At 43.4% G+C, this 71,667-nt stretch overlaps 4 protein-coding genes across 6 annotated transcripts in view; 2 read left to right on the forward strand and 2 right to left on the reverse strand.

The window, feature by feature from the left end:
- Window positions 1-4,346: 4,346 nt before the first annotated feature.
- xxylt1 (xyloside xylosyltransferase 1) lies at window positions 4,347-25,763 on the reverse strand. The gene is made up of 5 exons (XM_079739586.1): window positions 25,360-25,763; window positions 24,575-25,156; window positions 22,984-23,131; window positions 16,705-16,837; window positions 4,347-5,709 (listed from the first exon to the last, which is right to left on the reverse strand). Exons 2-5 carry the CDS (start codon window positions 25,079-25,081, stop codon window positions 5,313-5,315), a joined length of 1,185 nt encoding a protein of 394 aa, XP_079595712.1. The 5' UTR covers window positions 25,082-25,156; window positions 25,360-25,763; the 3' UTR covers window positions 4,347-5,312.
- An 86-nt stretch (window positions 25,764-25,849) lies between these two features.
- On the forward strand, window positions 25,850-33,641 carry LOC307078027 (uncharacterized protein). Of its 3 annotated transcripts, none has more exons than XM_079739584.1 (13): window positions 25,850-26,209; window positions 27,169-27,302; window positions 29,464-29,573; window positions 30,260-30,349; window positions 30,438-30,484; window positions 30,585-30,718; window positions 31,105-31,186; window positions 31,280-31,393; window positions 31,731-31,820; window positions 31,914-31,985; window positions 32,077-32,254; window positions 32,417-32,482; window positions 32,971-33,641. In XM_079739584.1, the coding sequence occupies exons 1-13, from the start codon at window positions 26,088-26,090 to the stop codon at window positions 33,244-33,246; spliced, it is 1,515 nt and encodes a 504-aa protein (XP_079595710.1). In that variant the 5' UTR covers window positions 25,850-26,087; the 3' UTR covers window positions 33,247-33,641. The 3 variants fall into 3 exon arrangements, with proteins under 3 accessions (XP_079595710.1, XP_079595709.1, XP_079595711.1); XM_079739583.1 differs by having other exon boundaries at window positions 25,852-26,209; window positions 30,582-30,718; XM_079739585.1 differs by lacking the exons at window positions 25,850-26,209; window positions 27,169-27,302 and adding an exon at window positions 27,309-29,192 and having other exon boundaries at window positions 30,582-30,718.
- A 660-nt stretch (window positions 33,642-34,301) lies between these two features.
- LOC307078157 (ankyrin repeat domain-containing protein 13C-like) lies at window positions 34,302-60,297 on the reverse strand. The gene is made up of 13 exons (XM_079739797.1): window positions 59,661-60,297; window positions 58,267-58,308; window positions 53,493-53,597; window positions 49,110-49,195; window positions 47,653-47,698; window positions 46,031-46,097; window positions 43,823-43,967; window positions 42,384-42,515; window positions 41,338-41,499; window positions 37,482-37,561; window positions 37,116-37,214; window positions 36,790-36,890; window positions 34,302-36,499 (listed from the first exon to the last, which is right to left on the reverse strand). Exons 1-13 carry the CDS (start codon window positions 60,037-60,039, stop codon window positions 36,369-36,371), a joined length of 1,575 nt encoding a protein of 524 aa, XP_079595923.1. The 5' UTR covers window positions 60,040-60,297; the 3' UTR covers window positions 34,302-36,368.
- A 7,767-nt stretch (window positions 60,298-68,064) lies between these two features.
- LOC307077764 (cystathionine gamma-lyase-like) overlaps window positions 68,065-71,667 on the forward strand; it is an 8,009-nt gene continuing 4,406 nt past the window's right edge. Inside the window, exons 1-9 of the mRNA XM_079739233.1 lie at window positions 68,065-68,331; window positions 68,667-68,748; window positions 68,851-68,946; window positions 69,143-69,252; window positions 69,741-69,875; window positions 69,985-70,042; window positions 70,153-70,230; window positions 70,788-70,940; window positions 71,249-71,370. Of these exons, the coding sequence (XP_079595359.1) occupies window positions 68,146-68,331; window positions 68,667-68,748; window positions 68,851-68,946; window positions 69,143-69,252; window positions 69,741-69,875; window positions 69,985-70,042; window positions 70,153-70,230; window positions 70,788-70,940; window positions 71,249-71,370 (1,020 nt within the window). The 5' untranslated portion in view covers window positions 68,065-68,145. The remainder of the gene's footprint in view (window positions 68,332-68,666; window positions 68,749-68,850; window positions 68,947-69,142; window positions 69,253-69,740; window positions 69,876-69,984; window positions 70,043-70,152; window positions 70,231-70,787; window positions 70,941-71,248; window positions 71,371-71,667) is intronic.

Consider the following 71,667-nt stretch of genomic DNA (forward strand, 5'->3'; position numbering starts at 1 on the left):
CTTTAAATGTATATTGAATCAGAGCATGCGAGGCTGAGAGGCAGGAGCAGAGTGGGTGTGGGTGGTATGATCCTGAGACGCGACCCCAAGACAGAGCAGTTTGTTGGGTTTGGAGAACTGGAGGTCAATGGGGTTATAGACAGATTGGCAAATGCCTCTCTCCCCAAGTAAGAAACATAAACCCCAGACCAGCACCAAGAGCGGAAAAGCCTGGAAGAGCAATACAGGTGTGTTGAATTAAACATGAATCTTAATGTATTTAAATTGCAAACCGAGGGTGAATAAAGCAACAGGTTAAGCCCTTGACGTTTCTTTTGGACAACCTTGGCAGTCTCAGAAAAAACGTAAAAATTACAAAATCAAACGATGGAATATTATCTGCCATTCAGTGACAAATTATTGAACAACGTGCGGACAATTTTGGCGATTACTAGAAGTTATAAAGTTTCTCTTTCCCTTTTCCAGCCAGCAGCGGCGGCACACCAGACAGTCGCCGAACAAAACGACAAATCGTTGTAAATCCATTTCAACCGTCAGCAGAAAAAGTAGGTTATCCGGAGTGCGGCAACACGTGAAAGCTTGGCACATGGTTGCCAGGAAAACCTCCATCTTCTTGCTCGGAGATTGACTATTGTTTGCAAACGATTCAGCGAGATGTAGTGAAAACACTTGGTAGGTTGCCTTTGTGACAAAGTCGTAGTTTCTTTCTTGTGACGCATAGAGAAGCGTAGAAGATGTGTCAATTGGACCGTTTTTGAGTCCTTTGTATTCAGAAACATCGAATAAAAGGGGAAGGTCAGACAAAAGGTAAGCTGGAGGGGAAGGAATTCGAGTAAGATGGAAATGGGAGACACAGGTTAGAGTAGGAGTGTGTCCCGGTCAATTTAAAGAAGACCAGATACAATAGCCATTTTAAATATCGAAGACAATATGGCCAATCAATTAGCCTGTCATTGTTTGTAAAGACGTATCCACACACAAAAAACTGTATGGTGTTCATCGGATACAATTATTTTTTAGGTAAATACACTACAGAGGTAGTGACTGGCCTATATAATATTCTGTTTTGTCATTCTTTATGAATAAACAGATTCAAAGCAAAGTCAGACTTGAAAGACAAATTGAAATGAGCAAAGGTAATTTGCTGTCTCCATTTAAATGCCATTTCACATCAGTTTGCTGTTGCAGTGTCTACCAGTTTAATATTTCATACAGTTTATTCAAACAAGAATAAACTTTATATATTTAAAAAGCCGGTCATCAACTCTAACCCACTTTCCCTCTCTATAATCCCATTCCACAGACCCCTTTCATGAACAAAGAGCAGCTATACGGATAATGAAACTGGAAATGAACAGTGAGAATCGGCAAATAAGACATTTACATTTAAATACCATTAAACACAATCAAATAATCAGAGAGCAATGATAAAATAAACACAAACAACAGTATAAAGGAATAAGCAAACACACTTGTTGAATGGAAAATGGGAGTTATCAGTCGCTGACATAAAGGGTGTTACGTTGGGAATAATGAAGACCCACGGAAGAAAAGCTTTCAGTCACAGTGTGTGCACACAGATCCACACACGGCCGTCTTCTTACACAGGAAGTGAACTATTACGTTGACACTTCCCTCAGAGTAAGACGATAAACATAGGCGATCAACGCTCTTCAACAGGAGTGGGTCTGCCAATTTTCGCTAAGTATATAATTTTATCCATGCCCCAAAACAGTAACTTGAAGGAATGCTTGGATAAACAAAGTTTACCGCATGACCAGTACCTTGACATGAATACATGGCAGCAATCACAAGCGCCATAGGCAACGTTCCAATCCATTCCACGGCTTTCAGTTACCTTCTTTTAAAATTAACTCTCTGGGTTTGAAGAGGCCAGGATGTACCATCCGGCAGATTGCCACTTTAACAAAAAATGCAGTATGGGTGCGCTACGGCTGGAATATTTTCCCACCACTTCCCCAGGCTTTTATCTTAGAGCCCATTTCAGAAAATTACCATTCACAAAACACATTTCTCAATCAATGGCTATCCAAAGTAGGTTACATAGAGGATGCAATTTAGCTGGAAAATAATGGAGGGAGGGGGATTTTAAACAACAAAGCCATCATCCAAAAGGATGAACTCATATAGACCACGAATCACACGTGGCACTTCCCAGATTGAAGCAGTTTCAATAAAGGGTCTCTCCAGTGCGTTCCATGGCTTATTGCATGCTATACTCTAATCACAGTGCGCTTTGACACACATTCATACATTTCCAATAGAGGCAGGAGAAGCATAGGATCCTAGCAGCAATCCTGCTTTTGCTAGATTACAACAATGCCCCATTTTAATACGCTTATAGGATCTGGACAGCAAAGTCCGATCTTCATATTTAAATGCAAATACATGATAAAACATAATACACTTCTCCTGCCCATGCTGTGTTTATGGGTAGGAGCTAATGCCATTGGCAATGTAAATGTTATGCTCCAGAGTTGCAGGGTTAAAAGCCCAGCAGACCGCTAATGGGGTAGCGGACATGACAGTGATCATAACAATACAGATATGGTAAAGAAAAGTTCTTCTGCATATTGTTTCCTCTTTACAAATAAGTATGCATTGCATTTAGCGCATTGAAATGTATGAAAATGAACTTTCTGCACGCGATGGCAGGATCTGTGCGAAGTAGGTAATAATGTAGATGCAACGTAATGCAGAATGGAACCGATTGGTACATAGTCGTGGCATACCAACCATATACTTCATATTTAATATTTATATTCTTTAGTGTTCTTTCACACTCTCCCTTTGCCTATAAAGACCAAGATACATGCTATAATATCCCTAATTTTCTCAGGTTCTATAGTGGGCAAGTGTTTTATTTTTATTACAAATCTGTTTAGCTATTTTTTTTCATCTAATTTGTGCTGCCATCTGTTTGACATTGACTCTAGATTGTCTCGAGAGCACCAAGGCTAGCTAAATGACTTTCATGTTACCACACTTGATCCTTTTATCGCGGGGCTTAAGCCTTCTTCACGTGGGGCCGGACATCATCCTCAGCTGTGGTACAATAACCATATACCACGGCCTCTATGGGGCTATTGCTAAATTATCTGGGTTATACAAATAGAAGATGCCCTTGGGAATGGTGACAATGGCAAGGCAGTACAAAGTGTTTGTCCTTGAATAGCTCTGAATGTGAATCCAATCGGCCTACTGACTAAAGGGGTTAGTGTTACACAGGGAGCGAGTAAAAGTGGTTAAAAGGAGGCCTGGGGAAAGTGGGTCGATTCAATGTTTTCATGCCAGATGTGGCCTCAGTCGAATGCATGCTACTGGTAAACTTTTGCACCAAGATCTGTAGATTCTCCTGACCTACATTCGCGCTCTCCCATCCCATCATTGGAACCTTAACGCTACTATTTGAAGAGAAGGCGAAACGCTGGTGTTAGGGTTAACTCCACATAACATCAAATGTGACCCAACAAAGGTTGGGTTATATATTTTGGATTGGTTTTCTTTAAACATCGAGGAATAGGACAAAGAGGTATATATATATATATATATATATATATATATATATATATATATATATATATATATATATATATATATATATATATATATATATATATATATATATATATAAAAATGAGTCATAATTTATTGAAGAATAGCTTCCTCTTGCCTAGCCTTACAGGATGCAGAGACAGCGAGCACAACAAAACAAATACATTGAACAACAAGTCAATAACTGAACATTTGCCAACCGATGTGGGCAGATTTTAGAGTTTCTGCACTGCACTATGTATTGAATCATACCACTGTATGGAATCATACTATACTCATGGAAAACGTGTTTTTGGAATGAAGACAGGAACATTGTAACGTATATCAATTGTTTGAACAATGTAATTGACAGGAGATGCATACTTAAGCGCTTTCCTTAAAAAATAGCACCACAGGTTTATGGAATAAAACCAACTGAAGGCAAAAACAACGTCACATTTTCACTTATTCAAGGATTACATATTTTCAAAAACAAAACCGGTAAAAAAAGAAAAAGGAAAGAAAAGAAAAAGATAAATAATGAAAGAACTGTTACACATACAGAAACAACAACATGAAGAGAATAAAATAAAACAGAAGTAGCGATTCACCCTAAAAGAAGCATTGCTCAGTATGTCTGTTGCTGAGGGGCTGTTACTTGTTTCCCAAGCCGGATCTTGTGTTTAAACTATATATATATATATATATATATATATATATATATATATATATATATATATATATATATATATATATATATATATATATATATATAGTATATCTCCATATATTTATTTACACATGTTTTCACAACCCTTCGTCATCAATGTCTAGAGAAAACAAATCGATGCTTTAAGTCACATCCATTATATTATTAATTGTTCCTTCATTATTTCAGTCATATACTTTTCATTGGTTTAAAATGACTGGAAGAATGAGAATTATATCAGACTCCTTATCCACCGTTTGTGTCTTCAATGCAGCATATGGAGAAGCGCTCACACCGCCATCCACCAGATGAACGGAGGCCCGAGGAACAAGAAGCTGGTCAAAGGGCAGCGTTTACTCTTCTGCGACTCGACCCGTCTCTCCGTCTGACGGTCGACCAGCCCTTGAGTGCCGGCAGTTCCACCAAACTCCTCCAGACGGATTTAGTGGGCACTGGGAGTGGGCTCAGACATGGGTCAGTGGACCCGGTCACACGCCTAACGGCTTACTGTGCGTCCCGAGGAGTTTGTGTGCATGTGTTTGTTTGTTCGTGCGAGCAGGTTTGTTTCGCCTCTTTTAAACTCCAAAATGGTCATGGACAATTGGACCCATGACGCCTGAAGCATTCTCTTCTGCCTGTCATTGCTTTACACCGTGAACCCGGTCCATTTCCCTGTGCTATTTAAAGCTTTACGAGAACAGTCTAAATGGAACCGCGGCGTGGAGCTACCGTAACTAACGGCAGGCAACCGTTCGATCCGACCGGAGCAGTTCAGTACACAACAAACAAGTCGTTTGTTTGGGTGAATCTGAAGTCCTTATCTAGGACAGCAGCAGTCCTACACTTCCCCCCCCGCCCCACACTTCCACGCCCTCCTTGCTCTCATTGCTCTCCTCGCACAACTGCAAGAAAAACCAATCGTCATTAATTACATTCTCAAAGCGGGTTCAGACCCGATCCCACCGGCATGTAAAGTGGAAGCACCGCCATCGCCAAACACAACCGATGGGGGAACAGGCTCTCCCCTGTCAGGGGGCGGGGTCGGACCTCAGTCGTCCGGGATGGCCGTGTTACAGTTCCCGTGGTAGATGTACACGGGGCCGTCGCAGCGGTAGTACAGCTGGAACACGTCCCCGTAGCCGTGCTCCCGCCACCAGGTGCACAGCTGCCGGTTCCAGCCGCACGCCAGGGCGTAGAAGAGCTCTGGGTGCTCCATGCCGATCATGGAGAAGAAGTCCTGGTCCCCAAGGTGGCCCCTGAAGCGGTACTGGTCCGCCAGCTTGGCCACGTTCCCGGGCTCAAGCAGCTGGTTGTAGAGGGCCGAGGCCCGCATGGCCTTCAGGTCCAGGAGCATCACGCCGCTGTTGAAGCCCGGCAGGCCGTCCGGAGGGGGTTCTCCCACCTTGGTCTTGGGGTTCTCCTTGCGGTACTGCCAGAAGGTGTGTCTGTGGGGGGAGAAGGGAGGCGTGGTGGTTAGGGCTCGCTGGAAGCACTGAGGTTAAGAAGGAGAGCACATGAAGGGCTGGCTCCCCTCCAGGGCTCTTTGGATATAGCATGGCGCTTATGCTCTGGGTCGGCCCCATTCCCCCTGTGGCTCAGAGCGGGAGAGCATAGGGTTGACATTCAAATCCATTGGCGTCGCAGGTTAAGTCAACACAAAGAATGTTCAAGTATGAAAGAATGGGAAAGGGAACGTAGAAGGGGTTCTAACATGAGCATTATAAAACTCACCAAAGTATGGTGTTAGGAATCAATACAAATGGGAGATAAAACTGAAATAACACATTAGTTAATCATCAGTCTGCTGTTAAAAGTTCCATGGTCAGTTGATAGGCTGTCAAGGACTTTTTAATTGCTGGGTTCGTTCACTGTCAGTCTTAGAGAAGAGGTGGTGACTCGATTTCAAACTCAAACTTGCATTGAGCTGGATGATCTTTTTTTAGATTACTTGACGCAATATGAAGAGTTTATTTCTTCATTAATTTGTTGGCCCTGGTAAACAGACTTAATTTATAAAGCTCTTTTCAGACCTGTGGCCACTCAAAGCGCTTTATAGTTGTTGCCACACATTCACCCACTCATACCCACAATCAAGACGGCAGCGTCTACCACACAAGGCAGCAGTCAGCTCATGGGAGCAGTTGGGGTTAGGTGCCTTGCTCAGGGACATTTCCAACACTTGGCAAAATATAATTATGCTTGAGAACCGATTTTTCTTTATGAAGTAAAAAGTTACAAGTTGCAGGTTTAAATCTATAACAGGGCATGAGGCCTGACCCCAATTCATCACTGCACAGATTAAGGAGAAGTGCCAAGATTTCTCCTCTGAAGATTCTGTGTTTCCACAGTAGCTATGGAATGTCTACGTGAGGAATGTGATGTATAGAGTTTGGGATTGCGGCTGGGTGTTTTCTCAGCTGGGGTTAGCCCAAGGGACCAGAGCCAGTTTGGGTTTGGTTAATATCCCAATGGGCCTCCGATAGTTCTGGTGACCGCAACTTATAGCCTCCCTCTTCCCTCATCAACTTAATACCCTTTACATCATACAGTGATTTAAGTCTACTGACAATGGATGAAGCAAACATGAATTCCTTGTTTATTTTGTGAAAAATGCCCCATAGTGCATTCAAAGCTGTCTCAACTCATAATTCACTAGAAATGCACTGAATGGCTTTGGTCAAAAAGACAGGAACAGCCGGAATAACATGTCTAGCATTAATAATTATCCACCAGTAAGAATTTCTAAGTTAAATCAAGTCCAGATAAATAAACAGTAAATGTCCACAACAGAGATCACTATATTACGGATCTTTGAGTTTGTTTCATTTAGCTTTAAACATTTAAAATGACTTAATTTAAACTAACCATTTTCTAAAAATATTCACATATATCCATGCTTATAAACTGAGAATTAAAGTGTCACTCTCAAACAATTGAGCTATTGAAGGCTAGAAAAAAAGATTTTTGAGACTTTCGAAAAGGAATAGCGCGCAACCATTTGCCCTTGAGAGATTCTTGTATCAATTTGTTGAGCCAGCTGGCTTATCGCTTAATCAAATGAAAGCGTGTACGCAGTGACTGGCCTCTTGATGCAAAAATAGTATTTGAGACCACCGCTTTGAAGAAAACCCCCGGAGAGGTTTCTACGGCAGATACACTGGCGGAACGGCCCATCAGTGTGAGACGACCAGCCGCCTGGTCTAAACAGAGAGGTTTTTACAGCAGATATACTGGCGGAATCATCAGTGTGAGAGGACCAGCAGGCTGGAGTAGTGAACAGAGAGGTTTTTACAGCAGATATACTGGCAGAATCATCAGTGTGAGAGGACCAGCAGGCTGGAGTAGTGAACAGAGAGGTTTTTACAGCAGATATACTGGCGGAATCATCAGTGTGAGAGGACCAGCAGGCTGGAGTAGGGAACAGAGAGGTTTTTACAGCAAATATACTGGCAGAATCATCAGTGTGAGAGGACCAGCAGGCTGGAGTAGGGAACAGAGAGGTTTTTACAGCAGATATACTGGCGGAATCATCAGTGTGAGAGGACCAGCAGGCTGGAGTAGGGAACAGAGAGGTTTTTACAGCAAATATACTGGCAGAATCATCAGTGTGAGAGGACCAGCAGGCTGGAGTAGGGAACAGAGAGGTTTTTACAGCAGATATACTGGCAGAATCATCAGTGTGAGAGGACCAGTAGGCTGGAGTAGTGAACAGAGAGGTTTTTACAGCAGATATACTGGCGGAATCATCAGTGTGAGAGGACCAGCAGGCTGGAGTAGGGAACAGAGAGGTTTTTACAGCAGATATACTGGCAGAATCATCAGTGTGAGAGGACCAGCAGGCTGGAGTAGGGAACAGAGAGGTTTTTACAGCAGATATACTGGCAGAATCATCAGTGTGAGAGGACCAGTAGGCTGGAGTAGTGAACAGAGAGGTTTTTACAGCAGATATACTGGCGGAATCATCAGTGTGAGAGGACCAGCAGGCTGGAGTAGGGAACAGAGAGGTTTTTACAGCAGATATACTGGCAGAATCATCAGTGTGAGAGGACCAGCAGGCTGGAGTAGGGAACAGAGAGGTTTTTACAGCAGATATACTGGCAGAATCATCAGTGTGAGAGGACCAGCAGGCTGGAGTAGGGAACAGAGAGGTTTTTACAGCAAATATACTGGCAGAATCATCAGTGTGAGAGGACCAGAAGGCTGGAGTAGGGAACAGAGAGGTTTTTACAGCAGATATACTGGCAGAATCATCAGTGTGAGAGGACCAGCAGGCTGGAGTAGGGAACAGAGAGGTTTTTACAGCAGATATACTGGCGGAATCATCAGTGTGAGAGGACCAGCAGGCTGGAGTAGGGAACAGAGAGGTTTTTACAGCAAATATACTGGCAGAATCATCAGTGTGAGAGGACCAGCAGGCTGGAGTAGGGAACAGAGAGGTTTTTACAGCAGATATACTGGCGGAATCATCAGTGTGAGAGGACCAGCAGGCTGGAGTAGGGAACAGAGAGGTTTTTACAGCAGATATACTGGCAGAATCATCAGTGTGAGAGGACCAGCAGGCTGGAGTAGGGAACAGAGAGGTTTTTACAGCAGATATACTGGCAGAATCATCAGTGTGAGAGGACCAGCAGGCTGTAGTAGGGAACAGAGAGGTTTTTACAGCAGATATACTGGCAGAATCATCAGTGTGAGAGGACCAGCAGGCTGGAGTAGGGAACAGAGAGGTTTTTACAGCAGATATACTGGCAGAATCATCAGTGTGAGAGGACCAGCAGGCTGGAGTAGGGAACAGAGAGGTTTTTACAGCAGATATACTGGCGTATCTGCTCATCAGTGTGAGAGGACCGGCCGTCCTGACGGGTGAACCAGTCACGAAACAGACTTGTGGGGTTGCGTGTGTCTTTTCAGCTGTTGTACTCACGACATCCCTATATTAACTGTACAGAGTAAAAGAGCATTGGAGAGTGTGATTAGGCTTTTACTGCTATATTGCTCTCAATCCTTGTTCTCAGGAACAAACATCACAACTTTGTGTGAACACACTCGATCTGAGAAATACAGATCTGAAGGGGTAAAATATCAATCTTGTTTCCAAATACTTTTTTCCTCTTATACTTTCTTTAAAAGCTTTGTTTTTGTGCTCTGTGCTGTGCTTAGAGAGGGGGGGGGAGACCAAATCAGGTATTAGGGTTTAATTCCAACATTTGGAGTTGGGAGTTGCAGCAGAGGTAATCGTACTGAGCAATTTGCTCTGACAGGTGCAATGAGCTGCAACTCGGAGATACATGAAAGCTGCTGGAAAACGTTAATTTCCTTCCTTTTGTTGTTTTTTTGTGTAGAGATTCTGGGAAACTTGACAAGCGCTAAAAAGTGCTGAACCCAAAGCTCCACTCACGATATACAAGCTCAAGACAAAGGTAGATTACGTCCACTTCACAGAGTCTGTTATCTTGAGGAAAGCCTGAGAATCTCTGATCAGCCTCATGCAGAGATGTTCTCCATCTCTGAACAAGCCAATGAATTAAATACGGCCCTTGCATATGAAGCAAATCACATACTCACGGCCGTGTCAAACCGGAAATAGAACTTGGATAAAAACAGCTCCAAACCCTGAGAAAACACTGAAATATTTAGAGAGAAAGAAGTCCGAAATACATTGGCGACGCGGAAGTGGAAAAAGACAAGTATGTATATTATGGGCTTGAGTTAACGAGCAGCAATCTTGTTAAATACTATCCTCTGCCTCCGTGTTGCTCCTTGGAAATATATAACCAAGTTTATTTCACGGCTTATCAATGTGTTCATGATCAAAATACATCAGTGGGAAGACTTTAAAAGGAGGCGCAGTTGAAGTTCCAGACGAAATACATGCATCTCCACTCCGAAGCTTCGACAAACCTACTAGGACAGAGCGTGTATGTGGCTGGCCTATATACACGGGGCTGCCACTTTATAAATAAATAACTGGGGTGTGAATATACGATTTAATGCTCTTGTTCACATGGCTTTTTTCGTGCCGACTCTTCTGTAGTAGTTTTTGCTCAGGGGATTTAAAGACCTCCACGGTCCATGTTTCTTGAGTCGTGAGTGTCTACGTGCGCCGAGACACATATTTGGATCGGGGAAGGGGAAATATTTACACAGTGCGGTTTAGGACTAAGGAGTTCATGTTTAATAGACTGCCGCTGTCTGCATTCAGCACAGACCACAGCAGGACATTCAGCTATCTCTGGCAATTAGTTTGACGTTAAAGCCTCATTGTAACAGATGCTAATGATGGAGACACAGAGACCGAGGGGATAGAGAGCAGAGGGCTTTACTGGTGCTCACGTCAGCTAATTATATTTGCCATTCGGGCTAATCAGGCTCCAAAAAGACCATTCCTTGTACCAAGAATTGTAAAAGAACTGACAATTATTTTTGATTGATATGATTTAACATAAGATGATTTAATGTGTGATTAAAGCCCCTCATTTGTCCTTGCAGCGGTTTAGTCTCCATTCTTTCCAGGGTAGCCCTGATGCAACTCTGTTATGCAGCAATTCCAATTTTTGTAGTTTCTCCAATCTTGATTATAATAATAATAATAATAATAATAATAATAATAATAGTGGATTGTTCTGCATGTAAATGAGGATTCTGCTGCATGTCCTTCCCTGATGACGGATCAGCTGTCAATATCCACCTGCCGTTAAACATCAGCAGCCCTATGCTCCGTACTGGGGCAGAATGTCCGTCCTCTACGCAACATAATACTGGTAATTTAGTTCTTGGTGGAGATATCAAACAACCCAATTTCATCAATAACTGAACGGCGGAGCACCCTCATCTTGATTCCTAGCATTTGTGACAGACATGACAGCCATACAAATTGTCATCCAGGACATTCTTACCAAAACCATGACTGCACCAGCTTAGTCCACAGTAATATGCATTATGAAATATATTATGGAAAAGAGGCTGCATACACATATTTATGACCACAGAGGCACACAAGCCGAACTGTAGTCTATAGCCCAAACCAAGTGGTTGCAACAATAGGCTATCCTCCTAACTTTTATTCATTTTAGAAATATGTTGAGCAGCATTCACATCACACCCTCAACTTTGGTAGTGATATTATAAATCTGATATAATCTCACTACCAAATGTTCCCAGTGAAATACCCAAATAGTTCCATATAGGACTGCTAGATTATGGAAAAAAACCTATTCATGATTATTTGTCAATATTGAAATCACTTGATGCAAACGACTATTTTTGAGTTTGAAAAGATGATGCATTTATTCAGCATTTCTCTCCAAAAAAACACTTTGTAATTGAGAACTTTGCAATTTCCCCTTAAAAAAAATACACAAAATGTTCATATAGAAAATGTTCAAATAGAAAATAATTGGTAAATATGTATCCAGATGCTCTATAAAACATTTAATGAATGAATATCAAAATCACAGTCAAAATTCGATTGATTGCACAGCCCTAGTACCATATCTTCTGGCTTTGGATGAACACAACAAACTCTTCAACCATCAGTATTTCTTAGCCAAGTTTATGGCGGACACCAGCTTTCGCACAGCGCCAGTTCACAAGCCTTGTCGATCCGGCTGCGTGAGGTTTCCTCCCCCCTCCTCACCACCCTCTCAACTGAAGTGTTTCTCTCATTTTGTGGGCACTGACAAACAGAAGCAGGGACAATCTGTGCCACTACTCCGCTAGAATCAATCCATCACTTTGTTCCGAACAGGAACTTCCTGATCTCTCACGACTGCACATAACCGTGGTGTTGATGGTCAGGAGTCCAGCTCTGCCTGTCCACACATCCAAGACACACTGCCTCTCCTCACTGCTGTTGAGTTAAGAAAGCCTGAAATGTGTGCATCGATGACGTGTTGGAAAGTATTGCCAAATTTGCTCAACTCTAAAGTATAAAGCCTTATGTTCAGTTTGGGGAGATGCTACACAAGCACAGGATTTGCATGTGATGATTAATATGCGTTTAAACTACACTGACAATGTTGTCATATGCTTCCTTGATCCAACCGAACGTATTCTCGATGATCGGATCTTAATGAGTGCTGGATGTGCCCCGCAGGGCCTTCACACCTGAATTCCTTTGGGATCCTTTTGTGGGAGGATCGCCCTGTCACAACACATTTTAGTAGCAAATATGAAAGCCTTCACTAGTGATGTTCTCCAACAGCCGGTGGAAAGATGCTGCATCGTTTCCTCTAATGAACGTTTCTGAGCGTGTTCTTTTAAATAATGCCCTGTGTATTAGCATCAAACAAGCGCAGGGAAGCGAAAATGTTGCTTGCAGAAAAGCACTTTCGCATAGGTGCGTGTTGAAGCAAAGCAAGGGCTCGCACGCATACTTTTCAGGTAGCATTGAAAGATGGATAAAGATGACTTGAGTGGTGGGCGGATAAGTTCTTATATTTGACTCCTATTTAACTCAATTTAGACTCACAATTTCAAACAAAGGTTACTTAGAAAAAGTAATTCAGCTCTCCTGATATCAGTGGGGAGATTTTTCCACCAATGTGGACCCAGGACACCAAACAATCAAGATTTTGTTGAGGGGCTGCTAGGGTTCCCACATAGTGAGAGAGTAGCAGCCCATTTGGCAGTCATAGAGCCGAGTGAATGGTTTGACCGTGTCCTGGATTTAGGAAGGGCCAGAGCCAACCGCAGCACAGTAGGCTATTACAAGTGTCTTGAATGGGATTCGAGCAGCCGCCGGTATCCAGTACAGGATGCGGAGGAGTGGTGCGGTGTTACACAATGCATGTTTTCCAAGTCTTCTTTTCTGGTACATCATTCCTCGGTATTAAGGGTTCAAAGAAGAAAAAGTGAAGAAATGTCGACCTACTTGTCAACAAATTTACATTTTCGAGAAAGCAGCAACACAAAAAAATCAAAAGTTTAAAAACGTGTCAATTTTTCATGTATATTCGTCAACACAGTAATGTATGCCATTTTATCACGGATTCTTGCCCTGGCAGTTCTCTAAAATCTCATGCGCTCATGTATTTAATTCATTGTATTTCCTTTAAGGGACAAGTTTACGGCACGAGCACAAGAAGCTGTCAACTCCGACAGATGCCATGTGCAGCCTGGCACTTGGGGCTGAGGGAGCGAGGATGCAGCCGGAGTTGTGTCGCTATGGGGCAGTTTGTGGCTAATTACATTAGTGCACGCATTAGCACAAACTTGCACAAATTAGCACATATTAGCCGTCAGTGTGATGGCAGATGACTGGAATGACCAAGTAAGTACTGTGAAGTTTTAGTAGAACCTGCTAATGCTATGATTTACAGAATATCTAAAAGGCAAAGGTATGTATGTGGTCAGTGCAAAGAAACCTTTGTATTCAAAACTGTTCCACACTGCACCTTGTATTAGCCTATAATGAACATTTACTGCTGTAATAGACATTTAAATTACTTACACGCACAGACCTAAACCTAGCCAGCAAAGCATGCCACCAAATGTCAAGTTTGTTCACATCCTCTGATAAATGCAACTTCCTTAACAGCTCAATTTATTTTGATGAATCCAACAACACTAATCTTGGCCTACATTGTTGAATAGGTGAATGATACAACTATGGAAATAACTGTTAATTTCTAATATCCCATGGACTGCATCTATCCATCAACAATTGAGGGGATTAGCGACTGTGGCACAAGAAAGGAAAAAGCCTTCATCTTCCAAGTAAAAAAGAAATCGAGTCAGAACAAAACCAACAGGTGTGCATGAGGTAAATACACACCGTGTTCTCCTTCGGCTAGGCGGCCCTTTTGTGAATGGCTCCTGAAGATACAATACAGATACACAATGTGCAGGTGTGCAGCACATTGCTTGAGATGCCATGCTGCTACGGCAGGAAGACGGAACATTTTTCAGAGAATGTGGTCCATTCTACTCTCCCCCTTAATCTGCTATGGTGTGGTCGAGTTGAGGGAACAGGAGGCGGAGGAGACGAAAACAAAGACACAGGGAGGCTTGGACAGAACATGTGTTGCAGTGTCTTGTTCCATATTGCCACATATGGGTTATGGCCATCTACAGGCATCATTGACTCAGCCGGCTGGCTTTAATTGATGGAGTCATGCTCCTGAGGCTGATATATTGATATTTGCGGGTTCATGCTTACTACAGATTCAGACTCCTGTAAGAGAGTTCAGCAGGATAATATTAAAATTGGAAGAATCCCAATACCAGAACCAATTCATAGGAGGATAGGAAGGATGTGGCTTTGTTACGTCCAAGAATGCAACAAAAATAAATAAATAGGAATCAATCAAGCAAAACCTTTTATGTTTTAGTGATAAAAAAATATATATATCAATGCGGTACAAGGTTTACATTGTTCAGTTAAAGACATTGATTGGATTCGATTAACAGAGACTCTGCAGCTGTATTGAAACCTGGATGGATCCCACCCACCATACCACAGGCACAACACAGAGACTGCAATCACTAATGGGGGGGGGGGGGGGGGGGGGAGAAAGCGGCCAGCAGTGGCTTAGTGACGCAAGTGTCATGTTCTTCATCCAGGCGTTATGTTCTTGTGTGCCGTAACTAATGTGGAGCCACGTGAGGGTGAACACTCTATTAAATGCACTGGTCTTACAAGATTGTATCATTGAACTCTTACAAGAGATCCGTTGGATGACACACATTTCCAATCCCTTTACTACGTCACTGTTCAGAGTGGCTTACGACACAATTAAACTGCTGGGGAAACACTGAAAACCTCCAAGGGATTCCATTAAGTAATTACATAAATGCAACTACTTAAGGAGAAATAGAAAATTATAATGTATAGTGTGTTAAGTTATACTGTTAAGCCCTTTCAGACTGTAATGGTGATTAAGGGCTATACAAATAAAATTGAATTGAGGGGGACAGAGAGGGAGAGAAAGAGACATTAGAGGACATATAGCAGCAGTCCCCGGCTTCCTGTTGTTTGAGGCAAACCAAAGTAAATGACGATGACCTTCGAAATGTCGAAGCACTTGCATGGAAGTGTCCCTACCATCACTAGGAATTCATTTTGTCCACTTTAACCTACCGTTTTTGCTTGACCCTTGCGGGAAATGCAGCAATACAGACTTTTAGGGCGTCAAAATAGCATTCACGTAGACCCCAGCACTTAACAACACTAATTGAGCTGACCCGTAACACAGGCATTACACTGGCACTACAAATCAGTACCTGACATAATCCCCATAAAATGCACATCATTGTTTGAAACAGCAGGGCAAAGTATGCACATTCATGCGATCACATTTCTAGGGTACCAGTCTTTTTTCTTTTTTACCAGTCTGTACCAGCTCCCTGCTAAAAACACCTTCCTCTGCCCTGCTACTGTCCTCATCTTGAGACGCACACACACACACACACACACACACACACACACACACACACACACACACAGTGCCAACCAAGCAACAGCTCTCAGAAACAATGACCTGTCCTTCAATCATTTTCCAAACGTACTGCCTTACCACCACCATCACCAACACCACCACCCCCAGTACATCTTTAGTCGAGTGGAGACTAAAGGCCGATTCATGGCTCCGGATCCGGACGTAATTCGTCCGTCTGTACCAAACGTTGTCTCCGGGACTACCCTTCGTACCTCCGTCCGGTTTCAGCGTTGTTATGGATGTTACGCAATACATCCTCTAGAGGGCAGTGACTGTCGTGTCACAAAATTAACGGCATCGACAATCGCAAACATGGCATCTGTAGAGGAGATGGTTTTGCTTTGTGTCATCCGAAATCGGCAAAAAAAAAAAAGTGCAAAAAGTGTAGGCCTAGGCGGCGGTGATGTGACACCCCTCACCAACCCGCAGATTAGCTCTTCACTAAAGCTCATTTCCAAAGCAGGGGAACAATAAAATAAAAAGGTCAGGTATATAGTATAATATAAGTATAAAACGTTAAATACAATATATATACATATCAGATATTATACTACTCTATCTATTTTCACGAATGGTCTGACTTCTGACTCTATACTGCTGCCTTGATTTCCGGTGGAATTGCTCCGTTTCTCCCGGAGCACTCCGGATTCCTAAGCTCAGAGGCGACGGACCCATTGGACCGGACCGGACGAAACGGTCTGTATCCGTACTTACCGTAGGGTGCGAATGGGCCTTAAGAGGCTCCTGCTGATCAGTATGTGAACAAAATAAAGTCTCTGGGCAGAGACAGCCCACATTTCTGCCCAGCTGGGCAGCAATGTGGGCTATCTCGTGGGGTATCATAATGAAAAACGCATCAAGACATTGAGATTTGTATCGTGCAAATTTGACGATTTGCCCGATACAAACTTTCAAATGAAAATTTGTCTCTGCAGTCACGCGAGCCCCACACCTGACATCGACAGTAGTGACGTTAAGTAGTTGACGTGGGGAAACTGTGCGTACCTGTAGACCGGCTGCATCTCCCTGGTGATGCCCAGAACCGCCCCGGGGGGAAAGTGGTCAAACTGCTTGAAGAGGTCCCTGATGTTGGTCCTGTACTTCAGGTCCAGGTCCACCTGAACGATCCGCGACAGGCCTGGAAGAACGTGCTTCGTTATGAGACTTCCATATTCATGCCTTACCGTTCATTATGATACTTCTTTATTCGTGCTTTACCGTTCGTTATGACACTTCTATATTCGTGCCTTACCATTCGTTTTGACACTTCCATATTCGTGCCTTAACATTTGACCAAATATTATGCATGTGTGGAGAAAATAAATGAAAGTTAAGTCTGCTGACTGGCATCAGTGGTTCCCATTAAAATAATTGGTGCTTGGGATACATGGGCAGATAGGAGAAAACGAGAAAAGAAAGTGTACAAAGGGCTTGCAATATACCTTAGATAAAATATTTGATTTATTCCAATAGTTTTATTGCTGCATACAAAACAATTCAAGTCCTGCATGCCATATTTATTATCTTCCCCCAAACCCCCTGGCAACCAAACGTGCGTACCTCAAGCCATGCCATTACCCAAACACTGTTGTTCAGTTATGATTGTACCTACCCCACGGCTTTGAAAACAAAGCATTACGACAATACAGGTTCCCCTAATTACATCTCAAGGTGGAGTGCTTTTTCATCAATTTAGTTTTAGTCAAGACTTTCAGCTACCAAAGTGCAGCAAGAATAACCTCAAGTATGGAGTAGAATTATGTGGGAGCCTTTTTTCTATCGAGATCCATTACTACTGGGGAAGTAATTTGGGTTTTTTTAGATGAAAGACGGTACTGGATTACTCAGGGGAATCAATGCACTCAGTTTGATAATCCACAACCTTTTTGGAATTCCGGTGGCTTTTTACACCATCGAATGGTTACATTGGAAAGCCATGAAGAAAAGAAAGCATGAAGCATATGTTATACAAAGAATAGCATGGTGGAGCTTTTGAGTGCTGCAAATGCTATCTTACAATATTTGTAGACAAGTCAAAACACTAAGTATCCAGGAACTATGAACCTGTCATCTGTTCATTGTTTCATGATCATTGTTTTCCTGGTTGCCCTGGTGATGAAATGTTGGGAAATCCTTGGGACACCGGACTCGTACGCCATGGAAACAACGTGATTACTGCAATGATGGATGGTTGCCATGTCGATTTCACAGTGATGACCATGATAGTTATTGATTGGATTAGGTTTTAGTCCCTGCCATGGTGTTGAAATAGATCAATAGGATTCTCCTCTATGGTGATACTCCCATCGTCAGTCTCATGAAGTCAAACTACTTAACTGCGAATATTAGAGAAACTTAGCAAAACTAAGTTAGCTAAAAAAATAAAGCGTTATTTAATCAAGTGGTTAGTTACTAACTTATAAATCTTTGTTGTCCTGACTTAAAATATGGCATGATGATGAAAACAATCGCATAATATAAAAGACAAGAGTAATAAAGTCTAGTGCGACAAAGTAAGGGCATCTAACAATATTAAAAACAGTCTACATCATAAACAGTGCCCTGTTAACCTTATTTATGACAATTATGGCATTTTGAGCGAGCAAAATATGTCGATTTGGTGTACAAATTTTGGCATAACACATTGTTATTGTTGGCCTCAACTGACAAAAGTCAAAGTTGATTGTGAAATTCAAAGCGACGGGTCAGGGGTCAACGCAGGTTCTGACTGTAAAGGGCCAGACATCACACAAAACGGAGCCTATAGGGGGGGGGGGAAAGAAAAGAAAAACACAAACTTGGCCTAAACTAAGCTTGTTCAAACACTAAACAATGAGAGGTGACTGGGCTTCAGCATGGCTGGAGCGAAGAGGCTTTGAGGGAGAGACATAAATAAATCAAAATAAACTGGGCTAGCTAGCGTCAGCCAGTTCGGTCTTCCTATCCAAACAAGGAAGTGACCCGTCACAATGCCTTCATGTGCTATGCCAACAGCGTGGCGACCGGAAGAGAGTCCTCTCTGATGCCGTGGTTGTGTTCTGTTTATACTTGCTGGGCTTAGCCAGATGTGGGGTTGTGGGAATAGGTGTTAGTCTGTTACAACATTGGGGACGGTGGTGTTTATTCTATGTTGTGTTAAAGACTTAGCACGTGACCACAGTTGTGTAGTTCACCGCTGTGAAAAGTCTTGTGCATTCCACGATCCCCTCTGTGGGACAGCTACCGTGACACCTAAAAATGCTACAGGGTAGAGCTGGTGATTCCTACGAAAACAACCTTGCCGTTTCATATTTAGGGCTGATGTGGAGGCTGGACTCATTAAAGCGCAAGATGGATGGCATTCATTTCAGCATGCTAATACTTTGTTCCAACATCCAGTCATTTTCTCACAAAATCCAATAATGGAACCAGTAGAAAGGGCTGCTACCAAGAATGAATAGATCTGACCCACATACTCAACTTCCAACACCCAGTAGCCCATAATACGGTTACATTTATTACAGCTCTTTGACCCTTTTGGTGCGGAGGGCTTTGTTAGGGATTTTAACATAACAGTTTAATCCTTCTTTAAATCACTATCTTTGAGAAAGAAGGACATTTATATATGTTTGAATGCCGCATATGAGACATGTATGGACCAAACAAAGGACAGACAAAAGGAAACTATTGGAAAAAGGATCAGAACTGAATAATATTGATATTCTGCATGAGAGCTGGGCCAGAGGCATGAAGTACCCTGTACACAGCGACATCGTGCTGAGCTGGAATGCTGAACAGCAACCAGTGACCACACCGGTGACATCGGACCCAATAGTATGGTTGTTGTTTTTCACGTGGAAAAACTAGGTCAACATCATTAAGGTCCTAACCCGAGTCAAAAGAACTAATTACTCTGATAAGTTAATAGGAGAGCATATGAAGATAACCAGGGGTCGTTACTATAAATTGATACAAAACCAATCATAAACCCGAGGGAAATGGCTGAAGAAATGGTTGGCCAGCAGAAGCTAGGGTCTTTGACTCCCAACCAACACAATCGGTCCCAGTGTTCAGATTTACCTATAGGAGTTATCCTGTTTGCCTAGGAAATTTTAATGACATGCATCTGCATTCATTGTATGTCACCCTGCATATAAGCACCAAAATTACTAAATAATATACATACCCGTAACAATAGGCTGCATTTGTATCTTGTCACGTGTGCGATGACACTACACAATAGAACATTTGAATTTGTACAACAAAATTCTTAAGCTAGTTCTCTCTCTCTCTCTCCAAATTCTCTTCCAACAATGAAACATTACGGCATCTCTGCTGTGGACTTCCTGGTTATTCCAAGCATCATTAAGGTTTGAAAGCCTGAAAAAATCCCATAGCTCAAGAGTGTCAGACTAAGATGAGAACACAGAGGAAGGGGAATGACTGTGTTGTACACTCTTCAACTAAAATACAGGGGTTGTCTGGCACAGTCACTCTTGAGAGCACAGTGTATGTAGGTCAGTGAAGGGAAGACTTTCGATTGGATCAGAGAGCTCCTTTTTAACTGTGATCAACAGTACAGTTCTATTCTTCAGGGCTTCCTTCAAGCTTCCTGTACAATAAGTGCTCGCATTAAATCTCAGAGTCCATCGGGAGAGAGAAAGGAATTTGTGAGCAGAAAAACAAAGAACTTCAACAGTTTGGCACATGAATGTTGGAAACATTCATTTAAAAAATGTTCAGAGCTTCTGTGTAATTGTGAACATCATGGTGGCAGTGCTGCAGGGTGGAGCTGGTTTTACCGCATGGTATACGAGCATTGATTATCAGTGCTGGGAGACTGTATGCTCTTTAAGTAGTGCATAGAGCAAGACTGAAAATCCATGATGAGATCCATTTAAGAGGAAACAAGGAAGATGGTTGTCATGGTAGCTTATTTTCAACGACGAAAGATGCAGGGGTTGAAACGTCTGCCGAACAATACATGCAAGTTAAATTATTAGAACCAAAGGAGACATTTAAAGAAACACCATTGCAGCAACTTGGGAAACGTCTCTCACACCAACACACACATCTTTGAAAAAAAAGAAATGCTAAAATACTAATTTTTAACATTTAATTGCTTGATAAACGGACCCTACATGACAAATCCGACCGTGACACACTCAAACCTCAAGACCCCCCCCCCCCCCCACCACATCATCGGCATGAATCCAGACGGGACTCAAACATCCATGATCTTAGGATGGTTCGAAATGTTGAATTAAGGGTTGTGATGGAGAGAGCCAAGTCCTTAATCCAACACCGCTACCTCTGGGGAGTCGTATACAAATATAGCTCTGCCTGCGCAAACAAAACCGCCTCGTGGGAATTTGTCCGAAATGATTCTTATGAAATTAATTAGGAGAGCAAAGTGTTTCCATTTCGCTAGTTATGCCATTGAGCTGTTGCAAAATTTGTGACAGCTGAAACCTGTATCCCAGCCTCTGCATGGCAGTATTCATTAGGAGGCTGATTGCGTCCTTTAGTTCAAACTTTGTTTTTGGAATAATAGGGCTTACACAACAGGCAACCCGACATAGTTGTTTTAAGTGTTGCTGAGATCTGAAGGATCTATTAAAAGTACAGGCGATACCAAAGCATTCAAGTGATAGTAGTGGCACCTTCATCCTCCCTCAAAAGACATTTGGTTTTACACTGTTCAATTGGTTATGTCTAACGTCTAATTCCAAATTGAACACTGTTAAGATCAGAAGAAATTAGAACAAGATGATTGGGCCATTACTTTCCATCCATTTAGTGGACATTTAGTTCACAACCCATGCTAGATAAGCATCTTGGTTGGTTCCAACCCCAAAATCAATTAAAGTGAATAACCAATAATTAATAAAAAGGTAATCCTTCCACCCTCATCTGTCAAGCAATCAAGCCAACCAAATCCCAGCCACTGAAATGTTAATATGGGATGATAAAAGTGCAGTTTGGGGTAATGCACTGTAGGTTTTTCTGTAGAGAGCTTACAGGTGAATACTCGTTTGGGCAGAGAACAGCTTGACCCCAGTTTGTGAAAGGGTCGGTCATATTCAAAGAATGGTAAATGGTAAATGGACTGTACTTATCTGGCGCCAGTGGCCCCTCAAAGTGCTTTTCAATATTGCCTTACATTCACACACTAACTATGCAAGGCAACAGCCAGCTTGCCGGGACCAGTTAGGGGTAAGGTGTCTTGCTCAGGGACACTCAGCTAGGAGGAGCCGGGGATTGAATTAGCAACCTTCTGTTTACCAATCAACCCCTGCTCTACCTCCTGAGCCCCATGCCTTAAGGATCAGTAAAAACAGAAAGAACCCAGAAGAAGGGCAGGAAGAAGGGAAAATAACTTAATCGAAACCTACGAATCCCATGACCTACACTTCAACAGCAGCGTAGCATGTGAGGACCTAAATGGTTTGGCCCAGTTCAGCTGAATTCCCCCGAAAATCAAATTTTCAAGTGTCCTTTCATCTGTGCAGTGAGTCAGGCTGCGTGGAAAGCCACATCATTTTCGAGTTTGCCTACGTAGTTTGGGTCGGCCGGCAGAGGTGTCAGGGAGTGAATATTGATCAGAGCCCCGGAGCCCCAATGACTTGCTCCACTGGCTGAGTGCTGCCTCACGCTGCCTCTCCTCTGGAGTGTGAAAGGTGTCGGAACACAGCACCCTGAGCGAGGGCGAAGCCTTGGAGCGATCAGCCATTGTGCATTGTACGGTGGCAATATTGTGGGCAGAGGCATTCATTAATAAGAAGGGATTAAACCCTTCCCTCCACTCTACAGGGCGGTGGCCACATTGGTACAGATGACTACACAGGAGGAAGTATCCAGCTCTGCATGTTTGGATAGCCTTTATGAATTCTATATGTTTACAAGTCACATACATTTTCATGATTAAAGAAAAAGAAATAATACGTTACTGATAGGTGTTGCAACGATAAATCATGAACACGTGTGCAGTCCAGCAGTTATCTTTGCCATTTTTGCGACTTCATTCGCAAGAAAGGAAATGCCATCTCTCAAGCTCAAATATGAGGATTAACACGGTGCTATGGCTTGCCACAATATAGCTAAAACTGGAATGAAATCAAAGACGCAGAGCAGTGATTTCTCTTATTTTTAGTACTGTCGAAATGCATCACAATTTATAACTAATCTTGCCTATAAACCATTTTCAATTGATTGTTTTAACTAAATCCATCTTTACGAAGACAGACCTATTTCCAATGCCAATCAGGTGATTAGAGTGGTTAGACTCTGAGGGAGAGCACTTACTTTGAGGCATAATGTGATGCATGGCCACAGAAAGGAAGAAGATGGCATCACTGTAGTAGGCCCCAGAGCCTGCGCTGAAGTGCTTCTGCATGGCCTCCACAATAGGGAAAAGCTTGTGGGTGAGATCTACCACGTCATGGAACACCACCTGCACCAGGGATTAACACAATGGAAACAAATAGACATAAATGCTCAATAACTTCCCTGTAAACAAGTTGTACTGCATTCTGAATTTAACACACAATGCTTCTCTCACATTGAAATGGGATGACATAGTTCCTAGGAGGTTGTTTTAAATGGAGAAAGATCACAACAGCTTAGGAAATTCTCAAGATGATACTGCTAGATTCGTTAAAAGGAGTTAAAACAAATACATAAGAGAGATGAGACAACTAGAAACACGACTGGAGAGAAAACTAATTATACAAGTTTTTTTTCTATTCAACCTAACGTCAACCTAATGTCATTGCACACACAGATAGTGCAATTACCCATCGCGACATTAAGACATCAAACCACAACCAATGAACAAGCTATTTTCAAGAGAGCTACTTTCAAGTTTATAATCTAATAGTGTTGAAGTAACCAACTACCAACTGCTGTTCATTTGGATCGCCTGTTGATGCTGCTTTGTACGACTGGCTGTTTTGACCGAATACATTGTGCTTCATTAGTTACGCTCGAGGCATAAGAGCATGAACGCGATCGTTAGGGCGGTCATTAAACATCATAGAAATATGACATCAATCAAGTAAACTATGTTTAAAGTCATCGAGCCGTGAGAGATTAAGGAAATTCTGTGAAAACATAATGTGCAATATAATGATCCCACTCATTTATTATATTTATAATCAATTTGGATTTGAAAGAATAATAAACTCCGCCTGAACTGAGGTTGTGAAAGCAGTAGAGCTGTAGTGTGACCTGGCATTATTCATTGGTGTGGGTAAGGGTATGATGTCCAGTGCGCCCTAGGGCAGTGGTCAGACTACAGATGGGCATGTTGGTTCCAACAGGTTTTTGGAGTTTGGCACTGAAACTCCAAACCATCCTGCCGTTTGAATAATCGCAAGACTCTTTCTGAATGCAATGGTTGCATCTGCCTTCTCGTTATCAGTGTTAAGCTCTTTGAATTATTATTCGAAAAGAGAAAAAACCTGCTGCATCACATTAAAATAGACTGAACCAAGAGAAAGAATCATGTTTTTTGACAGGTCAACACTGCCCCCATGCGTTTCAAAACGGAAGTAGTGGAGTCACTAATTGAATTACAAGACCGAGTGACTATCAGGATGGTCTCACGAGGCCATGTCAGGACACTCCCGGCCAAGACCACCACTGAGACCCATACCAACCATTACACACAGCTTAATGTTGAATTCAGTCAGCATTGTGATGTTAACACTTTAATTCCTTGTTACTCCACACTCTGTCCAGTTGTTTTATAAACTTGGCCTTGACACTTGTTTCGATTTTCCTTAGGCCTCACTTGGAACAGGCCAAAGCACCTTGACAGTGCATTTTAGTCAATAAGCATCTGCTAAGCGATTAAATGCATGTTTATACTCAATTCAGGCCCAGAACTTCTTACCTCATACTGGAACGTTGCATCCAGCAGTACCTCCCGAAGCATCCGCTGGCCCAGTTCTCTGCTCGCTTGGTCACTCACAAAATGGAGCACCAGCACCTCTTCCTCGAGGAAGTCCCCGTGCTTCACCATGGACAGCATGGCCACCCTGAACTTCTCCTGCAGGCTCCGGCTCTTGTCTATTTTGGTGAACATCATGAGAACGTGGAAGTGCGGGTCCGACAGCGAGCTTGTGTCTTCCCCTCCCTCCCCGCCCTCCTCGTCGTCGTGTTCCTGGGAGTGTGGGGTGAGTCTGGTGTCCAGAGTGAGGTCAGCATCGTTTCTGTTGGCGTTGTGGCTAGCCTGGCTTTGTTTGATCCGCTTGGTTGTGCTCGAGAAGTTTTGCCTCTCTGAACCAAAGTAGTAGAAAGCTACCACAGCCAGTGCTGCAGCCAGAAGAAGGATCAACTGGTAAGATCTAAAGGTGCTGATCCTACCCATGGTACAGACCACCACTCTCAGCATGCCCATATCTCTTCATTTAACCGGTATACTGGCATGGGAGGCGTGTGTTAATGGGAATACATGTCCCGTCAGACGAAACTCCTGTAAAGAAAACATCAGGCTGTTGTAACACCATGATGAGGAAATATAATTCAAGGTTTTAAAACAACAGCACTTCCGAAATTGATAATGATTCTGGTTAAGCAGGTTATGCACAGCAGGGATAGTAAGTGGTTAGTCATTCAATTTGCTCATGGCTGAATCAAACGTTATGAAATCAACGCATTTGCTTTACAGTTACTCACTTATGATAGATTTTGAGCTGTGCCTCTCCTTGCAGATTCTTGGCTTGTGAGGGGACGCCTTCTGTCAACATCTAATTTGAAAGCAATTGTAGACGCCTTTACAACAAATGCATGACCTTCCAACATGAATACACAAAACCATCACTGTTACCACGCCAAAGAGGAACCACTGACATTCTCGCTGGTTAGCCAGCTAGCTACCAGACTAATCACCCAGTAAAGGCAACCAACGCGCTTATGTCCGTCACCCCTATTCATCCCCCCGCGCCTCAGAACACGGAAGAACACACATTGAAGTCCTTCACATACATGCAAAAGCAGAATATAGTGAACAACGACCACGACTGTTTATGAAACAACGGCACGTCAAATGAAAACATGTCATTTCTTCACCAGAAACAAACCCAAAATATTTTAATCCGAGTCGTGGCCACGCCCATTTTCCGGTTCAAGATTCTGTATTTGCACACCGCTTCCGGTTGGAACGCTAACGAAAACTGCATTGTCGCCACCATTTGTGCCCATAGGCTCCTAGTGTCCCGGGCTGGAATTTAACCCCCAAACGTTTTACAGTAAAATGGTCGTTTGTGCGCGGTTTCAGTATTTCTCTTAAGCGTGCTACGGAAAACAGCGACGTCGCGTTTACAATTCTTCCGGAGTCTTCGCGTGTGCGAATATCCCGCAACATAGCCTAGCCTTCTGCGGCTAGCGACGGACGCGTTGAAAAAATGAACAGCAACACGAACGTGATTCAGGTGACCAATGTGTCTCCAAGCACCACCTCTGAACAAATGAGAACTTTGTTCGGGTTCCTTGGAAACATAGAAGAGTTGAAGTTATTCCCTCCAGAGTGAGTATTTATTTGTTTTACGCTCTTTCGGTGCTTCTGTCTGTACACGGCCCACGTTGGCCGCTTTGTGGGGCCTTCGTCAGGCCGCTCGCCTGGCTCCTTGCGGCGGTGTTTGTCTTGTGTTTTGCCCGCGCATTAACGCAGCCCTGTAACGGGACACTGCCGGGGATCCGAGGCAGATGTGGGCTCAACAAAGACCGAGTATGTGCAGCTCGAATCGACACAAGCCGTATAAAAACCCATTACAGGTCATCTTGGGGCTTTAATGTGAAAAAATACATGCTTTAAAAGAACTGCAAGCAGTACAGCGTGTAGGACGGGAAGTGGCTACGGAAGTAGCCGACTTCCTTTATCCTTAGAAATGAGTGGTTTGAGTGTGCTTGAGTCTCGTTTAATAACGATGCAGTGCGTTTTTATTTTTTGTTATGCACTCTTATGTAACGGTCTTTGCGGCTACTGGGTGCGATTGCACAGCTTAGTTGTCTAAACGTATTTATGCGCGTATGTCTTGCACTAGGTACATATGTAGTGGCATTTTAGTAGTAGTAACTAAACCACTGTCCTCTCCATGTATCCGGAAATACTCGATATAAGTATCTCACTCTACATACTGATATAATTGTTTAAATATTCTGATTTAAACGTGTTCTTTGCTTTATTTCTCGTCTGTCATAATTCACCTGGTTACACCGCAGGTAGGAATGTTGATGCAGTCTACTAAAATGCGATGCTAGCGCTGGTCAATTTCAGTTCGATCATTGCATTATTGGTTGGGTAGAACCTTTTTAAACCAGTAGAATTTGGATTATGCATTAAAAAAATGGTCAGTTGTGATAATCATGTGAATTGCCAGGATTGGCCATGAAATACTATCTTCATCCACACACATAATTTCCTTGAAAGCAGTGAAAAATCCCTTTGTTTGTATTTTTGCACAACTTTCTCGTATTTTTTTCCAGTGACTCTCCCTTGCCTGTGACTTCACGTGTCTGTTTTGTAAAGTTCCGCGAGACTGAGTCGGTCGGGGTGTCCCAGCACCTGACGAACACGGTCTTCGTCGACCGGGCCCTGATTGTGGTTCCATTCGCAGAAGGTGGGTAGCTGTTTGTGTGTGCGTCTGTCTTCCTTCTGCCCTAAAATGGCTACACATGAGTGAACAACATGCATATTTCATAGTCTCCAGGCAAGCTGCTAAGCCAAGTTACCTACGCTTTTTTAGTGCTTGGCATTTGCGGGGGTGTATACAGAAGGAAAATGTACATGTGTGCCCATGTCTAGCACTTTTTTTGTAAACCTCTCTCTCTGTGATTTGTGTTGTGGTTTTCGTAGTGGACAAGTCATTTGCAGAGAGCCCCCTCCCTGCTGGCTGAGCGTGGTCCTCTGCTGCCATCAGGAGATTAGAAAAATTATTGGCACCAGGCTCCAAAGCCCCTTCTCACAAATTGTTCTGCAGTAACCTGTTAACTGTTGTTTTGTTTCTCTCTCTGTCCAAGGCATCTGTTCAGTTAAAAGATTAGTCGCACAGATTCTAAGCAAAATGCTGTTTGCAGGGGATTCCCCACTCCATTTCTCCTCCAAAAACTGGGATTGAGGCAGTGGAAGGTTTCCCCAAAATTTGATCTTATACATGTTGATGATTTAATCAGCTGTCATGTCCTGAAACAAAGCATGCAATTGAAATGGTTATGCATGCTAGTATAGATGTGAAAGATGTCCAGCTTATCTGCTGGAAAGCCTCTCTGAATTTGGTAAGGGTACGCATCAACCACCTGCCTAACTGCCTTTCACCTGTAGTATAGATATTAAACATTTTGTGTATATATAATTATAGATGTATAGATATATCTATATATTTATACACAAATTGATAGAAAACAAAGGAAAACTATAGTCTTAAGCCTCTGCTTGTAAATGCAGTGAAATGCTTTGTTATTTATCCAATCCACAAATGACAAAAAAAAGGGTTGAATCTCAAGTTTAACGGTGGTGTTTCTTTGTTTTGTTGTTGTTTTACAGTTGTTTTTCCTGGTTCAGCCAGCCCTATATACTTCCAGGCCCTGCTGAAAATGCCACCAACAGTTTTGTCTTCTGCAGCCTTATCCTGTTTCTCAAGTGTCCTTTCTGTTTTGTGTGTGTCTTGTGTGTGTGAGTGCGTGGCTGAAAGGCTCAAGTTTGTCTCTCGCTCTGAAAAACAAAATACATGTATTTTTTTATATATATATATATCAACCCACGTTTTCAGCAGTGTTTCCCCCTAGATTTTGAAGCGTTTTCACACAGGCAGGATCCTCTGTGCACACGCCATTGTAGTGTATAGTACTCTGCCGTAATAATAGTAGACCTAACAGTAGATTATTATTACGAGCATGGACACTCTTGCATATTTTTTTTATCATTGACATATCCCACGGCACCGTGTTTTTATGCCAACATTTGGGGAACTCTTCAGCTCCCTAAGCCAATAATCACCTTCCCATAACACGTTCCTCCTTGAGTCTTTTATTCTGTGGTTACTGCAGCATTGGACACAATGTTTCATGATTCTATCGGGGCTCCTCGTAGGCCCTTTACTCGATAGAACATGACGAGCGATGCTCGTTTATCTCCTGTTTGTAGCAAGTTGTGGATCGTTGTTTTTTTTTGCCTATCGATGCTAAAACTGGCTAGGCCTCTTGTGTGTTATGAAAGTGATCCGGTGACCGCCGTTATTAGCCGGCCACTGAGACAGGTTAATCAAACAATGGTCATAGCCAATGTGACGGTAAGTGATGCAGCATACGTGATTGATGTGTACCCAACTGTCTCCACCCCAATCATGAACTCTGTCTTCTGTATCTCAATGTTTTTGTGTGCTTTATAGCGAAGCAGCCGACGCGAGTCGCTTGTTCATAAAACATCTAATGAAAAATGAGAGCACACCCCACTGGACAACCGACAACTGTGCTTGCTTACGTTTGGTTCATGACTTAAAAATCAAGTGCAGGTGATAACATCTTGGCAGTGTTGACCAAAGTGTGTATTGTGACATGAGTACTGCTAGCTGCTAATCCTAAGATTTGATACTAGTCAAACGAAAAGAGCTCAGCATCAATCAAGGCAACCATGTGGACTGTTTGTAGGGGTGGGTGGTGGTGGTGGGGTAGGTTGGTATGTGTTTGCTACCAATGTCCCTTGTGAGCGTAGTCAGAAGTGATTAAAGTGTGATGTTTGGAGTGTGGGTGCGGTCGCTGATGGGCTCTCTCTCTCCCTCCCAGGAGCTATTCCTGATGAGTCTAAAGCTCTGTCTCTGCTGGCTCCAGCCAATGCTGTGGCAGGGATGATGCCTGGGGGAGGCCTTCTCCCCACGCCCAATCCTCTTGCATCGGTGAGTTTTTGGCCTTTGTTATTTTCTTATTCAAATGGTGCATCGCGCCATGAGTCTTCAGGTTGAAATCGGATTCAAGGTCCCGTGAAATGAAAATATCACTCTTGTTCAGAAGCGAATCAAGTTTTGTTTCCTCAATGCCACAAACAAATGTACGAGAAGGAACAGGAGTTTCAAATGTGGGTCATTTTCAGAAGATTCTTGTGTGCATTTTTGCTTGCTTCAGGTAAACTCTTGTTATGTAGTTATGACTGCCTGTACTAGTTAAACTGAACAGTATTTCATCCAATTATATTCCTTTATAATTGGATAATTTATATTACTCTGGTGCTTTAACGAAAGCACCAAAGTGCTTTGACAGATTAAAATACCATGGCTGTTTCTACGCTAGCCACTGGGACACGCCCACCCACTGTTTGATAAGGGATGTCCCACCCCGACCTCTGGTTATATGTCGATTCCTGACTTCGGTTGGATCAGGCATATTGAATTGGATAATTTCAGGCTACAACTGTGATTTGTTAATGAGTCTTTGACATGGGCTGTTTCCTATTTTGTTAAGTGCACTCATCCACCTGCTCCTACCAAAGTAACTCAATCCAGCTAAATCCATTAGTTTTCTTATGGAGCGTGATTTGTCCTCTTCAATTAGGTGTGTGTTACTAATGGATGTCTTGTGTCTCCAGATGGGAGGGCAGCCGTTCGGAGGGATGGGAGGTCCCAACATGGAACAAATGGCCGCCATGGGAATGCAAGGCCATAACATGAACCCCCAGGTCAGGATTTGACCCAATTAGTTTCCACACAGAGTTGTGTTTTTGAAAGCTTGAAAAAACATGAACATATTGTCCATCTCCATTCTAGGCTATTTCCGCTGACTTCCTGAAGCTGATGCAGTCTATGGACCCAAAGTAAGCACCTAAAACGATTCACCCTGTGGGCCTTTTCAGGCTGCAGTTCCCCACATGTACCCCTTTGAAGGAACTAGTGACATAACTCCTGCTACTGTAGGTTGAACCATATGGCGGCGGGGATGAACCTGAACCAAGCCATGAAGGCCGACGCCTCCAACAAGGAGATCGAGGAGGCCATGAAGAGGGTCCGGGAAGCCCAGTCCCTCATCTCGGCAGCTATTGAACCAGGCAGTAAGTACTGGATACTGACTTGTCCAACCCTCCTCTATATGATGAATTGGGTCAATATCAGGCACTCAGGGGGTCAACCTGCTAGTAGTGCAATGATCATGTAGGCAGCACTCCTTGTAGCAACCCAGGTACATTCAATCCATCTAAAAAGATGGAGAGAACTGTGATTCTTTGCTATACTGTGCCTATGGATCATGAATGCAAATCAATTTGTATTGCATTTATTTGTATCTTTTCTTTTACCCTACTTGTTGAAAAATCGGTCTCTGCACTTTTACCCTTAGTTAATTTTCCCCAAAAAACTTCTGCATTCTCATTTTGGTTTTCCGTTGCTCTCGCCGGCGTTCCCGAATACCAAAGCCTCTGTTCTCTGCTCACGTCCACAGTTAAGAAGGAAGAGAAACGCAAACATTCCCGCTCACGGTCGAGGTCACGGCGCCGGAGGTCCAGGTCTCGTTCACGCCACAGGTAAGAAGGACGCACACCTCCCTCACGACCACGTGCCCACCTCCCACATGGGTACGGAAGCTCGGACACTGACTGCTGCTCCCTCCTCCCCAGGCGATCCAAGAGCAAGTCCCGCCGCAGGTCCCACTCCCGCAGCAGGAGGAGATCCAAGAGCCCCCGCAGGCGAAGGACCCACTCCCGGGACCGCAGCCGGCGCAGCAGATCCAGGTGGGTGCGCCCCTCACGGCAGGGGGGGCTTTTGGTTTAGACGGCAGGAGATGAGACCACACCGTAGGGAAGCGGGCTTCAAAGAAATGATGTGTGTTTTTCTGTGCTTTCCTGGGGTTCGTGTGTGTGTGTGTGTGTCCAACACTGCACTTCCTCGTTGTTTGTCCACCTCAAAGGAGATTGTGTTGTTTCACAGTGCGAGCTCGGTATGATTTGACACACAAGTGCCTCCTTTCAGTGTTCAGGATCGTAAGCAAAGGCATCAGTAGTCTTTGGTTTCATTATCCATCGACCCTCTCGGCTGACTCCATGTTTCTGTTTGTGTGTCCTTCACAAGGGAGCGGAGGAAGGAGGAAAAGGCCAAGAAGCGTTCAAAGACCCCGCCGAAGAGCTACAGCAGTGCCAGGCGATCTCTAAGCACTAGCCGGTAAGCTCCCCTCCCCACGCGCACAGTCCAAACCGAGGCCGCGTGCGCCGTCCTCCCCAACGTTCATCACGGTGATCTGTTTGTCCTCAACAGCAGGCGCAGACGAAGCCGCACCGTGTCTCGGTCCCCCAAGAGAAAGCCCTCCAAGTCCCCTTCGCCCAGACGGTGAGCAGAACGCGCCGGCCGTACGCACGACGCACACGCGCCCTCTCGCTCACTTTGCAATGACCACGTCTGACCTGTGCACCCTCTCCAGTCACAAAAAGGAGAAGAAGAAGGAGAGGGAAAGGGAGAAGGATCGGGACCGGGACAGGAAGGAGGTCCGCGCCCGCAGCCGAGACGAGAGGGAGCGCTCGTCCAGCAAGAAGAAGAAGAGCAAGGACAAGGAGCGGGATCGCGAGCGCAAGTCTGAGAGTGAGAAAGGCGACGTCAAGGTGGGTGCTCTTTCAGTTTTTCCTCTTTGAATTCATTTTGATTGTAAATTTCACATTCATAACGTGTATGATCAGTTGCACGTCATTTGTCTCATTCTGGATGTTTTATTTTCCAAGCTCACTTTAAACAGCCACATCTATATATTCTTTCGACATTTTCAGTTAGAAAAACCTAAGGAGGGGTACACACTTAAAGATAGTGGGCCAGATTCCCCCCTACCGGCGATGGTGAGCATAGTCCCGCTTTGTTTTTTGTTCTTTCTCTGTGGTTCTAAACATTGTTCTGCTTAACGATCCAGTGCTGCGAGGTATGTATCTGCTCAGAACCTCTTTGCCAAAAGCAATTTCTTCCCTGATGTCCTGTTGTGTGGGCTGTGTATGTGGAAGAGACCAAAAAGCCAATCGGCAGCTAAGATAACTGAAGCAGCTCTGGCATGGCCAACTCTCCCTGCCCGTACATCTGCCATGTTTGTATAGTCTTAGAGTGACGTTTGATCACGTGACACTACCAGTTGTCAATCATTGTTTGAGTTAAATCCATTAGTGTGCTGTGCTGTATTGGTCAAATCATTGCTCTGCCCACCCTATAAGGAATAACGGTGAAATGTATCATTTTGTGTGTGTGTGGTCTATCGTGCTGTCGACCACCTGTGCAGTGTTTTAGTGTAGGCCGCAGCAGCCGGTTAAAGCACTCATCCCGGCCCTCTCTGTGACAGGTGACCCGCAACTACGATGAGGAGGAGCAGGGCTATGACAGCGACAAGCCTGTAAAGGAGGAGGAGGAGGAAGAGGATGTGGACGAGGAGGAGGAGGAGGAGGAGGAGGATGAAGAGGAGGAGGAGGAGGAGGAGGGGAAGAGCGACGAATCAGAAGCAGCGTCGCCGCCCCCAAAACCCCACCGGGATTTTGAGGGCCCAATGGAAGCCCCCCCGAAGAAGTCCAAACAGAACGGAGACGACCACCACCAAGCCGACATGGATATGAGTGACTGAGAGAACACACACACTCTCTCTCTCACTCACACTCACACTCACACACTCACACACACACACACACACACCCCTTCAGCTCTCACGTAGGCCACTAAATTTCTGTTAGTGTTCCCTGAAAAATTAAAAAACGTTTTCTGGGTGTTTTTAAGTCTTAACTGCAGGAAAACCAGTTTGTTTCCTTTGTAGTGTTTTTTGTTGTATTTTCTTTTTTATATTCTCCCCCGTCGTCTCTTTCTGGACCACATCCTAGACGCATACTGTAGTTCTGTTTGAAATGAAGTTTTTAATTTCTACTCGACAGTGTGTAGACCACCGGCATAGGATGGCGGTCAACCAAACAGTTAACGTAAGATGTGGTTTTAAATTGTCAATAAATGAATACGGTGAAGGCTCTCTGTTTTTAGCTATTTTTGTCCATGAAAATGTTACTCTCCCTATTTGCTGGACATAGAAATGCTAACTTTAATTTGACGTAGCATACTTGTGTCCTGAAACTTTTAATTTATGTAAGAAGAATCACTTTGCTTCTAAATGCTAAAAGTAAAGTTTTCAATCAGTTGGAGGCTAGGCAGAATACTTTGAGTGTACATGACTGAAGCCTGTCAGTCAATCCTCCTCCCGCCTCTTGTTCTTGTCATCTGTAGATTAAGATTGTTTGTGAATTGTTACTATGAACCTTTACCGATACACATTTTACAAGGACTAATAAAACTGGGCAAAAATAAGTTTGTTTGTATATATTTGCAGTTAAATAAGTCTGAATATTTACATGGTTCATAGCGCCATGAGTCATCTTGTTGAATAAAGGTAAAGGCAAAATGAAAATATCAGCACACAGAATCGAATCACTTGTTTAGTCAATAGCACGGACAAATGTATGAAAAGGAGCGTGTATTAAATGTAGGTCAGTGGGTTGAAAGTATATTTACTGTTGCAAAAATTATTGCTAACCAAATACCCTTTGGCTATTTTAAAATAGCCACTTCAACGAAGGCTTCCTTAAAGTAAGTAAAATGAACAAAGCATACAAATAACAGTCCATGGTCAATTTAGATATGTGGATTTTTATTTAAGTTTTTCTTATGAAAATAGTGGCAGGGTTATACAATGCTTGCTGTACATTTGATGTGAAGTCAATCCAAAGGACTAAGCAGTTGGTACCGGGGAATGAAAATAATACTAGGCATGCAGATGCCTTGGGGCCCAATTACTACAAAACTACTGTGCTTATCAGTAGAAGGAAAATTTCACTGGATCGTTTATGGAACGCATCATACCGGCATCTACACTCCCAAGGCCTTAATGGAATAAAATCAACCTTTACTTGGGTTGTTTTCATTTTCAACTGCAAAAAACACTTTCTACTATAAATAAGAGATTGTGCTGCCCGGGAATCTTAGGTTGATCAGGATTAGTGCATGGTGTGGTCTTCTCCACAGCTGTAGCTCATCAGGTTAACTATGGGGCTGTAGGCATGCCAGTGCACATGATTTACATCATGCAATACACCTGTGTTGGCCCCTACTATTACACCTCTGTGACCTCTGTGTAAAAGGCGTATGGAATTGACTGACGGGTAGTGACATTTGCGCCACTACAGTAGCCGGCATAGTATGTTTTAAAACAATAAGGAAAGATGAGAAGAAAATGGTGAAATTAACAAAATATTCATAATGCTGAAAGACGGTTTAGGACTTTTCTTTTTTACAAGCACGAGTCTTTATACAAAGATATCAACAGACCGAAAACATTTGAACCTTAATCTTCACAATTCATAGAACCCATGAAAAAAAACATGAAGAACAAAACAATTTCATAAAACATGCATTTAGACAATGTGTAGGGGAAAAAAAACTGTTGCATTTAGCACTCGAAACACCATTCATTCCCTTATCCTTTTGACATTTCTCTAAAAAAAATAAATACAACCCGCTCGGTTCTTACAATGGCGATACCGTTAACGGCATTGTAGTTTATTCCTTATTTTAACGTTTCTTCAACATTGCTGCAGATGTTTACACTGGAGGTAAATAAGTAGTTATGGAAAGATGGTATAAATTAATGCTGTATCATCTATATACAGAAATCACCTCATTAGACCCATTCAAAGGTTTTGAAAGGACAACATCAGCAACTATCTCAAAATTGTTACGCAAAAAATGTGTTAAATAAATGGTCTTCTAGTTGGGTAGAAAAAAAAAGTTTAGAGTTATGCTAAATTAAATTAACTGTCACAATTAATGCCAGTGAAACAGTAAGAAGATGCTCTTCCAGTACCAAAAAAGTGCAGAAAACCATTGTTTCAAACATAAAAGTCAAATAAAAAGTAGTAACATGATGTTACAGGGCAGACCTTCTAATTCCTAGACTGCCTTTGAGAATTTACCACATACAGACTACATATTGAGTCTCATTGAGAGTTCGGAATGGGCCTTAAAATACAAGTTAACTACTGATGCTCTGCTTTGGTGGATTGCAATTTGACAAACAGCCAACGCATTAGTCCAGAGAGCATCAGTGATTGACATTCAGTCAAAAGCTGACTGTAGGTCATATTGTGCACATGTAAACAATCCTCTGAAGTTCTGAACCATGATTGCTCTTCAGCTAGCACTGAAACTTCAATAGATTTAGGGTTGGACAGATCCTCGTCTGCAGGATAACCTTCGGTTCCCTCGAATGTCAACGGTGACCCTCATTCGGTCTATGTGCTTTTTTTTTTTCAAACATCCCTTTTAAAAACATTGCATACATACTTACAATACATAACGCCTGAATCAAATCTTACTTCCTGACTTATTCCGACAAATAAATAAGTTGTTCATACATTTGTTCAAACCGAAATCCCCTTTTTTTACCTAGTCTCCACCACGGTCAACCAAAGTTGCACGTACTTAAAAAACCAAATCTCTTCTCCCGAGATTCCATTTATATCCTATGCAACGTGGAGGAACGGTGGGAACGCATCCATCAAGTCCCCAGTGTTATCAAAATGTATTCAAACCCCCTTTTCTGCTAGATTTAAAAGCATTGTATTATAAATATGGCGTAGTTTAGGTCTGTCGTTCAGCTGGATTCCTTCCCCCTGTTCTCTACATGTCCCAATGGGGGGGGGGGGAAGGTTAAAGGTCGGGGAAGCGGCTGGGGTCCTCTTTGTACTCGCTGGGGATGGTGAAGATGGACTGCTCGAACTCGTCATAGCGGAACTCCTGAAAGGTGACCGTGGCGGTGATTGTGGGGAACACGGGAATGTCTGCGGAAACCCAAGGGAAGACAGGGGACACGGTGTTACAACTATCAGAAGAACAGCTTTTAACACTCGTGCATCCTCAACATCCTTAAAGACATATTGGCTGTTAGGCCTATATATAGGCATTTAATGGAAAACATCCCTTAACTGCAATAAAGTCACTTTTTTAAGTGCCTCGCAAAAGTTTGGATTGTGCCAAACAATAAAAGCTCGGAGAATGTTAACAACATTCTCAAATGACCAGTTCTTCTCTTCAGCGAGGACAGACGTTGTGTGTGTAACGATGCACATACCCAGTTTGACGGGGAAGCCTGGCGGCAGCTTCATCTGGACAAACTCCCTGAGTTTATTAAAGTGCTTGAAGGGAGCCACTACCTCTAGAACGTTCAATAACCTGTGGAGAGAGAACACACACACACACACACACACACACACACACACACACACAGTGAGTCTCAGAGTAAACACAGCTTATCAAGTCTTCTATTGACATCGGTGTACTGATCTGTTTGTGCCTGGTCAGGTGTGGGGACGGCCTAGTACCAGACTGAAGACCTGGAGTAGGGGGGGTTGAGAGAAGGGCACCTCTCTGAAGGAGGAGGCTCTCTAAAACACTCACGATTCAATGCCCAGCGGGAAGTCTTGACTCATGGCTACTGTGGCTTTGAAGTTCTTCTTGCTCTCTTTGCAGACCTGCTCTCTGCCCAGATGAGGCGCCCTGGAAGGAGGGAGGGAGGGGGTGTGAGGTCGCTCATGTGAACTTCCACAGAGGGCCATTTCGCTGTGGTTCCTTTGTACAACTGCCACTTCAACAAGGGAGTCGGTTGAGTGGCTATCTTGAGATTCAACTGAGGAAACACACATCATGTCTCAAGTATTTTTAATTGAAAAGCATATAATCGAAGACAATGGAAGCACGGCCCAAAGACGCTCTACTGATACAATGCTTTCGATCGATCCTTGATCGTGGACTAGCGGTACTGACCTTCCGTTGTCCGCGCTGATGTACTCCTCCCAGGATATGGTGTTGGGGGCAGGGGGTGTTAGTGACGGTCGCCGCGCAGGCTAAAGGGCAGCGGGGTAAAGTCACGGTCAGAAAACAGATAAGGCTACGACTCCACACTATGGTGTGTTATTAAATCCACATGGGAAAGATACGGTTACTGGCAAGGTCACAGAGCTTGCCAGAATGACACAAAGCACAAAGGCAAACATTGATCGTGTTTGAACTGGACGATCGGGCCCCTGAACTCTCTGAACGTGGGCCAAGTGTCATAATAACCTTTTTTTATCGCTAGTTGCAACAAAGTAACCGTCACAACACAATCCACCACTAGGTGTCTCTAGTGAGCCACTAGTTTCCAAAACATCCTTGAGTCAACTGAAGGTCTACAATGCAATTGCTAGGTAATATTATGTGGACAAAATATATGAATAATGCAGCCATCATGTTCTGCCAAATGAAAACATCAAACACAACCTAATCCTCACCATGACACTCAGATTATTTTGGAAAATCTTTGCAAAAATACATAATCAATACCAACATTAGGTACAATTTGCATGTTTAGAAAACTGACAATACATTTTGTAGACATAAAAATAGACATAACAGCTGACACCAATGCCCCGACAGACAGACAGACAGACAGACAGACAGACAGACAGACAGACAGACAGACAGACAGACAGACAGACAGACAGACAGACAGAGAGAGAGACAGACAGAGAGAGAGACAGAGACAGAGAGAGACACAGAGAGAGACAGCGAGAGAGAGAGACAGAGAGAGAGAGAGAGAGAGAAAGAGAGAGAGAGAGAGACAGAGGGACAAAGAGACAGAGGGACAGAGGGACACAGAGACAGAGGGACAGAGAGAGAGAGAGAGGGACAGAGAGAGAGAGACAGAGAGACAGAGAGAGAGAGAGAGAGAAAGAGACAGAGAGAGAGAAAGAGACAGAGAGAGAGAGAAAGAGAAAGAGACAGAGAGAGAGAGAGACAAAGAGAGACAGAGAGAGACAGAGAGAGACAGAGAGAGACAGAGAGAGAGAGAGGCCTCTGCCGTAAGCCGCCCGTGGCTGCTAATCGCGCTCCACTGTTTTGGTGCTGGGCTGTCTGGGCAATGTGGTTCCAGGGGCCTGTTGTTGTGACTGGGGACAGACAGCACGCACGCGTCCCCCTGGGGACCTCTGCATGCCAGTCCTGCCTGCAGGCACCGTCCCCGACCCCCACCACCGCCACCACCACCAGTCGCTCCACGGCGTCAACAGGGCTTAAACTGTCACCCGTCAACTCAAATAGAGCCAAGCCCCCCGCTGCTAAGCCCTCAGCGTGCCTCCCCCACACCGGCCGGCCTGAACTATTTAGTCCCACCCCCACAACCACCACCACCACCACCACTGGCGCTCCATCATCGGCTGTGGAAAATAAAGCTACGTCACAGGAACTGTCTGTGATCCTGTGGGTTTTACTGTTCAATAATATTTTGACTGGGGGGACGGTGGGGCTGGACTGGGTCACGTGCGTCGCTTCATGGACAACACACACACACACACCGCTATCCAACGCATGGCTTTGTGAAAACTAAAAGGACTGAAGATATCGAATTCAATCTTTCTTTAATTTTACATTTCGTCCTTTCTAACCCTAACCCTGATATTACAGTTCTTCTATTCTAACCCTGATATTACTGTTCTTCAATTCTAACCCTGATATTACTTTTCTGCCTTTCTAACCCTGATATTATTTTTCTTCCTTTCTAACCCTGATATTACTGTTCTTCCTTTCTAACCCTGATATCACTTTTCTTTCTTTCTAACCCTGATATTACTGTTGTCCAATTCTAACCCTGATATAACCCGTCCTCCTTTCTAACCCTGATATTACTGTTCTTCCTTTCTAACCCTGATATTACTGTTCTTCCTTTCTAACCCTGATATTATTTTTCTTCCTTTCTAACCCTGATATTATTTTTCTTCCTTTCTAACCCTCATATTACTGTTCTTCAATTCCAACCCTGATATTACTGTTCTTCCTTTCTAACCCTGATATTACTGTTCTTCCTTTCTAACCCTGATATTACTGTTCTTCCTTTCTAACCCTGATATTATTTTTCTTCCTTTCTAACCCTGATATTACTGTTCTTCCTTTCTAACCCTGATATTACTGTTCTTCCTTTCTAACCCTGATATTATTTTTCTTCCTTTCTAACCCTGATATCACTTTTCTTTCTTTCTAACCCTGATATTACTGTTGTCCAATTCTAACCCTGATATAACCCGTCCTCCTTTCTAACCCTGATATTACTGTTCTTCCTTTCTAACCCTGATATTACTGTTCTTCCTTTCTAACCCTGATATTATTTTTCTTCCTTTCTAACCCTGATATTATTTTTCTTCCTTTCTAACCCTCATATTACTGTTCTTCAATTCTAACCCTGATATTACTGTTCTTCCTTTCTAACCCTGATATTACTGTTCTTCCTTTCTAACCCTGATATTACTGTTCTTCCTTTCTAACCCTGATATTATTTTTCTTCCTTTCTAACCCTGATATTACTGTTCTTCCTTTCTAACCCTGATATTATTTTTCTTCCTTTCTAACCCTGATATCACTTTTCTTTCTTTCTAACCCTGATATTACTGTTCTCCAATTCTAACCCTGATATAACCCGTCCTCCTTTCTAACCCTGATATTACTGTTCTTCCATTCTAACCCTAATATAACTTTTATTCCATTCTAACCCTGATATGACTTTTCTTCCTCTCTAACCCTGACATTACTGTTTCTCCCTTCACACCCTGACCCTGAATTCGCCCCATTAACACAGACAGTGAGGAGCCAGCAGCAGACTACTGTGAAAACATCGGCAGCACAAAATTGCATAGAATGGAGGTGAGGGGGAATGTGAAGGGAACAAACACAAAAACAACAACAACAACCAAAAACACAAACAAAGACACATTTGAAAGGGCACCTATTGAGTGACGCAGGGCTTTCTCTCGGTGGCGCGGCTGGCTTTATGCGCTGTGTTCAGATGAGGGGCTTGCTAAGCACATACTGGAACCTACTGTATTGGAGGGGCCGCGTTTTAAAAGGGCCATGCGCTGAATAACATTCAGCCTTTCTTCCCTTCACGTCGGTCTGCCCACCAGATGGCAATAACGCTTCATCCGTAGTACACAGGTTGGGTGTGTGTGTGTGTGTGTGTGTGTGTGTGTGTGTGTGTGTGTGTGTGTGTGTGTGTGTGTGTGTGTGTGTGTGTGTGTGTGTGAAAGAGTGTTAGTGTGACTGTGAGAGTGAGATAGAGAATGGGGGTCCTCCTCACAAGGAAATAAGTGACAAGGAGGTTCCGGAAGGCGGTAGGTACCGGCCAGGCAAGGTCTCATTCAGTTCCCTATGGGTGCTGCGGTCGGAGAGCCGGTGACGTCGGGGCACTGAGTGTTTAGGACAGGGCTTGGGAGGATTACGGTCCTGTGGGATGTCGGGGTTAAGCTCTGCCACTGAGGGGTCGAGTGGGACCGAGGGAAATGATCAGGGCTTTGCACGAGCGTTTCTCTGCATGTATAAAGTCATTCATCCCTGGCCGTTGTTGTGACTTTAGATATTGATGGTAACGAGCCATGCACATGGCTCGTTACCATGGAGCACGGCAACAAAGATCACAAATAGATACATGATTGAACTTAATCGTGTCTTGGGATACATCCACCTTATTCACCTTGCGGCCATCTTGGTTCCAAGTGCTAGCTACACTGAGTGCCAACCGCTCTAGCGTTTAGGACCAAGATGGCCGCCAGGTGAACAGGGGGCCAATCGGGTCGCTCCGTCGACTCGGACTCACCTCAAAGTTCTGCTCGATCAGGTTCCCGCCCTTGCTCAGGCTCTCCATGATGGCCTTGTTCCTCAGGATGTCCTCCTCGCTCAGGTGCTCCCGCCGCTTCCGGGACTCCAGCACCAGGCCGTTGACGAAGTAGAAGGCCGCCAGGAAGTTCCCCACGCGCTCCTGCCCGGAGAGAGAGGGACGAGGAGAGGAGAGGCGGTCCAGCCGAGTGAGCCCAAATCGCCAGATTTTTAATATTTATTCATTTTTAAGATTCATTTTAGTATTTCTGTGCTTTATTATAGAGAGAGATAGAGAGGAAGGTATGGGAGATAGAGGGGAGGGCATGCAGCAAAGGACCACGGTCACTGCGGTAAGGTAATAGGCCTTAATGGTACACACTCTACCCGGTCAGCCACCGAGACGCCCCCGGGATTTTCTTTTTTAACAGTCAAAGGGAGACGGGCCAGATGGCGATGGAAGAGGGCAGTGGCGGTGCATCACATCTACAGGGCCGCTCGCCAACCACTGTTTTGTGGAGGCTGTGTGATGAGAGTCCGGCTGCTTTTACAGTGTTTCACTGAGTTTATGTTTTTTTTTATTTTTATCTTAAGCTCACAGGCTGTGGGCTGTCGGGTTGTATGGATTTGCATGAGAAAAAACGGTGTATACATTTTTGTCCCCCTCGGGAAAGTAATAAGCAAGAGGAAATGAAATTCGATGGGGGGCTTGCTGGCATTTTGCATGGGGGGGGGGGGGGGGGGGGGTTACAGAAAAGAAAGTGATCCGTGAACCGTCCAGGAGCCAAATGTACTTAGGCCAAAACAAAGCCTGGGATAATCACTGGCTGTGACAGAGACAAATAAACAAAAACCTATTCATTTTCCCATTGGGACTCAAGAGTTTGTTTATGGGGCATTTGATTATTGGCTTTGATTTGTTGCGAGTATAAACTCATCTATTAAACGTTTTAGTCATACACAGGAGGATGTGTTGGAATTCGCCCCCCACCCCCCCGGGGAACAAACTGCGGGTGAGATTTGGGACACCATGGAGGAATAACCCACCGTCTTGTCCTCCCTGAAGAGCCAGCCGCTCTGGGCCCTGGAGAAGGTGATGGACTTGGTGGAGAGCGTGGCCGAGTACACATCACTGCTCATGAGGATGTCTACCTCTTCTTCGGTCTCCATCTCAGACTCCTGAAGGGAGAGGAACACACACGGCTCAGTCCACAGCCTGGGGGGGGGGGGCCCACAAACACATAGACCCCAAAAATACACTGGACTTTAAACATACACTGGGACCACAAAAGAACACGGGACTGCGAAAAAATGTATGCGAATGTAATGGGGAAAATGATATTTGATTGTCACTGCCCGTTGTTGGTATGTGCCTTTTTCTGGACCCCCTTCGTTGTTTGTGCATTAAAGGCTCAAACCTGTTTCCTGACGCCCTAGGAAACGTCGAGGAGAAAGGGTTCCAACTGATATGGCACGGCTACGTCCCCCCCTTTATGACGTACATGACAAGCTCATTGATAGTTTAGTACCATCTGGTTAACCAATACTGTAGTTTTATTGGGGAGCATGAGCTGCTCTCAGCCCCCTGCGACCTGTCTGCCACCGTATAAGAAGTCCTCGCTTTTGCTTGGATCTCGATTGGACTTCTCCTTGCGGAGTCCTTCCCGTCTGAGGCCTCTTTACGAAGACACATTCTGGTGTCAACCGGTCCCTCTGACAGCGTGGCAGGTCAACCGGACGGGTTGGGCTAACTGCTGCTTATCTGCGACACAGCCAGCTGGTGCCGTGTACACACTGACCGGCAGGTCCCTGGCCCATGGGTACAGTTCCCAGACCAGCTTCTCCTCTTCCCTCCGGCCCCATCCCTTTGTGCTCACATCTCCTGGCCGTACCTGGGGGTAGAGCGTGCTTTGTGAACCTGGAAGTGTCTCAGTGGGGAAGGTATCAGGGGATACCGAGGGTTTGTAGGGACTAGGCCAGGACAGTCTAGGCTCGTACGCCCTCGCACAAGTCGATGACCAAGTTAATGGTCACTCTGGCATTTCGTCCCGGTAGAGGAGGGTTTCACCTGATGCACATTCCAGGCCACCTTGTTGATGCTAAATCCCCGTTATAAGAATAACAACAACAACAACAACTTGTTGCTCGGTTAAAATACAACCTATGGTCAAAAAAACTACCAAGGGGGAGGGATTAAAAGGTGACATATTATAACACCAGGTGTGAGTGTTACTAGCCGTTACAAGCCGTTTTGAAAATCTGCTCTTCTGACATCACAAGTGGGCGTGTCCACCTAGATGTGTGCTCGACGATCCAGCACACATCTAGGTGAACACGCCCACCTGTGACGTCAGAAGAGGCAGATTTTCAAGACGGCTTGTAACGGCTAATCCCACTCACTCCTGGTGGTGTAACACGGGACCTTTAATTGGATTCTGAGGGGCCTACAGATAAGGTGACCGGCATCCTCCTGCGGTGGGGCGTACCTCGTGGTGTATCCGCTGGTAGACCTTCAGCTCATTGTCCAGCACCACGAAGGACTCGGAGGGAATGGCGTCGCCGTTGAAGATGAAGCTCAGGTCCCCGCGCTGGCACTTCATGTCCGAGAAGTCGATCAGAGTGGTGTCCAGTCTGCGCGCGCACACACACACACACACACACACACACACACGTTAGAATATAGACAGACAAAGAATGGAACAAGTACTCTTAACAGAAGCAATTCAATCTGAACAAAAGTAGGGGAGAAAGAAATAAGCAACGAGTTAATCTGCAACCTTCGGAGATTGATCGCAGTTGCTAGGCAACGTGGAAGCATAACGACTGGTGTACGTCTTCTCACAGAAGCGAGAGTATCGTACGAGATTCCGCATTCCGGTTTGAAACCTTCAAAGCAGAGCGTTGCGTCAAACAAGATCTGGGATCTCAGTGAACGGATCCAGAGGCACACTGCGTGCGTGTGTGCGTGCGTGTGTGCAAGTGCGATGTCATTTGAAAGTTGATTTTCCCCCCATTGGTTTACTTGATTATTAGTCAAGTGGTTGTGAGTGAAACGCACCACTGGCAGTTCTGCTTTCCGTTGCCGTGCAACCTGTGTTCCAGTTAAACCGGTTTGCTTCCCTTTTGAAACCAACAGCTTCATGGCGGTGATCCATGCTGAAGGTATACGTTCAACTCACTCACACAATCTATTCAGCCCTTGGATTTGATAGGCCTGTGACAGGTTGTGAAGACTATAAGCCGCCCCCTGTCTCCCCCTATCTCCCCTTGTCCCCGCTGAGTGTGTAGCCTGATTTATGAGATAGCGCTATAAATTAAGGCAGATGCCGGTATCTTAAGGCAGAAGCCGTCAGGTGGTGATAGCTCACGTTTTGTCGAGACACTCTCTCCCAAGTCAATATAACCATGGGAATAGGGCTAGGCCGCTGGGTTATCACAAGGACTTTTACACAATGTAAATTAATAACAAGTCCTGCTTATGAATTCAAAACACCACTCTCAACAGACTGAGTGTCATTACATGGAATATGGCTTCAGACGGACGCGTCAAACTTCATATATTGATCATTTTAAAAAAGGCATATCTTCATAAACAAGACTACAATTTAGTTTGAATGGCAATAAGCATTGCTCATTTGCATAGCTTAGTAACATAACCACAAGAGCACTTTTGTATCAATGTATGATGACGGATAAGCTGGACATCTAAAAGTAAATAAAACCAAAACAAATATAATCACTTTGGGTTCCTGACTCTACCTTACGTGAGCATCGTCCATTATTCAGGACATATTACAGAAGGAGAGTTCATTAAACTTACTAAATCGCACAAATCGATGGATTCATCAATAGTGACAACGTTTGGTCACAGCCCCAGTAGAGGCCAAGTTAACGTCAAACCGGGCCAAGTTAACGTCACCAAAGCTTGGCTCATTCCCAAGTCCCCCTCTGTGACAAGGGGCAGGGGGAGGGCTATTCAACACAACGGTATCTTTACCCAGAGAGTAGACAGTGCACCAGGCTAGTATGCACCTGAGACCAAAGTCGTTACAGAACCCTACAGGGGCCCATGTTCTGTGATGTACTATGTACACAACAAGAAGTTACTCTCAAGTGTGTGCCGCTAGTTAGGACCAAACTACTGTAGTAACAGAACACCAAGGGCGGACCTGTTAACACTCGGGCTGCGACTTCATCATCAGTGACGTTTCTTTGCATAAATCAATGATGAATCAGAATCATAACACTTTATTGATCCCCGGGGGGAAATTGTTTCGTTCCAGGTGCTCCGTACAAATAAAAATTACAAGCATAGAAGATAAGATTCTGAATAGAAAATTAAAATAAAAGTGTATTTTATTATTATGATTGATAAGATACAAGATTGAATCTTGGTATGTTGGTTTTATTTGTTGGTTTATATCTTCAATTTGTCCTCACACCTCTTGAGTTTATCTTCTAATTCATATAATGACCCTGATTAGCTTGTCTGGTGTGGATTCTAACAACGGATGATTCTGAATTCATTGACAATCAAACCAAGCCTAAATGAGTTATGTATTAATACTGCGTTGATACCCATTTCCACCCAGTTTCCGTGTGACTGATGAGCACAGGCAGACAGACACACACACACACAGCCATTTGGACTGACGGACAGAGATACTGACGGAGACAGAGACGGACAGACTTGCCTGATGTTGATGCCCTGTTTGTAGATCTTGCATGCGTCTGAAGGAAGAATCCTTGATAGCAAAGGCACTGCAACGTGGGATGAAGACGCATGAAAATACAGCAGAGAAACAGCCCATGTTGTTGGGTCACACTCACAATCCTGGTACGGGAGAATTTTATATCTACAACAAACCACACGGAAGAACAATATGTATTAGGTTGTGGTGAAAATAATAAACTATAATTCCGAAAGGAAAACTCCCATCTGAGCCTTTAATTTCCCTAGGTACTTCACCAACGCTACGTACGTCATTGTATACTTCGATTTTTGCGTCTAATCACTGCTTCGCGACGATGTAGAAAACCACCCAAACACGGTTATCATGTCTGTTCAGACATGAACAACACCCATGTTAAGACAATAGTAGTCGTGATGATCCACTAGAGCGGTACAAGGCGAATCCCCTAAAAGCAATACACCGCCCACCACCGCTCAACAGACACCAAGCCTGGCTCAGTGCCACGCCTCGCTGTGTTTTTACAACAATGGATCCACCCGCCCATTTACAGTCAACACTTCCCATTCATCCTTCTCTATGCATTCTCAGGGCCCCCCTGCCGCGCGCACGCATTGGCAAATACCCGTCTATGCAAAGTCATGGTTCATATTCTACAAATCGGATTAAGGAAGAAATGTATTAAATGTTTCTGAAAAAAAATGGCGGAAAAAAATTGCAAATGTCATACTTGCTCCGATCAAATCTCAGGACATCTGATGACGTCACACACCTTCCCCCCCCCCATGGCCTAATAACTAGCCTGCGGTCAATATACTTGAATCGTTTCCTACATGCCGTCTTTACAAGCACAGCTTTGTGCAATATTTACACTGTTCCCGATCCCTGGTAGCGGTGTGCATCCAGTACACAAACTACACGAGGGGTGTAAATAATTCACAAGCGATGTGTTGACACAGCCCTCCAGTCCGGGCGTACTTAATGATGACCCGAGACCCCTACGCAGCGAAAGCAAGGCTGCCGAGTCAGAGGAGGCTAATTGTGGTTATTGCTTTGTGCATTCAAATGTCTTGCCTGTGTTATATCGTTACCTTTCATTTCTGTCTGCACTGGTAATCTGTTTGTTTTCTTTGTTGATTACGGAGCAATTTAGATCATAGGGTTTATCTGAATTACCCGGTCCAGGGCCTACCTACATCATGGTTATGGCCCAACCTCGACTATGGTTACACGTCCATTTTGAAGAAGCCCTTGGCGGTCTGTATTTGTGCTCCCTGAAGGAGTTTTTTTAATTATGTTTAATGCTTTACCAACTCGGGAAAGCAATATGTGTGATTTACTGCTAATTAGTAGCCACCAGGGGGCGTGTGTTTCAGCATATCAAACCCAGGATTAACAACACTTTAATTCCACTGCGCCTCACAGTTTCTCCCCACTGTTACTGGCATGTGCTATTATTGAACCACACCCACACATCAAAATAGAGGCGATAAAATCAAAAATACATGCTATGAAACAAAAATAGGCCTATTCCAATGTATGTTCAGGTATTGTTAACCAAATGTTTGACTAGTATTTTCCAGACAATGGTCAACAGACAGCATTACAGGGAGAAGCCAACTCACCCCAGCTCTGGAAGTCCCAGTGAAGCTCCAAGTAGAAGTCTCCCAGCTGAGAAAGAACAAGGATAGGATCATTGGCTGAAGAGCACAAAACCGACCCAGAAAACAAAGTAGATAGATTCAGCTTCAACCCTAAAACACAGGGAAAAACTGACTCCCTGGAATAGAACCCAGCTGGCCTTTTCTGTGAGGCCCTCTAGGTCTTATATTGTGGCTAGCATAGGGTTTTGGGCCCAGACAGCCTAACGTTGGCTTTAAACAATGTTATCTGGAAAGACAAAAAACCACCGTGACTTAATGGTTTCCATCCTAGCCTGGAGACATAGACATAAAATACAGGAAATGTCATGTTATTTTTTAGAACAGTTTCTGTGGATTGCTTTTTCAGGGATTTTCCCAAATTACCATTCGGTTTTCAAACAACTGTTTTTTCGGGTTATTTTTATATTGCACAAGCAGGTTCCAAAACAAGAACGGTTGGACTGCCCGCCCTTTTATTTCCCAATGGGTGGATGCCCGGGAAGAGGACGGCCATTGTTTCACTGTAGATTCCTTATGGATGAAAATGACTAGGACATGACGGGACATGACTAGGGCGTTTGACTCCCTGGTGGAAGGGTTTTGGCTCATTTATCCACACAGGGACATAGAAGTGGATGTGCTTTCCCAAAGGGATCTCACCACGAAGCGCTGGCTCACTGAGGTGATTTAGAATAAGCTTTGGACATGGATATGGGGAAAGTCAATGATAAGTTTGTGGTTATGACAATAAGTCGTCAGAGGCTGTGTTTGTGTGTGTGTGTGTATGTGCATGTGCGCGTCAGATGGCCGAGAGCAAGAAGGAGAAATGTGGTCTGCAAAACAGATGGATCCTTGAACTTGAGCCGACAGATCAGATGTGCCTTTATTGTTTTAGCAACATCCGTCTGGATGTCAAGACTGCAGCATAGCCAGAGCCTAGCCATCACCACGACGCATGCAGAGTTAGTGGTTGTGACAAAGGGCCAGGATAGGCTGGCTAGGGTGTTCTGACCTCATTGCCCTAACCCCTAACCTGCTCGTCACTACAAGTCGCTCTGGAAGCACTTGGTCTATGGCAGCTAAACTGGAAACAACCCATTCCCAGTGTAGCTCAAGATGTACTTTTATCCCGAAAGAAAAGTGAAGGACAGAAACAGACAAAGAAGGTGAAATCTAAATAAATGATGCATACACCGAGTCCCTGCTCAACAAATGGCACGGCTGAGAGTGGTCTCCTTCTCATTGTAACTCTCGCCTTTAATGTTGAGTTTACATTCGGAGGCAATGTCGCCATGGCAATGGTACACAGACCTCTAAACATTAGCGAGCAAGCGGAAGAGAGGGAGAGTGAAGCAGAGGAGTGTGTGTGTGTGTGTGTGTGTGTGTGTGTGTGTGTGTGTGTGTGAGTGTGGAAGTGTGTGAGTGTGTGAGTAGTGCACCTCTTTCAGGGCCGTCAGCAGTTTGGGCCTCTTGTCCTCCACCGTCTCTCTGGACTGCTGCTTCAGTTTCCGCAGCAGCGCCGTGACTGATGGAGGGGGGGGAGAGAGTGAGAGAGTGTGCAGAGAGTGTTGCCATTCACTCATCATTGATTTGAGCTGCTCCAGAAAGATCCAAAAGGACACGCGTTTACATTGAGGTCCCATTTAGCGGGGGACAGAAAGCCTGCAGCTGGATAGGATGTGTTGTACAACAACAAGACACTTTACAGGCCTGGGAGACGCTCCCAGTGGCCATGGCTACTATGAACACGTATGGAAGAAGGGGGCCTCACTGTTTAAATAAGGTAAAGCAAAGGGAAGGCATACAGAGACAAAATAAAGAGGCCGAGACCGTTTGCCTACACACACATAGTAAAATAACAGAGAGAGTTAATGTGTGTGTCACATTTCTTACATAGTAAAAGCAAAACAATATATAAGATAGCAAAGCAATCATTACAAGCCAACGAATTTCATAAAACAGTAAAAAAAAAAACGTAAGGATATGTCTGAAAGGTGTTACAAATGATTCACTTCTAAGCAAGCAATTGGCCAGACTTCTGAGAGTGTGCACATGGAAAGCCGTGTACAAACACACACACACACACACACACATTCTCCATCCACATGCACTCAGGGACCTCAGGTGTAGACCTCATGGTGCTTACAGTGAACTAGGCCAAATGGAAACACGTCCTATTTACTAAGATGTGGAAGTGCGCGCACAGCACTTCAAGCTATGAGCACCGATTGTTGGCACCTAAAAATCACTTAACCGATCTTACGGTAATCAAAATAAGAATCAATCAATAATCTGTAGATTGATTAAATAATGTGTTTAATTTGCTCTGGCATGCACCTGGGCCCAGTTCAGACAGATTTCCAGCCGACCTGACCAGTCAGCCAATCACAACTGTTTATCTGATGTATAGGGCGGGTTAAATGCGATGACTGACTAGAGGAGCGTCCTATGGGAGCGCCGTTGAGGCATCATCCTAAAGAACCAACATAGCTTTCACTCGTTGCTCTGATTGGTTTAGGTCCATCCAATTGCGTCCGGGGGCATTTTGGTCTGCGCCCTTTGAAATCATAAATGAACTGAGAGGTTTGAGACCAACATGCATTTGCAAAATGGTTCCGGCGAGTTCAGGCTAGGTGCCTGCAGTCTATCCTCCAATCTCCCTGACCACACACTCCATTTTCCCCACTCCAAACCACAACCGGCATTCAACAGAATAGCAGATGTGCAAATTCACTCCTAAACGGATTACGGAACTCGTTGTTCTTGCAGTAATAAGGTGGCTGCTTCTAGTAATAGTCCCTTCCCCTGTTTGTACACTAATGGACGGAGATAAGGCGGGCGGGAAATCATTTACAGGTCAGGCGCTGGGAGTCACCAGACAACTGCTACCGGTCAGTTCCCATATAACCCAAAGGAAGAAAATCTGTATGAATCAGTAGAATCTGTAACTCTCTGTAGGTACGGACCCTAGAGTTTACATTTTAAAAGGCTTTTATGCTTTAAAAGCTATAGCCGAGGATAAGTTAATAGATATCTAACGGAATGATCCAAGGGTCATATTAATAAAAAGATAACCCCACACTGATCTGTCGTTGGGTTACCAGATCTGATTTATTTATCAGGCAAGGGAAAGAAAATCTCAACAAAAAAAATCTCAATGACGCTTATTTCAGCTTTTTTTATGCAAGGACAAACTTGATCAAAGTGTTCCAAAAATACAACTTTTGCTCCATAGCCAGAGGGTAGATAATCTAGATATCTTGTAAAACTGTGCCTAACATCTGGATGAAGGTCACATGGTTGCTTTGAGGTCATGATATGATGAGAAAATAATGACTTATTCAGGCACACTTTGTCAATCACTCTCAAGTCAGGCCAATGTTACACCGGCTGTGTTGCACTAACCAAATCTAGAAATCTGCTACATGATGGATTTTGAACAAAAAAGGTTGAAAGTTGCTCAATTGAAAATATAATCCATTAGTGTCAATTCATAATTTGTCAAATGTAGAGCACACAATAGTGACACCCTGAAGAAGATCAGTGATATACTATATACAATACTTATTACACAAAAACAAGGCCCTTATGGCCTTGAAAACCGGCTCATTGGGTCCATCAATCCTCTCTCCAAGCAAATCAGAAAATTAGGCAAATAGTTCTGTTCCTGAATAGAGCGCATGAAATCTTTAATATGTAAGCTGCAGTTTTTGCATATTTGCAATATGGTAATCTGCAAAATACCAAGTACACACTTTCAGAGCAGTGGACACAACACAGGCAGGAACATGTGCTTATTTTTCCAAACTTCAACATATTTTACAATGACAGTAATAACACACCCACAAGAAACAGATGCTGCTACTTAAAAAACAGCTAGCATGGCGCTATAGCCGCAACAGTTTTTTGCGAAGAAAGAAAGCACATTTCCTTCTGATCCTGACCTATAAGTTAATGTAAAAATGCAGAGTCCACACACACACACACACACACACACACACACACACACACACACACACACACACACACACACACACACACACACACACACACACACACACACACACACACACCTTGGCTAAACCTATAAAGCACTCCACACTTATAAATATTGCTGAATGGGGAAAACAGTCACAATTTAGCTCCCTCCGTTCATGGCAGTCAGGGAAGTCTTTAAAAGGTCATGTCGAGTCCATTCGTTTATTGACTGAATGCAACGTCACACGGGTGTCACATATTATGCTAACCAGTCACTGCGGACTCAGATGACACCTGGCAACACTGTGCCAAACAAACCATTACGAAACGGTAAATCCCATGGATAGACTTTGTCAACGTGGGAAATTGAGAATGAACATTTGATCAAATGGGACCTTCAAAACGTTACACATCAGAACATTTTACTTCCGAGTGAAGAGACGTTTCAAGGGAATGGCCATCGTTATTGTCAACAGGACCCTGAGAGCACCAGCTTGGTTTCAGTGGGTCAGTGTCAGTACAGCTATGCGGTTAATTTAACAGTCAGGCAGGAATCCAAATAAGTCTTCAGTCTTTGGAGGGGTGGGAAATAGGCACAAGAGGGGCATCATTCAAAGAACATTGAATGAATTGCTTTTCAACAGTACACAAAAGCCCCAATGCGCGGAGGAATGCCAGCCCACAGACTTCCACCAACGTGGAGAAGCGAAGGGAGGCTTGCTTCACACGGAAGCATTGGAATGAAGATGAATCAATAGCATCATTAGCCTCGAGGTAATTTCGGGTACAGCAGTCCCACTGTGTTACAGCAGAACTTCTGAGAGACTTCAGAGAGAAGCTGCAAGGGGCAGAGTTGTGCTTTGTTTTCCCGTGTCGTTGCAGAGATATTCGACCAAAGAAAACTACTTTGCACGGATGGATGAAGCTTCCAGAAGGGGATTGGGATAATTGTATTCATACAGTGGCCCGTCCGCACAGTGTTGATTTGAAACCTTTAGACACACTTTATACAGTTTAAAAGGGCTTATGTCATGCCACCAGGTGTGTGTCTGATTAGTTGGTTTCAAGCCGTTTGAAAATCATTCCTTCCCTGTGCCATAGTGACTTCACAAGTGGGCGTGTCCACAGATATATGAAGGATAGATGTTTTTGCTACCGAAGAACATTTGCTACCGTCCACTTGGTAGGGTGGTAGACTGGTCTATCCAGCATACATCTAGGTGGACATGCCCACTTGTGATGCCACTATGGCACACTGAAGGAATTATTTAACGGTTTGTACCAGCTAATCACACCCTAACCTGATGGCATGACATGAGCCCTTTAAGCACTTACAGATCCCCACCTCAAGAAAGATGAGTGTTTGACACAAATATGGAGAGTCAGAGAGTGAAACGCCGCTTCAACCAGAATTCAACTGGTCTTCCATCAGACTTTAGATATTAATCTGAAGTCTGATTTGTGAGACTACATTAACATTGACATTTAGGGCATTTTGCAGACGCTCTTATCAGAAGTGACTAGCAATAAGTTCATTTGTCAGAAGAAAGAGAAACAACAATATAACGCTGTCGGTACCGGAAGGATGTTGATAGAACGAGTGCCAAGCATTTACAATTGCTACCAACTCTCCCAGAGTAGCCCCGAAGCAAAACAAGATACCGTCAAAAGATTAAAATATAGCCTTAAAACGTTCACCCACGCACTTTATAAAAGTAATCAGTGGCCCAATTAGACCCAGCGTTTACGAAGCTAGACTGTGCGTGGGGCTTCATGGCCTTGTGGCCTCCGGGTGGTGGTGGTGGTGGTGGTAATGTTGACGGACCAGTGTCACAGGTGCTTACTCATTTGTCGATCTCCGTAGCTAATGGCCTCGGCGAGGGGACTCCACCCCTGAGCATTCTTCACCTTCACTGGTGCATTGTGGGCCAGCAGCAAATGGGCACACTCTAAAAGAAAAGGAAGACAAAGGAAAGCAGAGGACCGGACGTGAGAACGGTTCACCGTTGTAGCACTGCGGTGTTAAGATACAAGTTTGGGAAAAAAGAGAAATTGACAGGTCATCAAACACTTATCTGACAATTACAATTGTAATTGTCCACACATAATTGTGATTTGTGTGTCCACAATTGTAATTGTGGACACATTCAAGATCTGAATGTCAATCTGCTGCCTGCGTGTCTAGGCACGCAGGCAGCAGATTCACATTCAGATCTTGGACATTCAGACCCTGGATAAAAATATAAAAAAACAATAAGGAAACCAATTCTTTATCGCAGCAGTCTGCAATGTTCCCGCCTCGGTGGAAGCTGTAATAATGCATTAAAACTTTTCTGTTTCCATAAAACAAAGCGAGTGTTGGTATACTCTTGGACCCATTTCATAAGTGGCGAAAGGCCAACTTAGATTTCACAGTCTATCTCAAGGTAAGCTAAACCCAAACAAAGCCTATGATACTGATTTTTAACATCATTGGTATAAAGTTGAAATTATGGGTTTTTTTTATAAACACATTGTTGCCATGAACACATTAACAACAACATAGTATCACCTTCCTTAACAGAGTAACGTGCATGTGCCACACAAGTCCACAATAGCCTTTTATGCTTTGACTCATCTGTTTTCAGGCAGCTTGTAGGTTAAGTGTCATGATTGCCCAAGTACCGCAAGACTTTCCAGGACATGATCGATAAAGACTCACAAGGCACCTTCTCTCCGTTCCGAGCACAATCTCGTAAAGGGTGGAGTGAAATTAATCAGAGCCAGTTATTTATGCTCAGCAGTCAACATTGTAGTGACTCATTCAAGACAAAAGGTGGTTTCAAAAGAAAGCTCACAAGTTGATGCAGGCTTGTGGTTCTGTACATGTACTAAAAATACCTGACATACCCTGAGTGAGTCAATCAGGGGTTCGGGCCAAGAAAAGTTTGTTATAGTGAGTCACGCCTATGAATTGTCTAAACAAAGCTAAGGCTAAAAGTTAGCTCAGGCTGATTGCTACAGGCTGTATCAGTCAGACACAAGTGATGCAAATACCAAGAAGAATATAAACATAGAAATGACCATTACTCAATAGGATGATCGGTCCTTGTTATGTTAAGTCAATGACACCTCTTGCAATCTTATTTAAACGTAGTCAGGTAGAAACATTCCATCATACACAAAGCCCAGTCTACAATTGGCCCCCTTTTGCATGTGCGTGCGTGTGCATGTGTCCACTATTGGCCCAAATGTTGACCGATGTTGGTCGTAGAGCACTGCTGAATGTTATCAGCAGGCTCACCCCTTCGGACCAAACATCTCATAGACAGTCTCCCTCCGCCAGTGATGAAGGGCAGACCTTTGTTAAACATAGGCACGCTCGTGTGAAACAAAAAAGGTGGCCCCGGCGCCACACTCCACGAATAAGACCAAAGCGATCATATCACGGCCTGCATTAGTCTGCAGCCGTGGCGCTGGGCCAGGATTAGTGTCGGCTGGTGGCAGAGGTTTCCGTTGGAAAACAGGACTTTGCCTGAGTGCACAAGAGCATCCGTGGCTGATGCAAGGCTTTACTCTGGGAGGAAGAAAAAAAACAACCATTTAAATAACCACTGACCCAGATAAAAGCCAACTGGACGGTGATTGTGACATAATAATGACACAATTTAGCAGATACATATTGCGTAACTAGTAGAGAGACAGAGACCATGGAACTTCATGGACATAAGCCCGCTACCGACCCCTAAATCCAAGCATGGTCACCAGTAAAGGAATGAATGCAGTTTTCCTGCTCTGGTGCGTTTTGTGTGCAGGGGCAGGCTTATGTGGACGAGCAAGAACATTCCTCTTATTTTCCTGACTACTGCATTTCCAGTGTGCCGAAGTTGCCGATATATATCCCCTGGCTGTAAGGAACTTCTCTTTCCATGGCGACTGGATTTGAAGATGGAAAGAGAGAGTGAGCGGTGCATGGGAGCTGCAGATTGTTGTTACTTCAAGTCGCCCCTTAAGAACATCATTAGCCTCATTGGGAACAGTTAAAAACACAACGCCAGTGAGCTGGACTATTCCCGTAGTCCCATATCATCATGGCTCCTGTTCACCATCAACTAAATAACAAACTGTGTGAAAGGGTGACATTAAGGCTACCTTGTGCTTATATGCAATGTCTATACCCATTAATTATATAGGCTATAATCTTGATATTGTGACGCCGTTTCTTTGAAATGTGCAAGGGCTATCAAGTCAATATCATCCCAGGTACATGTGTGCTATTATTATTACTTGTATTTATTAATTTCTCATTTAGCAGATGCTTTAATCTGAATTCAGACACAGGTTATTTTGGAGCAGGTTCGGTCATCTTACTGGTGGATCAAACCCGAAACCTTTTAGGTTGTTTACCTGCTATGCTATCCAGCCCGCTGTACTAGTCTAATCTATTTGAGATAAATGAAAAAGTCCTCTGGACGGACCACATATTACAGTGTCCCGCCACTCAAGCTGCTCTTTTTAGTGCTGACCTGATTAAAACAAATTTTGGTAGAGCTGCCTCTTGGCCGGGCAGATGTGCGTACACACACACACACACACACACACACACACACACACACACACACACACACACACACACACACACACACACACACACACACACACACACACACACACACACACACACACACACACACACACAGCCTTTCTAAAAATAAAGTAAAAGATTCAGACTACTAGAGATTTAACTAGTATAGTCGCATGAAAAGCACAGATAGCAAAACAGAACCAGATCTCATGGAAAAACGTTCAAGGCACTTTTGCAGCGTGGAAACTAGAAATGGAATCAGGCCTTCTGTGAGACACTAACCCTGCCCTTTGGCGGCCCTGTCGCTGACGGCGGCGCCAAAATGTGTCCAAAAATACAGAGTGCTTCTTCACTGGCAAATCTTCTTGGCAAATTTGCTGTCCAAGACACTTCACTCGTTTGCCAGTGGAAAGCATGTCCCTAATTCAGAGCTTCTGCAAAGAAACAGCGACCATGCCAGCGACAATGGCCGCCTGCTCATCGATGGAGACTCGTCCAATCCATCACAATTTGCCTCTGCACATTCAGTAGACACAAAGGCAAACCGGAGGAAACAGACAAGGACACGTTGCACTCAAAGACACACACACACACACACACACACACACACACACACACACACACGTCATCCTCCGGGGCTGCCACGCCCCGATGCATGACCTCACCCAGTAGCTCTCAGCATGTGCGGCTGCATGCATCCCCAGTGGACGGGTACCCGATAGCACCGAGGGCTAGGCCACACTCATTAGCGCAATCAATCCCACGGTGTTCAGCCTGTGCTGGCCGCCTTCACCGGGGCTAACAGCTGTGCTAGCAGGCGAGGACAGAGCCCATTGTAAAATAATCTGATTTAGCGCATGAGAGGACATGCAGGGCTAAAACCGACAAAAGAAAAAGAGAGCAAGAGCATAAGCAGAATAAGAAGAAGAAATGGTTACCCCTCTGACTCAGGGGAACCCCTGAATTTTAAAAGGTTAAGGGAGACATTCATTTCTCAATAGCATATTTCAACAAAGGCCTGCCAGTGAAATTAAATATAGGCAATGACTCACAAAGGGCCGCTGCATTAATATTTTACGTGTGCTTTCATTCAAGCCTGTGAAACATCCTTTTAAAACAGAATTGCAGGCTGACGGGTTGTGCCAAGTTCTTTAGGAAAGTGGAATGACAAATGCATATTGCTCCACAAGACTGTATATTACTCTGTGGTCAGATATGCAAGTTAAGCTGAATGCATTAAATATTTACTGCACTATATTATGCTCATACTGAACGCATCTCTAAAAACTTTTTTTTTTTTTTTATTTACTGGGCAGATGATCGTAACTGAAGGCTTACTCTTGAGGAAAGATTATTACTTAAAGCCATCAGGGCCAAGAGCAATAGTCATGTTATCTCCACCAATCTACAGTTCTGACATGGATCAGTTGATAGAAAGAAAAACCCATGAAACATACAGAGAGCGAGAGCGTACCGATGTTCCGATTCTAATCAGGTAGAGAGATCTCCAACACCCAACTCAAAGGACGCTATGTGTGAGCGTAGTGTCCTTTGGGGTTTCAGTTCAGGTTTCAGTGTTTACTCAACAGTCTGCTAATGCTAGGGCAGAACAATGTCGAAGAGGAAACACAGGGACTAATAAGGAACACCTGATGTGTATTGAAGACAAGACAAACTGAAAATAACAACATTATTACAATTACAATTAGGGCATTTAGCAGATGCTTTTATCCAAAGCGACTTACATTGGTTAATACACACATTGACACACCGACGGCAACCATGCAGGGCGACAGTCAGCTCGTCAGGAGCATTTAGGGTTAAGTGTGCTGCTCAGGGACACATCAACACTCAACTAGTGTTGAGTGTTACACCCTACAAGACAGCTGCTCTACCTCCTGAGCTAAGCCGACCCCATTAATACAGAAACGCAAAGAATAGGTTGAAATTACCAGTACACGCAGGCACACATAAGATGACAGACGCACAGAAAATAAGATGCATAATAGAACAAACGTAGAGATAAGCAACTGATGTTGCTCAAAATGACGCACCTTTGTTTCCCATCATGACAGCAAGATGCAACGGTGTGTTTCCTGACAAGAGAGGGAGAGAGAGAGAGTTGGGTCAAAAACATGTGCATTTGACAATTTCGAACAATAATAGCGTTAGTCAGTAAACCCGTTAAGCTTAAATGAATTTAAAATAGGATTGTTGAATTTTAAAATAGGAATGTTATTTTTTTTATATTGTAGACACAGCATTTCTGTGTATGTGCGTTTTATAAATATACTAGACAAAGCGTTTGTGTGTTTCTGTGTGTGTGTGTGTCTGTACTGAAATTCAGAGCCTAAAATGTTATTGACATGATTGGCTACACCCCCAAGTTGGCAAACTGCAGTGCAGGCATGCAGTGTGGGTGGAGGTAAGGGAGGTACTCGCATACAACTTGATTTGGAAACGGTGAATGGAGCAGGTTTAATACACTATAGAAACAAGGTGAAAGTACTATTACATTACATTCAAGGTGTGTGTGTGTGTGTGTGTGTGTGTGTGTGTGTGTGTGTGTGTGTGTGTGTGTGTGTGTGTGTGTGTGTGTGTGTGTGTGTGTGTGTGTGTGTGTAGGATTACTCTGGATGTGGAGAAATCCACACATCAAGTCCCTAAAGACTCTACTATGCTAAGGAAGCTATGCAGTGGTAGAGAAGGAGCAAGGATCTGTTGAAATAGCATGCTGTACCTCTGTAGGTATTGACCCCTTCAAAACCACACCTGTCTGTCTGTCTGTTTACTTCTCATTACAGGAACTTGCCACACAATGGACCCCTTTAGGCCAGAGAGCATGGTGTGAGTTGGTGGTGACACTTCTTGGTTATTAATCGGTTGCTATGATGTGTTTGTTGTATTTTTGTAAGGTATGGGTACATTGTGCAATGTTCCCTTCACCATCCATGAGAAATGCACACCAACCTGCTCCTTCCAATGTCCAGGCTTTGTATTACAATGCATGTCACTTTTCATAATCGTGTTAATGGCCACTAAATGACTAATTGGTATAAACACCTGAACTTCAGGTGTATAAGACTTGACCATAAGACTGAGGTTCAATGTGATGCAAGAGATGTTAACCCAGTCACTAGGCCTATACACTAGTATTGTTTACGTAGGAAAATCAACTTCACAGCAATGACAAAACAGCGGTCGGCGGTTTGAAAAATGTGACAGAATGGCCTGGGGCATGTAGAGTTTAGAGCCGGAAAATACGATGCAAGGTGTTGGCCATGGCAGGGAGTTGCCTCGCCTACCTCCATCTGCTCAGTATTGGCCTACAGGGCGTATGATGGTCTCTTTAAGTAGCTTTAATAAGGCTAAATGTTACAATACTATAACCATTAGCATTTGAGAGCAACCTCAGCCTCAGCATAATGAGATCAACAGTTGAACTTACCATGGACATCTTTCTGAGCTATATTTTGCGTACGAATTAGGGAGGATAGGCGTCGGACATCTCCCTTAAAAACACATTCGTGCACTGGAAAGTCCTCACCACCGGCTCGTATGATAGGGTTCCTGTTGTTGTCGTCCACAACATCCCCCGTAGTTGGTAGTGTGTTGGCATTTATCTGCGATTGCTGATTGTGGTGTTGCTGTGTGGATGGCGATTTGACCAACTTGTGATTGCTGAAGATTTTACTTGCTCTGCTTTTGCTGCTGGTTCTAGTCGAGGTAAACGTCCCAGTGGCTGCCTCCTCGTCCGGTTCGAGTAAGTCCCCCTCCTTGCTCGGTTTGTGGTCCTTGCGAAGGGAGCGGATCTTCTCTCCGGTCATTTTCTAAACAATTGACTGACAGGCAGAGGGTGTCGTGGTCGGAGATGACCCTCCGGACGGAAAAAAGACGCAATTCGCTGGCAAGAATGCCAGTGGTACTTTCCACAAGCACTCTGAATTGCACAACATGAAAACAACGATTCTGCTCCAAATAGACAATGACAACAATGAGGGCAAACAAGTTAACCGGGCGTTTCTTTTGAACACAAACACCGCCTGGTTCCTGCTCTTCTCCAAACTGTCGGTAGCTGTACAACATAAGCGGCTCCCGCATCATTTGACTCGTACGGAAGAACAAACCTCCGTCTTCCGCAGGCAGCATCGCGAGAGTTGACAGAAGCGAAGATTGGTAACTTATCATAACGCGAATGCGTGACATCAATAAATACTTAATCTAGTCTACAGTGACTCACTGAAAGGCTTTCGCATTTGTAGATAAAAAAAAACCGTTTATTTTGTAATATTTGATTAATTGATTTTGTGTTAATAAAATATGATTCAAAGTTCATCATTTTCTCAAGGTGTGCAAAAAGTACAGTTCAGAACTGGTGTTGTAGTCCAGGCATGATCAAAAACATAATTCAAGAAACCACAAGACACGCAATAGTAGTACATTGAGACATAGGCCAATAGTTAATTTTAGACATTCTTTGCAGATGAGTCATCTTTGATCAGGATCCCAATCTGTAAAGATTTTTCAGAATTGCTGCTGGCAGCCTACATGTTGTTACCACAGCTTGAATAGTGACAGTATTATTCCTCAAACAGGAAATACAATTTAAAGACAATAACTGAGTTGTTTACTGGGTTTTAACCAAATTCTACAGCATGTGGTCATATGTGGGCCATGACTGTGGTAATAGAGCATTTTGGTTAGCCTCAATCATCCGTTTAGCTGCTAACAATTAAGCCTATCAGGCTATGAGCTATTAGGCTAGCCTTAGAGCAAATGTTTCAGGAGTCGTACGTTAGAAACAATTAATAATAGCAAAAGGCTTGTCGAACAAATATTTATTTCAACAAAAGATAATATATTTTCATACTCTCAAGGTTTATTTGAAAGGCTCCTTTAAATAAATAATATCTTATAACACGTAGTGTTAGTATTACCTACTTACATCATAACACAACATTTTGATGCACGGAGTCTACAGAGCCTGTAATTCAACATGCCAAATTACAATAACCCTGATCAAATGAAATTCTGTACTTACTTCTGTGATAGTACAGTATGTACAGTATGCGTTTATATATAACGTCCTCGCACATACTAAGTCAGTTGGGTCATGTTTAGGCCTAGACGTTTGTTAGTAGTTGATCACATATCCCTGTTAGGGGTCCTGACCGTACCTACATCCGGTTTGGGGGGGGGGGCGGAAGTAGTATTATGGCCCACTGTGTCAGAGGTGTGTTTGGTGTGCTTGTGGGTGTGTGTGTGTGTGTGTGTGTGTGTGTGTGTGTGTGTGTGTGTGTGTGTGTGCGTGTGTGTGTGTGGATGTGTGTGTGTGTGGGGGGGATAACAGGTTGGGTTAATCTTTGTCTAAAGTCTGGTGGGGGCCAGACTGGGAGCCAGGATGAGAGCTAGGAATAGAGTGCAATAAAAAGTATCTGGCTTTTGTGTTCGGTTTGCTGACGGGGGTGTGGGGCGGGCCTAGATGAGGTGTTAATGGTTAGATGCTGTGAAAGTTTAAAGTGTTAAAAGGGACGTTTCACTAATATATTATTCTATGAATCCTCTAAATATAGCAATTTCATAACGAGAGCATTATTTTGATATGAAAAACTTAGCACACCAGCAAGTCTTTGTGGAAGCAGTATTTCTTAGACCGTTGCTATATTTCAGATATATCATGACTATGACAATGTATGACTGTTTTTATATTTGACTGATGAATAGTATGTTATTAGTGAATCCATGAGATGCTGAGGGGACTGTGAACCACCAACCGGACCCACGACCATGTATGTTATTATTTCATAGCGTTTACTCTATCACTCTATTATTATCATGTTTAACATTGCTATCCCACTATAATCATTAGTAGTAGTTTATGTGTGTAGAAAAACTGTACCATACATTTCCATTCTTCTGTAATGTATGTCTTCAGTTTATGTTGTTAGGTGCAATGATCATGACAAGTGACATATTTAGGGGAGTAAGGAATAGAGTACAAGATTAATTGTCCTTGAATATTTCAAAGATGCAATATGGGATCTATTGTGTGTGTGTGTGTGTGTGTATGTTGGTGTGTGTGTGTGTGTGTGTATGTTGGTGTGTGTGTGTGTGAAATTTAATTACATGTCAAATAAGAATAACACAATCACAAAATAATATATTTGTTGACAGTATATAGTGTAAGTTTGCAGTTGTTTGTGAATTTATTATGGAATCAACTACAACTACGCTCTACAGCTAAATCTGGCTGTCTCTCATCCCAGAGGGCCGCAGCCTCCTGGGATAATGGATGTGAAAAAGGAAATGGTTGATGAACACTGGGGGGAACCGGAGGATAAGGTACCGCATGACACAGGATGAAGACTATTCTTAACAAGAACATAATAATCATTAGCCTGCACCCATTTATTTTTTAACTGTAAGCGAACTATTTTCTTACAATGACATTTTTTTGCACAAAATATCTAATTACACAGATCTATTGTCTTGTGAATACTCTCTTCGTTCCTGCTGATGAGTTATTTTGATAATGTTATTTAATTCAGACGTCATAATCCGTTTCTTCCATCACATTAGGTTTCTTCCGTAGGCCAAAGAGCAGCACGGACATCTATTTTCTTACAAGTATGGGAAGGAAGATCCGTATAATGTTGTATGCAAGAAGGCAGGGACTATGTACGAATCACTTCAGACCAGTGATAGGTTTAAAGACAAGGCTTCCAAAAACAAAGGCAAAGAACAAAAGAGCTATTAGTTAGCATTTTCCATGCCACAAAATGACCGAGATTGACATTGAAACCCTGGCAGTTATGTACATCAGTGCAGGAAGGAACAAGACAACCACCATAAGCAGTAAGGACAAAAAGGAAAACCATCGAGAGATGGTAATATTTGATGTGAAAACAACTGGCGGTACTAACATTCTTACTAAGGTTATGAACAATTTTCGGCTGAGAAAGTTAGTGGATGAGGTTACTGTGTATGGATACAAAGTCAAACAGTGAGAGAAGCACTGGAGCAAGATGGACCTTTTAGTGACGAGGTATTACAAATCATTTATTTTCTGCAGGACACAAAGGATGGAAATGTCCGACCCTGCAGATTTTCTTGATGGTGGATGTTTCAAGATAACAAGAGGTCACTGCTTAAAAACGCCATGGTAGTGAAACGTAGGGTCTTTCATGATTACACCACACTTACTTACGGATATTAGCTATTAGGCTATCACCCATAGTGATAAAGAAGGGGTACGATTTTGTTAGTCGTGTATAGACTAATGTTTTGTTTCATTGTTGTTTTTATTGTTTTTGGTATTATTTTTGTGCATTATATGTTGGTGTCATAAATGTTTTTATCATCAGTCTCTTTTGTAATGATGATTTGTATTTATACCCGATTAATGTGTTAATAAAGAGCGTCATATATCGTATGTTAAATGTCAAATGTTTAATGGTTTTTGTCACAAAGTATCCATCCCATCAGAGGGGCAAGAAGGGTGGTAAGATGGCTTTGGGGAACAATATGTTTGACCCCAGGCTTCAACAACCGTTCAGCATGGTAGTATCAGGACCATCAAACACCGGCAAAACCTACTTCGTCAAAACAGTTATTGAAAATACGATCGTCTATTTTCAGAAAAGATTGACAATATAGTATATATTTATTCATGCTGGCCACCTATATATGACAAATTGGTTAAAATGAGGTTCATTAACTATGAGGTTCATTAAGGGATCCCTAAATCTCTGGGCGATGATTCAATCTTACCATCCAATACTAGAAATCTTCTCATTATTGATGACTTGATGAATGATGCTTGCAATAATTTAGAGTTTCAGTATGTTTTTACCAAATAAGTACACCATCGTAACCTCAGTTGTATGTATCTGGTACAGAATTTATTCATGCAAGGTAAAACCAGCCGAACAATAAGCTTAAATACAAATTACATGGTTTTGTTTTAGAACCCTCGTGACAAATATCAGATTTTGTTGATAGCCAGACAGATGTTTCTGTGTAAGACAGGGGCGTCACTAGGTTTTAAGGACAGGGGGGGCTTAGCCCCCAGGAGATGCACAGAATGTGAGCGAACGTTTAATTTCACAAACAGCTAACAAAAACTGAGAAATTACAACCTAGGTTGCAGGGAAAACGTGGACTGGATTTCAGTGATGTGGGCATGCTCTATATGAACAAGTGGAATGGACTCGATAACGACGCACTGACCGCTTCCATAAGGGAAACTAAGATTTATGATCACATTTAAGTTAATAATAACTGGTTATATGATTATTTATCCAAGCTCAAATTCTCACCACATTATATTGAATTTGTCGGCACTTTTTTGTAAAAAATAAATAAATAAAAAATTATTTATAAATGAACATAAAATTATTTAGGGGGGCTTAAGAATATTTTAGGGGGGCTGAAGCCCCCCTAAAATAGGCCTAATGACGCCACTGGTGTAAGATAAAGTATTTTCTAGACTCCTTTAACGATGCTACTAGTATGCCGTATGGATATCTTCTTGTAGACTTTGAAGCCACGACCCCTGACAATATGAGACTTAGAACAGCAATTTTATCAGACCGACAAGTTGTCTACACCCAGAGAGCAAAGTGATTAGCCAGAGGCCATGTCGTCACGTATAAGCAGTGCCCTGCGTAAAGTTATTTGTGTGTGGGGTATGCCTAGATGGGGGAGTTTGAGTCTGTGAATGTTAAAGTGTTAAAAGGGGTGTTTTATCTATGATATGAAACACTATAGTTATCCGTATAGTAACATGCCAAATGAGTGTGGGGGGGAAAGATGGGATGGTATATACGAGATATGTTCACTAATATATATGTATATTAAAGTGTGTAGTATGCATGTAACCTATTTCGATGGCAGGCATCATGCATTATGGTGTATCTACCACCAGGACAGGTAATTGCTAACAGGATGTCTGACAGCCCCGAGGTGGTCTGTGGTCAAGGGTAGGGTCAATCCCCAAGGCTGTTCCACTGGCACTGGGGAAACGACAGACAGACAGACAGACAGACAGACAGACAGACAGACAGACAGATAGATAGCTAGATATGGATTTATCAATTTTATTTGGATCCCCATTAGCTGATGCAGAAGACACCAACTACTCTTCCTGGGTTCCGCACATAACATATAACAAGACAAGATTCAACATACAAGACAACAGAAAAAAAAAAGGAAAAGAATGGATAACTAAACCATCAGCACGCATAACAAACAACAACAAAAGTAAATAAAAGTAAATAGTAAATAAAAGTAAAATGCTGCTGCTAGAGTTTTAAAAAAGACCAACAAATTTGAACACATTACACCAATTCTTAAATTGGCTTCCTGTAGGTCAGAGAATGGATTTTAAAAATCATGTTGCTAACCTATAAATCCCTAAATGTTTTAGGGCCAAAATATTGAACTGATATGATTCCACTATATAAGCCTTCTAGAACACTAAGATCTTCTGAGACCATTCTGTGAATTATCCCCAGAGTAAACACGAAACATGGGAAAGCAGGATTTAGTTACTATGCAACAAATAGCTGGAATAAACTGCCTGAGGTTTTTAGACATGCCCCCAACTCGGACCACTTTTAAAACAAGACTGAAGACTTTTATGTTTACTTTAGCTTTCTGCTAAATCTTAAGTACATTGCACTTTCTTAAAATAAAAGCCTTTTTAACTTTACCTTTATTTTCTATTTTTCTTTCGAAAATGCTTTTTTAACTTTGCCTTTTATTTTCTATCTATCTATCTATCTTACAAATTTTCTGCATACGTTTTCTTTTCTAGTAATTCATTTTTAATTAATTTTATTGTATGACAATGTTTAGATGTGAAGCACTTTGAGTCTGCCTAGTGTATGAAAAGTGCTATATAAATAAAGGTGCCTTGCCTTGCCTAAAATTTTGTAATACATACTAGGATTCAGTGCAAACAGCCATGAGGTGTAGCTTCACTTGTTTTTGAAGATAGCTTTGTTCTGGATTTTTGAAATATGATCTGGAAGGGAGTTCCATTCAACCATGGCTCTACATAGTACTGTGCGTTATTTTGAGTTTGTTTTGATTGATGGAATTGAGAAGTTACCACTGGGGGCATGTCTGGTGGGTATGTGTGCACATTAGTGTGAGCTTAGCAAACAGTCGGGGTTAGCTAATGTATTAAAGTTTTTTATGAAAGAATGAAGTGATGCTTTCAACCCCACATCAACTATCAGCCAGGCGAGTTGGTCATGCATGTTTTATTCACGGCTGCTCTCGGTGTTCATTTAAGGGTTAACCTAGCTGGTCTGTTTTGTACCCGTTGAAGCTTCCCTAGATTCATTGTTGTGGTACCTGACCAGACCACCGAGCAATAATCTAGGTGTGACAGTACCAGGGTCTGCAGGACCTCTTTGGTCAGATGAAGTGTTAAAAAAGAGCATCTTTTGACTATAGATATGTTCCTCCCCATCATTTGCATCAGTAAATCTATGTCTTTACCATGATAATTTACAGTCTAAGGTTACCCCCAGAAGCGTATTGTCCTATACTTGCTCAACAGGAACATTGTTCAGTACCAGATTCAGTGAGGGTTTAGAGCTTAATGTGTGTTTTAATTTTTTTTTTGTGTCTTAATGTGTTCCAAATACAATGCTCTTGGTTTTAGGAATTTTCAGGACAAGTTTGTTATCAGAGATCCATTTGAATACCATATGCAACTCTTTGTTGGGGGCTGAGGTGATTTCCTCAACTGTGTGTGCAGACATATAGAGTGACGAATCATCTGCATACATAGACACACAGGCTTTTTTTGTTTTACAAACAAGTAGGAGATCATTTGTAAGAATAGTCTTCATCCCGTGTGATGCGGTACCTTTTCCTCCGGTTCCCCCCAGTGTTCATCACCCATTTCCTTATTCACATCAATTATCCCAGGAGGCTGTGACCCTCTGATCACCGCTTTTGAAAAAGAACTGTAGCAAAAAAGGCTTTTTTAGTTCAGAGACTTTCCTACGGAGACCCAACGTGATATTCCTGTCACGTTGCCACAGAAGAAATTACGATGCAATTTAAATAATTAATCAATCACATCTGACGTAATATTACTGTGGGCTAGCCTAAGAAGTTGTCCAGGACATTTTTACAATATCTTTCATCCTGTCATTTCAATAAGAAATGCATTTTTACATGTCGCCACATGCACTTTTTAAACAACCCCTTCATCCTACATCCGCCTGCCAAGCGCATCGTCATTCGAGGCCGTTTATTTGTAAGATCGAAATAGTTTCTGGTACTCAGCGAACTCAGACAAGTGTGAAATAACACTAATCTGTAAGTAATCGGTCCCCCTCCCATAGCGCTATTGTGTTTAGCAAAGGGTACATAAATCAATGGTGCGCTATTACAGTTAACAAGCAGACATTTACAAATCACACATGACTCAAATTGCAGAAGGCATTGCATCATATAGCTGAAGAGAAAAACGGGCCACGTGTTATACACGCCCCTTCGGAACACCAATCGCTGGCACCCTCTCTACGTTAAGACGCGCTGGTTGGATTAAAGGTGTGATGTATTCCCCGTCTTTATGTCCTGTACAAGTCGGACCCAAGAGTCCGCGCATACAGTGGGCTAGACCCTAACCAACCAATCCTTGATCAGTTGGCAACAGAGACCGGCCCCGCCCACTCTACGTCGGGATCAGTTATTGGTTGGAAATAGGAGCAGTCTCGCCCATTCAACGTTCCGATCAGTGATTGGTTCTTCACGAGGGGAGGTACCGCCCAATGCACGTTGAGAACCTTGACTCTTTCCACCGCCGCTCCCATCTCCGCACCGGCTTGACGACGTAACATATTGCAGCTGACCGTTAGGTTTTCCGCAAAACAGGGTGTATTCGCTCCGGTGGGCTGTTGATCCTTAACATGGCTACCGCGCAGAAAGAGAGCGAACAGCATGATGATCACGCCGGCTTCCAAGCAGCTTTTAAGTCATTCGCAACAGTTGCGATCCACGTTGGCCAGGAGCCAGAGCAGTGGAAGTCCATGGCAGTAGTACCCCCCATCTCTCTCTCCACCACGTTCAAGCAGTACGGACCCGGGAAACACGCTGTAAGTGTCGTAATGTCGTTATGGCCCACCAGTAGGCTTCTTCGGTGACTGGCAGGGTGAGGCGAACACATGTGGACGGATCTGTCTATGACCGCCTGATCGCTGCTCTGTGTTGTAATTCACACATCACGTAGACACGTGTGATTTAATCGGTCCTATTGAACGGAACATGCTACAGCTATTTGTATTGTATTTTGTAAACAGGAAATGGGTCAATAGATTGGTTTGATTGAAGCCCGAACGTGTTAAAACACAACATAACAGTGAAACGTTTAACTTTTTCATGCTGTTAATGTTGGTGTTAAAAATGAATATGAACTTGTTTTCTCTCAAAGGGCTTTGAATACAGCCGGAGCGGGAATCCCACTAGGAACTGTTTGGAGAAGGCTGTGGCAGCACTGGATGGAGGAAAATACTGTAAGTTCCTAATTTATGTGATTCAAAACTGAAGTTTGCTTACAAATCCGAGAATAATCTTAATAACAACCCAGGTTAATGGCTTATACATATTACCCACAGGTCTTGCCCTTGCCTCTGGACTGGCTGCCACCATGACCATCACCCACATGTTGAAGTCCGGGGATGGTATCGTTTGCATGGACGACGTGTATGGAGGTGAGATGGAGCACATCTCCAAATGTTGTCCCATCAACGGACCGTGCATGAAAACGTTATTGAGAAGAGGACCGGCACCCCTAGTGGAAGATCATGGTTTTCTACGAGCTTTGTTTGTGCTTGAAACGTGTTCCTTTGTCAAAAGGAGGCCCATGTTTGAATGACAAAAGTAAATAAAATGGATGTATCTTTTCAGGGACTAACCGCTACTTCCAGAGGATAGCTACTGAACTCGGTTTGAAAGTGGATTTTGCTGATTGTACACAACCGGAAAAGCTGAAGGCAGCTCTTAAGCCCAACACTAAGGTAAGTGAGGGAACCACAGTTATTTAAGGTAGCTGGCTGTCTAAAGAAACTAACTTATTGTTTTCAAAAGTATTTAAATGAGGCCAGCTTTTAGACTTGTAACAAGAATCTCTTCTCTCATAGTTTTAATTTGTTTCTGCGATCTGAAAGGCTCTGCCTCTTGGTAGCTGGGGAATTCAAATATGTATCTTCCTGAACACAATACTACTGAAGGCCAACGCCCAAATAATGTCACATTTAAAATTGCGCTTGGATTGTCTTTCTACCACCTGTTGTGTGAGACTGAAGATGGATGTGTGGTGTATGTGTTTGTGCGTAGCTGATTCAACTCATTCGGCTGAATTCAATCAATTCCACTGCTTTGTTATAACAAGACGTTTCAGGTATTATATGTTTTCAAGATCCTTTCCACTGGCATTTCAAAACCTCAAGAAGGCAGATCATCTTTCCTTCAATGGGCATACTCATATTCATGTGTCTCGCTGCAGCTTGTATGGATCGAAACTCCCACCAACCCCACCATGAAGGTCGTGGACATCAGGGCCTGCAGTGACCTCGTCCACGAACACAACAAGGATATCGTGGTGGTAGTGGACAACACCTTCATGTCTGCCTATTTCCAGGTGAGGGCTGGAGTGTGTGTGTGTGTGTGTGTCGATGTTTTCGAAGTTGCGGTTCTGTAAGTGTAGTTTTCCCACCCTTACGAAACCCTATTTTCCTATGCACCAACAGCGCCCCCTGGCTTTGGGAGCTGACATTTGCATGTACTCTGCAACAAAATACATGAACGGTAATGTAGAGCTCCTCGAATTCAGATGTGTCGCTTTGACCTGCAAATGCATTTACAAGTCAGAAGGTCCGAATGCTTGGTGCTAATGCTGTCCTTTGATTGGCTTACAGGCCACAGTGATGTCGTCATGGGCCTGGTGTCAGTGAGCAGGGATGACCTGTATGAGCGACTTAAATTCCTACAGAATGGTTAGTATGGTTATTTTAAGACCAGTGTTACCACATGATTCTGGGGTCGCTTGGAAGCCAGAAAGTTCTAGAAAGAGGGGTTTATTCTCGCATTTTCTATAATATCTTGTATAATATTTTATATTTCATAATGTAATCAGACAGAATTTAAGCAGATCATTACAATGGATATTTTGGTGTTTGCTAAATTGGTACACGCAATAGAGAATAACACTTTTTTCTTATCAGAATCAACAGTGGCTTATAATAACTGATACATCTAGAAGTGATAGAGATTTCACTTCTTTAGAATTTGGTGAAACTCCTAAAGCTGCAGTCAAGCAAATATTAAACCTTTTGTTGACAAATAACTCAAACTAATCTTGGTGTTTCAGAAGATAAATCAGTTTGGCCCTGCTACACCAAGCAAAGAAAGGCCACAATAAAACCCTAACCTAGATTCAGGAAGCATGGGGAATAAAGACAGTCATTGTCTTTATTACCAATTGTGGGTCAGCCTGCTTATTGGTTATGCCTGAGGCATTCATCCATCCTTAACCCCTCCCCTTCCTGTGTAGCCCTGGGAGCCGTGCCCTCCCCCTTCGACTGCTACCTGTGCAACCGTGGCCTGAAGACCCTGCACCTGCGCATGGAGCAGCACTTCAAGGGGGGCATGGCCGCCGCCAAGTTTCTGGAGGCGGACCCCAGGGTGGAGCGAGTCATCTTCCCAGGTGGGTGACTGACCTCACTCACTCACTCACTCACTCACTCACCTGCTCACTTCTTTCTCACACACGCCACGTTTTCACACTCACACACACGTTTTCACACGGACACACAGTACTTTCCCAGTGAAATTTGAGGCGTCCTATATTTGTTGAATGAAAAACAGATCAGTTTACATGAATGGGGCCAGCTGGTTTTTACAGTGCCGGCTTGACTCTTGATTTCACTCTACTCTTTTAGCTGAAGGGGTTCAATATGGGATAGTTATGGTATGTCGACTGGTCGTTGATGGTATTTGCTTTCTTTGTGTTAGGCCTGCCCTCCCATCCGCAGCATGAGGTGATGAAGAAGCAGTGCACTGGGTGCCCTGGAATGATCACCTTCTACATCAAGGGCCAGCTAGAGCACGCCAGTGCCTTCCTCAGCAACCTCAAGGTTTCATGAGTCATTGATTGATTTTTGTTATTAATTGACTTGTTGACTTGGTTTATTCAAATGCCAAGACTGTATGAGAGGTGATTTCGACCCATTTATTTATTGTGTGCTCGGATAAAATGTTATGGTGTTCTCGGATGATGTTATTGATTGACCATGGACCTCAAACTGATTTGGAACTCTGTCAGGAAATCAAAGTCAACACAGGTTTGTGGTATGTTGAAGGGAATAGTTGCTGTGTTTAGTCTTCAAAAACAGAAGTTGTTTTGCTGTTTCAGATTAATCATTTTATATATC

Source organism: Pollachius pollachius (genome assembly GCF_949987615.1).
Source record: "Pollachius pollachius genome assembly, chromosome: 7".
In the NCBI taxonomy this organism is placed as follows: Eukaryota; Metazoa; Chordata; class Actinopteri; order Gadiformes; family Gadidae; genus Pollachius; species Pollachius pollachius.

Bases quoted from the DNA above. Each gene is read 5' to 3' on its own strand.
- xxylt1 (XM_079739586.1), bottom strand. From the start codon at position 25,081: ATGGGCATGCTGAGAGTGGTGGTCTGTACCATGGGTAGGATCAGCACC. The intron at 23,132-24,574 runs GTAAGAAGTTCT...TCCCTGGTGCAG, and splicing joins ATGCAACGTTCCAGTATGAG to GTGGTGTTCCATGACGTGGT. The intron at 16,838-22,983 runs GTAAGTGCTCTC...ACGTTCTTCCAG, and splicing joins GCATCACATTATGCCTCAAA to GCCTGTCGCGGATCGTTCAG.
- LOC307078157 (XM_079739797.1), bottom strand. From the start codon at position 60,039: ATGACCGGAGAGAAGATCCGCTCCCTTCGCAAGGACCACAAACCGAGC. The intron at 53,598-58,266 runs GTGCGTCATTTT...CTTTTCTTTTAG, and splicing joins TGTCATGATGGGAAACAAAG to AGTGTGCCCATTTGCTGCTG. The intron at 37,215-37,481 runs GTCAGTACCGCT...CCCTCCTTCCAG, and splicing joins ATCAGCGCGGACAACGGAAG to GGCGCCTCATCTGGGCAGAG.
- LOC307078027 (XM_079739583.1), top strand. From the start codon at position 26,088: ATGAACAGCAACACGAACGTGATTCAGGTGACCAATGTGTCTCCAAGC. The intron at 26,210-27,168 runs GTGAGTATTTAT...ATTTTTTTCCAG, and splicing joins TTGAAGTTATTCCCTCCAGA to TGACTCTCCCTTGCCTGTGA. The intron at 32,255-32,416 runs GTGGGTGCTCTT...CGACATTTTCAG, and splicing joins GTGAGAAAGGCGACGTCAAG to TTAGAAAAACCTAAGGAGGG.